This window comes from Carex rostrata, chromosome 13 (genome assembly GCF_964058835.1).
Source record: "Carex rostrata chromosome 13, lpCarRost1.2, whole genome shotgun sequence".
In the NCBI taxonomy this organism is placed as follows: Eukaryota; Viridiplantae; Streptophyta; class Magnoliopsida; order Poales; family Cyperaceae; genus Carex; species Carex rostrata.
In genome coordinates, this window is record NC_135930.1 from 4,452,959 (window position 1) to 4,525,047 (window position 72,089).

Sequence of the window (72,089 nt, forward strand, 5' to 3'; positions counted from 1 at the left end):
TAATTTTGAATAAAAATCTAACGCAACCAAAATACTCATAACCAAAATAGATTCTCCATTTTGGTGAAAATACTTTTGGCAATGACCAAATAGCTAGACTAGACCAAAATTAATTCACCAAAATAGTTATACACTCTTCCTATTTTTTGGATGCGATAGGCTAAATATTTTTGTTTAGAGAAAAGTTCTTAGTCCACAGTCTTTTGTTCACAATTTATTTACAACCTTATACACTCCCTGATTCAACTGTCTTTAACGACCTCTGTCTCTATTTCATTTTCCTACAATTCTTTATCCAAGTTGCAAAACTTAGTCTCCATCTCTCTCTTGCTTGCGAGGCGTCATCCTTTGGCGGTGGCGACAAACCAGTCCACCGTTCGCCAGCGTAGAGGAAGATCTAGACTCGACTTGCTGATTGCCTTTCCTTCGATGACCTCCCCTCAACGGCCTTCTCTCCGATAGATCTCCTACCTGATTCTTGAATCCATCGTGCGGCACTTAATTCTTGGCCGCTTTAAATTGCCACCTATTCGTATTTTTGCTTTATTTCTATGAGGTGCTACTTTTTATGAATTATTCTAATCAGCTTCGTGAAATATGAACGATATGCATTACTGGCAGGATTATGATCACATCGGAGCCTCTTCTTAGTGGAAATCTGAATTATTCTATTGAACCGACGGTGATCGGATCTGATCCCGATTACGATCGCATCTTACTTTGAAGCTGATCTAATATGTTCTAACAGATCAGCTGTCGATTTCATCTGATTTTGTAATTTTTTTATCTCAATGTCTGATTTAAATTTTTTATTTTGATATTTGATATTTGAATTCAACATTACATAGATCGCTTTTGTAATGTCATCGATTTGAATTTTTTGATTTAAGAACTTACATGATTCGATATTTTATTTTACAATATTCAATTTCATTTTCAAAAGAAGAACACGATGAATCATCTTTGATCTTCATCGTTTGCGATTTGGATTGAAGAGCAGCGACAAAAATCATTTGCAATTTGACAGATATATTTGTGTGCTGAATATTATGGTTGTGTTAAACAGATGCTTTTGAACTGTTATTTTTTGTTCAACAATGATGTATTATAGTTTGTAATTGTTATCTTTGTAGTTAACATAAGTCAGTTTACAGTATTGAAGTGTTATAGTTTTTATTTTTTTTACTTTTTATTTTTGATGTTCTGGATGTTGTATACATTCAATTGGTTTATAGTTTACATCTACCAATTTTACAATATTGGCATTTTGTAGTTTGTACGTTTTGTTTTTATAGTTTAAGTTAATAGTTTTACAGTATTGAAATTTTATATTTTTTTACATTTTTTTATCATTTTCATTTGCTAATTTTACATTATTGAAATTTTATAGTTTGTGCATTTTGTTTTCAAAGTTTAAGTTCACAATTTTACAGTATTGAAAATTTATATTTTTTTAATTGTATTTAATCATTTTCATCTACTAATTTTACAATGTTGTAAATTTATAGTTTTTACTCTTTTTTTCACAGTTTTAGTTATCTATTTTATAGTATTGAAAATTCATATTTTTTAAATTTTGTTTAATTGTTTCCATTTGCTAATTTTACAATTTCGTAAATTTATAGTTTTTACCTTTTGGTTTCACAGTTTAACTTGATAATTTTACAGTATTGAAAATTAATATTTTTTAACATTTTATTTTATCGTTTTCATATGTGAATTTTACATGTCTGCAATTTTATAGTTTGTACATTTTAATTTTATAGTTGAAGCGGTCTATTTTACAGTATTCATTATTTTAATGATTTATTTGTGTGTTCATTAAATAGAGAAAAAAGAAAAAAAAATATTCGGAAAATTTAATTTTGCCTTTTTATCATTTTTTTTGTCAAAATAACTGCTAATAACTAACACTAACTGCTAATAACTTTCTATAACTGCAATTTCCGAAAGTACAGTTTGAAAGTACATTTTTTTGTCCTGTTGTGCAAGTTGCAATCTGTTTCTAACTATCATGGGACCACTTCAAATAGTTGCTGGATGTTTTGTGATTAACTGATATATTTTATGTGATATATTGTATAATTATACAGCATGTAGAAGTAGTTTTACAGTATTCACGGAAGTCAAATTTATGAATAAATAGTGGACAAAAGTATGTGGACAATTAGACGCTTCCTTTCTTTAATTTGTTTTTCAAGTGTCAATCATTAAAAAAAAAATATTTTGTCTTTTAAGTGTCATTGGTTCAATATCATGTAAAATGCAAATTTTTAGAAGTGGCATAATTTAAGAAGCCCCCACAAACTTAATTGTAAGAGAAGGGATATAATAGTATTAGTGCCTGCGAACTTAATTGTAATCACATAACAGAAAATAAAATAAACTACAATGATATTTATTTATTTATTTTTATTTTTTGATAAAATATTAACTGTTATTTTAAATTATATGAAATTAGTACAACAACTAAGCATTTAACTCCAAACAATTTGGAATAGGCTGAAATGAAACCCAATCACAGTTATATGAAATTAAAATGCAATCAAATTATGAAGCAGCTGCACATGTATACAATTATGTTTGAAAATCTTTTATTACGTTCAAAAATATCTGGTCTGACAACACTGTTTTGTTACGTTCAAAAGGCACGTGTCATAAACGTCTACAAATATAATTAAGCAGTAAAAATTTGTTCCTGCGCAGTTTTAATAATTTAATGACTCAATTTTGTACTTAAATATTAGCTAGTATTGTAAAATAAGAAAACTGACATTATGCATATATATATATATTCAAATTGAGATGCCATATGTAAAATGTTTTAAAGAGCCGTAGTGTGTATTTGCTTAAAAAAAATTACGTGTTAAAATTTATAAAGTAAGATAGGTGTTGCATATATAATTAGTGTCATTAAAAACGTGTGACCATGCTGTAACCCTCTCCTTAATTAATTTAGTAAATGGAAATAATTAGATCATGGTGCAGGGTATTTGCTGCTTTCTTCATTTCTTCCTGCCTAACCTACATAATTCTCATGATCGAGCTGATTGAATTATTAACATTCAGGGACTTAATTGAACAAAATCAAATAATTTAGAAACCAAAATCGAAATTTTCTTAATTTTATATGCAATTGTACGCCTCCGTTATTCCTTAATTAACCCAATTTAGCCTCGATTTATCAATTTATGAATCAAGAACTATAATTAATGTATAGAAAGTAAAATGGGGAAGAAACAAAAAATGGCTTTAAATAAACCAACCACAAAGGATATCCTTTGGTGACCTCATTCTTTTCTTCTGAACATGATTAATAAACTCCGTTTTAAATTCAACATCGTGGAAAAATAACAATAGTAATCTAATGCAAAAAAAATCAAATACCAAACAAATATTAATAAAAAAATGATGCCACAAATAACTAAATTTATTAAATGGATATTTGATATATCTGTAAAAATAATTTTGTTTATCTATAGTCAATTTTTTTAAGACACTTATCAGATACCGAAATGAGTTAATTTTAAAGAGTGAATTATTTAAATTATTGTTACCTAAATTGTGAGTGACAAATGTTTTGTTCGCTCTTCAATGATAAATGGGAAAATTGTGAGATTGCCACTACAAAATCTAGAAATTGTGAGATTGCCACTACAAACTTCAAAATTGTGAGAATGCCACTATAAAATGTCCATAATTGTGAAAATGCCATTAACAGTGTATTCTTATAATATTTTTATCAAAAATTAATTTGAAGAGGGGATATCAACTGGAGTGTTACTGTTTTTGTATGAAGGGTATAATCGGAAATACAGAATTATGTATATCAAAACAGTATTTTTCAGTTATTTTTTGATAAAAATATTATAAGAATACATTGTTAATGACATTTTCACAATTATGGACGTTTTGTAGTGGCAATCTCACAATTTTGAAGTTTGTAGTGGCATTCTCACAATTTTCCCATGATAAATTATTGACCAATGTGTGCAAGCTAGCATTAAAACATTTTACGTGGAGATGAATACTAATTCATTGATGCACACAATGGAAGTTATACATCATATTGTATGTATCAACGAAGTATACATCTCCATATAAAAATTATGCATTCTTGGATCCAAGTGGCCACCCCCTTTCATAATCTCTCTCTCTCTCTTGTTTGTTGTTCTTCCCCTCGCTGATGGATCGATCTCTTCACCTCCAAATCTCCAAATCTCAACATATATACATTGAAACACAATAAAGTTTCCCACCATTTCAACTTCCGCATTAATTTATTCTCTACATTAAAAAAAAAAGTTTGATTAATTAAATTATTTTCAATTTTCCCATTGTTTCAACTTTCGCATTCACTCTTCTACGTACATCTTGATAACCACAATGATTTGCTTTACTTTATTATGTTTTCTTCAGCTTATTTTTCTTAATGGGATAACTGTTGAATTTATGCAATTTCTGAGGAGATATTATTTTGAGAAAACAATTATTTCATTTTTTTTTTCTTCTTTACACTGTTACCATTCCTATATATATTACAAACATCTAAGCTACTGTTTTGTTACCGTTTGTACCTTGTACCTATGTACAGTATACCTATTTGTTGAATATATGCAAGGAGGCCCCTTTACTTCCTTGATTTAATCCTAGCCTTCTATTTCTAGATCTATGATGATTATTAATCTGAGATCCTAGATCCTATTTCTCAACACTCCCCCTCAAGCTTGGAATGTATATATCATACAATCCTAGCTTGCTTGAAATTTTTTCAAATGAACTCGGGTCCAAGCCTTTGGTGAGGATATCCGCTAGTTGATCTTCACTCTTAACGTATGGTGTTTCTATTTCCTTTGCTTGAACTTTTTCTCTAATGAAGTGACAATCCACTTCTATATGTTTGGTTCGCTCGTGGAATACCGGATTCGATGCGATATGTCTTGCGGAGTTATTATCACAATACATCTTCATTGGTTGATCACAAGCAATGCCTATTTCTTTGAGTAGATGTTTTATCCAAGTTAATTCGCATGCGGTTGACGCCATGGCACGATATTCCGCCTCCGCGCTAGATCGTGCCACAACGTTTTGTTTCTTGCTTTTCCATGTGACTAAATTTCCGCCTACAAATGTGCAAAAGCCGGTAGTGGATTTTCTATCAAAACTTCCAGCCCAATCTGCATCGGAATAGCCACATATGATATTAGAACTATTGTTTTTCATCCAAATTCCCTTGCCGGGATTTTTCTTTAAATACCTTAAAATTCTATTTATTGCCTCTAGGTGTAGAGTTCTTGGTGAGTGCATGAATCTACTAATTTGGCTTACGGAAAAAGAAATATCCGGACGGGTGACCGTTAGATAAATTAGCTTTTCAACTAGCCTTTGAAATTGGTTTATGTCTTTAATTGGTTCACCATCCTCATCATTTAATTTATGCCGGTTATCAATTGGGGTAGAGATTGGTTTGCATCCTAATTTACCGGTTTCCTTTAAGAGGTCTAAAGTATACTTTCTTTGGGAGATGAAGAGTCCCAATTTTGAATGTGCTACCTCTATTCCTAGAAAATATTTTAAATATCCAAGGTCTTTGATGTCAAATTTTTCCTTTAATTGGCTTTTAACTCTTTTAATTTCTTCTACGTTATTTCCGGTAACTATAATATCATCTACATATACTAGTACAAGGATTATATTTTCTCCATCATTTTTAATAAATAATGAATGATCGGCACTACAAATTTTAAACTTGCAAGAAATTAAATAAGAGCTAAGTTTTCCATACCATGCCCGTGGAGATTGCTTCAATCCATAAATCGATTTATTTAACCTACAAACTAAATTAGAATTGTTTTCCAATTTATGGCCGGGTGGTAGGTTCATATATACCTCTTCTTCAAGTGTTCCTTGAAGAAAGGCGTTTTTTACATCCATTTGGTACAAATTCCAATTGTTATTCGTCGCAATAGAAAATAAAATTCTAACAGTATTCATTTTAGCTACCGGGGCAAAGGTTTCATTGTAATCTATTCCATATGTTTGAGTATACCCTTTGGCAACTAATCTAGCCTTGTACCGTTCTATGGTACCATCACTATTATATTTGGTTTTGTATACCCATTTGCAACCAACGGGTTTTTTGTTTTTTGGTAATTGTACAATTACCCATGTCCCATTTTTTTCAAGAGTTCTTAGTTCTTCCTTCATGGCACCACACCATACCGGATCAATTATGGCTTCTTGGTAGTTATTTGGTTCTAGTGTTCTCTCAATGGAGGTGAGAAATGCATTATAAGAAGAAGAAATATTTTTATATGATATGAATTCTTGTATAGGGTATTGCACCGTATAGGTCTCATAGTCTCTAAGTCTAGTGGACGGTATTGGTGTTCTTATGGACCGTCTAACTTCTTGATTTTCTTCTATCTCATTATCATTGGTTTCAATATTTTCTATTGTTTCTTCAACAACACTTGTCTCAACCTCTTGGTCATTATCTTGTGTAACTAATTGGTCATTTACATGAGGTAGTACCGTTGGTTCCAAATTTATTTGGTCACTTGCATGTGGTGTCTCACTCATTTCCATTGTTTTGAAATATGGCTTATCTTCACAAAATATAACGTCTCTAGACGTAAATAATTTTTTTGTTATAGGATCATAACACTTATATCCCTTTTTAAATGAGGAATATCCCAAAAAAATGGTTTTGGTTGACATATAGTCAAATTTATTTTTTCTTTTAATTTTTACAAAGCATACGCAACCAAATACTCTTAGATAATCAAAATTAATTTTTCGTTGGTAAAGGATTTCCATTGGACTTTTATTTTGTAAAATAACGCTTGGTAATCTATTTATTAAATGAGTGGCGCAAAGGATGGCATCCGACCAAAATTTTTTTGGAACATTATTTTGAAATAGTAATGCACGTGTCATTTCCAATAGATGTCTATTTTTTCTTTCCGACACTCCATTTTGCTCGGGAGTGTTTATGCAAGTAGTTTGATGTATGATTTTTCTTTCTTTAAAAAACGTTGTGAAATTTTTGTTTACAAATTCCGTTCCATTATCCGATCTAAAAATTTTAAGTTTTGCATCAAATTGATTTTCTATGAGACATAGAAATTCTTGAAAGCAATTGAAAACCTCATCTTTTGATTTTAATAAATACAACCAAGTAGTTCTAGAAAAATCATCAATAAATATAACAAAATATTTGAATCCATTATAAGAGTTAATTGGGGCCGGACCCCATACATCGGAGTGAACTAAATCAAACAATGCTTCACTTTTGCTATTTGATTGGAAAAAAGGAAGCTTTGTTTGTTTTGCCAACTTGCATATATCACAATTGATACAATTTGAAAATGAAAAATCTAGTGCACTATTTAAAATCTTGTTGGAAGGATGCCCAAGCCTCTTATGCCAAATGTCTTGGTTAATAGATTTAGCGGAAGCACAAACGTTTAATTCTTGTAAATTCAAGAGATAGTGTCCATTTTCAAGAAAACCTTCCCCAATCTTCCTCCCGGTTTCCCGGTCCTGAAAGATAACATTTTTATATGAGAAAATTACGTCACAATTAAACTCATATGTTAGTTTTTTTACGGAAATTAGATTTATAGGGAATGTATCAAGATATAGAACATTATGAACTTTTTTGTTAAAAATATCAATTTCTCCTACACCATTAATTTGTGCTTTCATACCGTTGGCCACTAATACAAATTGATTATTTTTTGCCATGTCTAAATTTGTAAGAAGGTCTTTATTTCCAAACATATGGTCAGTGGCACCGCTATCTATAATTATTTGATTATACAAATTTAAATAATTTGAGTTAGAGACAATACCACAAGTGTTGTTTGAATTTTTCTTGGAGAACCACACAGAGAACTGCTCAAAAAACTGCTGCATCGGATCTGACCCGCTTGACCCGCCAGCGCCATCTGGGTTAGACCCTGGTTCACTTGAACCAATCATTTTTATTGGCCGGTTGGGTTCAGTTTGAGCAGAAAAACCCCCACGCGACTCAGTCCGCGACTCAGTCCCTTTCTTTCTCTTCTTCCCTTCATTCCAGTCCGCCATTTTCACGTCTCCCCCTCCCCTCTTTGAATCCCACCACTTCGGCCTGAGATGTGGGTGAAGAAAATAGCATTTTTCGGCTTGGTGACCCTCCTTTTTGCAGTGAGAGCATCTATCTCCCTTGATACTTGATCGGTTTGAGTAATTTGGGAAGTTAGGGTTTTTTCCGAAATTGGGGTTTTTTGTGGCAAAGCTATGAGTCTCGTGTCCCTCGCTGCCACCGACTTGTGGACCACTCATAGCAAGCCGTCGGCTTTCTTCTTGCTCCACCATGGTGGTAATTTGAGCAAAGGAGGGAAGGGAAGTTGTTAAAAGAAGTTGTGATTTCACGGCTTCATAGCTTGGATTGAGACCCGCGAGATATTGGAAGATTTTATCTTCTTCTTCTCTCTGAATGGCTATTGGATCTGGTATGGGTGGCCGATAAACTCGAAGTTCATGCCATTTCTTTTGAAGAGCACCCAGGTACTCTATATTACTCCTTGACCCTTGTTGTTCTTGCTGGATTTCTAGTTTTAATCGATAAATGTGGGAATTGTTGTTTTGTCGGCCATACATCGTTTTTATGCCTTCCCACAGTGAGAAAGTTGTTTCATGGCCAAGGAATATTTCTGAAACACTCGGCTCCATGGATTGCATGATCCATGTCATGACTCTGTCATTCTTAGATTGCCACTGTTTTCTTGCCTTTTTTTCGGCCTCAGTTGCCTCATCTTTCTTTTTTGGAACCGACTTTACAGACTCTCCTGTGATGAATTCTAAAACCTCTCTTCCACTGAGAGATAATCTTGCGGCACTTGCCCATGAGAGATAGTTTTGGCCGTTGAGCAATGAGTTTGTGAGTTTTGAGGTATTGGTGGCTTCTTTCGAATGCTGCCCCTCTGAAGCCATCTCTTTGACGTGCTAGACTTCTGTTTATGGGTTTTGATTTTGCTTGTGTATATACCAGTTTTGCTGGTAAGAATTTGGAAGAGATTTTTTTCGGTCACATAGACTGATGCTCTGATACCATGTTGAATTTATGCAATTTCTGAGGAGAGATTATTTTGAGAAAACAATTATTTCATTTTTTTTTTCTTCTTTACACTGTTACCATTCCTATATATATTACAAACATCTAAGCTACTGTTTTGTTACCGTTTGTACCTTGTACCTATGTACAGTATACCTATTTGTTGAATATATGCAAGGAGGCCCCTTTACTTCCTTGATTTAATCCTAGCCTTCTATTTCTAGATCTATGATGATTATTAATCTGAGATCCTAGATCCTATTTCTCAACAATAACGTATGTAGTAGTAGGTGGAAATTAATTCATAACGCTTGGATTAAAGAAGGAATTTATGATGATTAAAGGAATACAATGTTATGGAGTTATAATATTTTTTTCTCTAATATAAATGGGGTAATTTTTTTTTAGATTAGTAAACTTTATATGAATTTCGGTTTTTTGTTGTTGAACTTTAATTATCTAATTTTGATTAATCAAATTTTAGGTTTGTCTAAATTAAATTACTTTCTTTTTTTCATTTGAAAATAATGACAGAGGCAGTCAGCAGTCAGGTGAGCCAAGTCACTTTTTCTTTTTTGAAAACTCGGTAGTAACTACTAAGGTTGTATTAGTAAATTTTATTACAACAATAAATTAATCTTAACAATTCTCACTACATTAGAACCCAGTTATCCATGTGACTAACTCATGACTGATATAAATGACCAGTTATCCCTGTGACTAAGTCACTTTTTCAAATGAAATATAAACTAATAAATGGCCAGTGCACCTATAATGTCTCTAATATTTATTCCTTCTGAAATCCAACTTACTATATTATGAACTATTATGATTTTTGAAATGGAAGGTTAGGGACGCACCTGTGTAAGAAAATATTTTTTTTAACAAAATATATAAACATTCGATTCTTTGAACTCTCATTAGAAATAAATTTCGATAGAATTCTTTGTCGGTTAAACCCAAGTAATGATGATATATATCTTCACTTTGTCATCATAACATATATGGCACCATGAATTATATTTTCAATATTTTTTTATTTGTAACGTCATATTCAAACGAATTGAAACCAGCAGGCTTTCACTGTTTCACACACGCCTCATTGGGACTTAACTTAACTCTTGACTTAACTGTAGAGAATTTGAAACGATTGGGATAATTAAAATGTACAATTAATCAAACTTTAACATGTTCAAATGTATATGTGTAGAGAATAAATATGGAAGTGGAAACGATGGGAAACTTTATTGTGTTTCAATGTATATAAGTAGAAAATTGCAGATTTGTAGCTGAAGAGAACCATCAGCCAGGGGAAGAGATCATGAGAGAAAGTAGCGACATGGATCCAAGAATGAAATATTTTTATGTTGAGATGGATGCTTCCGTTATGCACACAATGGTAAGTTATACATATATATCCTTAAATATTCATTGGTATTTTCTGCTTCCGTCCCTCAAAAGTTATAGTTCTTGTTAGATGCCGCTGACAAATATTGTTTATCTCCTTGCTTATAATGTTGCAGATTATTCCAAAAAAGTTTGCAAAAATGTTCAAAGGATCCATTAGCAGAAAAATTTCACTTAAAGGTCCAAGCGGAATTGCTTGGCATGTGAAAATGAACAAGTTTAATGACACATTTGCTCTGCGATCTGGTTGGAAAGAATTTGTAAGGGCTAATCGAATAGACAATAATGATGTGTTATTCTTTACATACAAAGGTAACTCCGCTTTTAAAGTGATTATCTTTGATCGGAGTGGATGCCAAAAGACCGCTCCTTTTTTTGCAAAAACGACAGAATCAGAGGAGGCGCACGACAGTTTGATACACGAGGTTAAGAAAGAGATCATATCTCCATCCTCTGATAGTAGTGACACTGATGAATCTTCTCGTAAAATTTCATCGGGTGCCACTCGAGAGCGCACAACTGGGGAAACGATAATTTGTTGTAAGAGGAAACGAAGAGGTTGGTATATCTTGTTCATATTAGTTATTTTATAACTTTTCAAAGATCAATGTATAATATAATAGTACTGGAAACTTCTAGTACTTCAATTAACCTGCTAGGCCAAGTATAAATACCAAGCATCCCGAGGAAAAATGATGTAATTTTGTACAAGCCTTTCTTCAAATTGGTCAAACCTGTCAGGCCAATTTATTTTAATTGTTATTGTTTCCTATTCGTAAAGAGAACAAAAAAATGAACTTTATGCATGTCATTTAATTTCTTGTTATAGATCCTGTTCAAGAATCAAGCGAGAGCGAGAGTGAGAGTGACAAAGGAGAGTGCGAGCATGTCAGAAAAAGAAAAACAAGGGAGAATAATGTAGCTAAGAAAGATTCTGGTTTATATGTACTACCTGTTATGACCTATTTGACAAAAGCTCAAGAGGAGACTGCTAACAGGATGATCCAAAAAACTCAAAAGGGTAGTCACTTGTTTGTAAAAATCTTGACTCATACCGAGACTTCTACACAAAGACATTGTCGACTGGTATGTAAGCATTTTTTCAGTTGTTACTGTTACAAAAAAAATTTCAATACTGGAAACAATTACATATGCTATCAATCTTACTATCTTCTTGTCCTACTATGCTATATATGTACCAAAATTTACCAATCAATTTTGCATGCAAAGTTCTTCAAAGTGAGAACAAGAAGATTACATTGTTACCTGCCGATCTAGATAAGAGAAGCAATATATGTACTGCAGAATACAGGAAGACTAAAACTAGGAGATACATAAGTCGAGGTTGGCGTGAATTTGTTTGCAAAAATGGCCTGAAACAAGGAGATCTTTGCCTTTTAGAACTAAGGAAGCCAGACAAATGCGGAAATCTGACAATGGCAGTTCATTTTGATCGGGTGAGTAGTTAATATATATGTAGGTTACAGTTTGTTTGCAAAGTACACCTTAGTTTCCAATTAAATCAGGGCTTGTTAATTAAATATATATATAGGGTGTAATTTGTGATGGCCTCAACGCAAAATATATGCATCTTCACTGCTAGCTCATATGTTATATAATGTGCTGGTGTGCTTAATTAATTTTGTATTAGGTGTGAATTAATATTAATTTGTTGTAATCGTTAGATGAACTAGATATGGTGATAAACGATTGTTTATTGCGTTGGAGTGCCTTAATTTAAATGTGTAAGTAGCAAATTATTAATGCTACTAATGTCTACAAAAATTATTTACTAAGGTTAATTTGTTAATATGATTTCTGTTGATCAAATAAAAAATCCAATTGCACTAATGGGTGACCCAGATTGGGTTGGGTTTTACGCCTAAAAACCGCAAAGCGAGTCCGTGTCACTGTTGTTGGTTATTTAAAAGCAGAAAGATCAATTTGGCAATATTGAAAGATAATAAAAAAGAACAACTAATTTTTACTCAAAAGCTAATTAATGTTAAAGGGAAATACAATTATTGGATAATCTTTAATCATGTTTTTCAAATCAATCCTACGAGGGGTGTTTAATAGCGAAAGGCTGTTTAATTAGATACTGTGGACTATTGAAAAATTTATTAATTGTTTTTACCTTATAGATCAGTTGTTTATCAATTGTCCTGTAATTTTTACGTTGTTTAATATTTTATGGAAGGCTTGTAAAAATAATATGTATTATTGTAAAGTATATAAATTCGTTTGGTTAAATTGTAAAATTTATATCAAATTTCATCATTTCTCATATGTATAATATGCATATAGTGTATTTGAAGTTTCAAATTATAGAGGATCTCAAATGTATCGAGTCATCTTTCGTTTCTCAATATTTACAAGTCCTTGCAACCCTGTTAATAAAGCCAAGTAATGATGTCAAAAGTCATTAAGCATCAATCCCTCGATGGCGAGAAGCAAGATAGACAATCCCAACTGGAGACGGATGGGTCACCATAGCATCAAATCGCCAGTGCTACTAACCACATTGGCACGACAACGAAAGAATAATGTCAAAATGCACGCGATCGACAAAGAGGACATCACATTTTTATAATATATTTTTATTAGTATTGTTGTTCTTTAACTTTTCTTAAGAGTGTTATTGGTCATGAGGACTTATTAGGTCATACATTTTCACTTTTTATCAAAATTGTTTTTACCAAATTTCACTTGCACAGAAATTGATTCTGGAACTATCAAGATCAGACCATACTCAGATGACCCCATTTAATCCATTTAGTATCCAGTTCGGCCTAATATTGCAACCGACCCTGAAACTAGTTTTTTTTTTTTTTTTTTTTTTTTGTATTTTGGCCAGCTAATATTTGCTGGCTTATAATGACATATATAATCATAAATGCCAAATCAGCACACACTAAATTATACAAGAGGAGGGTTCAAATGTCTTTATTTTTTAAAACTTTAATAATTCAAAATTTAAAATTTAAAAGTCAAAATTAAACCATTGGATATGATATACATTATTTTATCTATGCATGTGTAAAAAATTATGACATTTCAATTTTATTTTGGTTGTCATCAATAGCTTGTAAAAAACGTATTAATATGAATAATTTCTAGACGTTGATTTTTCAACTTATTGATTCACATAAAAACAAAATTGAAATGTCATAATTTTTTATAAGCACATAGAGAAAATAACATAGATCACATCTAACGATTTTATTTTGACTTTTAAGTTTTAAATTTTGAATTATTAAAGTTTTAAAAAATGGAGGCATTGTGGATGTACAAAAAATGGAGGCATTTGAACCCTTCTTATTAAACAATTATAAATTCAAAATCAACACAGTATACTGAAATCAACACATAATTCAAAATTAACACAAACTAAATTAAAGCAAAATAGCACTAATAAAATTACATTATTAAGTTTACGTGTTTACTAAATCGTTTTACTTATTTTCTCTAGCACTTCTAAATTATACTAAATCTGAAAAACGGGAAATGACAAATTGGTATACAAAATCCTGTAAATATAAGAATTATTATTTCTATTCAATAATGAAAATAACTTTGATTATTTATTATGTAAATCAAGGGTTTGCACGGTTAAATTATTTCATAGTTTTAAAAATACTTAATTTAAAAAATGAAAATATTTACAATTAATGTAATAAGTAATTATGTTGGAGTATATATGTGAATAAATATATTCCAATTCATGTTATATAAAAGTGATGGTTTAGTAGGATATTCATGGGGAAATCATTTAAATTTTATCGGAAAATCACACATATTCTTAAAATATTATTAAATTAGTTTTCAGTTTTCTCCATCATCACAAAATTAAAGATCTCATTTTCACTAATGTTAAATATTATAAAATTTGTCTTTTAATTTGGTCTCATTGCATATATTCAAAAATTGTAAGTTATTATCAACTCATATGATTTCGACATAATTAAGTTTACTTATTTTACTATGAAATAGCTATTTATTAGTGAAAGAAACTTCAAATGTGTGATTTTCCAATGCAAAAGGCATGACTTACAAAATACAAATGGTGTAAACGTTTATCTTGTTACTCATGGAGTTTTTGTCGGTGAAAAATGTTTGACCGTAAATTTGGGAATACTTTAAAAGATTCCAGATTTTCCAATTGCCATTATTAATACTTCACCATAAGGACCTGTTCGGTGCTCTATTGTGCGCGTGGGAAAAAAAATTCATTCAGACTGAATTTTTTTTTTCCCACGAGCACAATAAAAATCAGTTCAATTACCATACCCATTCTCCAGCTCATTTAAACGCCGAACAGGCCCTAAATTTCCAAATTAACCCATATGAATTTTAAAGCACCTCATGAAAGTTTTTCCTTATCTCTCTATAAGTAGTGTACCTCTTATTGATTAACTTAGAAACATTACTAATAAAGAAGTGAGAGAAATTTGTCTGGTGATTAATAATAAAGTAAGTCAATAATTATGAAACAAATTTTCTACCGTGGGCAGGAAAATCCTATCAATATAGTCAATGATGGATCGATTTTCCTACTCACATATTGGGAGGTGATTTTGTCATACCCCAAACCAGGAATTCTGGATTAAGGTGTGATCAACCTCGCCTCGTGCTTAATTAATCATTAAGCACGCAAGGCTAATCATAAATAATAAATCAAGCAGCAGCGGAAGCAAAATAATATAAATGTCAAGCATCAGTCACATAGCAAATAAATAAACATACACATACATAACATATAATTCGATCCATCTCGGATCCAAATAACACCATCTATAGAAGGGGATACATGATCTATCGAGCCCGTATATATAACACAGGAAATACGGGACTCGTAAACCTAATCAAAAGCCTAACCCTAACTAGGTCAAGTGGTATGGCCCTCAGGGACAGCTCCTGACATCTCCTGCTGCGGACCGCCAGAACCTGTACCTAAAACCCACGAAACAACTTGTGGGTGAGCAACGAATCGCCCAGTATGTGACCCAGAATTATCCCCTCAGGGATTCTCTACGGTCAAAGCACTTTTATTTATAAAATGAATACAATTAGAATATGCACATGTGTGAACCTATATTAATAACTAATAGAATTTATAATACTTTGGAATGATGCCATGATGCGATTATTCTATTATGCCAACATGCGAAATAAACCCAAAATAAAATCAAGGTGTAATATCGGATATAAATCAAGTCGGAATCCAGTACTCCTTGCACTGTGTGCCCAAATACAATAATAATAATAATAATATGGATAAAGTAATCACCCCGTGCCGTGCCAATAGGATCAAAAGATCCAAACAATATAATCCAATGTGTCATCTCGCCTAACGATTCATCACCCAAACATATCCAATAGAAGAAATCATACAATGCAGGTCGTAAAAAGTTAATCTCTTTCCTCATGAGCAGAAGAGAACTCTACCGTCTGGCCAGTCCAATAGGTACACCACGCATGATTCCACAAGGCTCGAGACCGGCTGAGACCGGCTGAGTCCGGCTATGAGTTCGGCTATGAGTCCGGTCATTGGGTCCGGTGTGAGCCCGGCACAACCGTAGGCTCCCGTTGACCCCCGTTGACTCCCGTAGACTCCCGTAGCTCCCGTAGACTCCCGTAGCTCGACCTTGGAATCCATTCTAGGCAAAGTAGCTCCTAATGTAGGGAAGGGATAAATCCCGAATCGTATCGTGCCACAGAACTCGAGATCGGAACTGCTCACGTCAAATAGTAAAATGATCGAAAAAGGGTATATATATCAAAGTGTATATATATAGTATAATCCTAAAGCCATCCAAGGATCAAGTGACCCTCAGCTCAGTGGCTGTCGGGCCGTCCCATGCCAAGTGACACCAAGACGGAACGAAGTCACTCGGCTCTGCTCAGCTCTCACCAATGCATGCGTATGCACGTATTATAATAATAATATATTGTCTTCCACGAGAAGGAGACAACTAGTAACCTAATATTCTAATCAGATATATATATAATATTATTTAATTATTCTACTCCTAAAATACAGTAAATTCTGGTTTTTTTTGGGGTTTATGCAAATCTACCTACAGTGCAGAAAGGATAAACATGCTCTAAAGTTTTAATGCAACTACTTAAAATAAAGTGCGGATGTCAGGTCAGATGGATCGACTGGTAAGAGTACGCCCACGAAAGAAAATAATTCAGATATCCCACACCTGTATGGCTGGAGTCTCTGTCGCTAATAATCAGCGCGCTCCGAACTGCGGGTCAGTCGGATCGGCCCACGGGTCGGACTCGTTTGGAGTTGACTGCTTTGTGATCACGTAATTTAAACTAATTAAAATCTACGCTAAATTATTCTAACCCTCGCCCCAGTTAATGTGTAAGTTAAATTCTCGATTATTTCGGTTTACAAAACTTGTTACTTGATTATTTACTTTGATAAATCTAGCCTAATTTGATTTTAGAATAAACGATATTTTTATCATTTTAATTTTGAAAACCAATTGTTTGTAAAAATTCTAATGTCGAAATCTTCGCAAAAATTAATTGTTCGTGGGCTACGGTAAATTAACGGGTTTTATTTAACTAATACATTTTAATTTTCTATCTACGTGATTTATTTTAAACGGACTATAGTTAATTTTAAATGGGTCGAAAATTCAGTTTCGGCAGTTAATTTATAATTAAAATCCATAAGGCCATTATTTAAATATAACCTATTAATTATATAATTATTGCGAATTTTATAATCCGTTTTAATATAGTTAAGCTATTTTATATTCTAGAAGTGTTGTTCGTTTATAAAATTTAAAAATAGGACCTTTAATTATTTTACGTGTTTTCTAACTAATTTTATTTCTAAGTCGCACAATTCGTTATTTTTATCACTAATTAAATTTCTACGTTTAGTTAGTCGTTTCGAATCTAATTGTCCTTTATTAATTAGCAACAAATTTTTGTACAAGTTCGAAAAATGTTAAAAGAATTATTTTAACTTTAAAACCTTTTTTATAAAACTTTTATTTTAGTTTAATGTGTTGAGTGTTTTAATTAGGTTTGTTTCGGGATCATACAGGTGTCCAATCAGGTTATTATAATATCTGCTCAAATTATGTTATGAGTCATCATCGAGGCATCTGACCCTGGACGGTATAATCATCTCCCGAATTTGTTCAAGTTTACGTAAGCATCCGATTTAATTCGATTCCGTATAAAACTTAAACTTTAAAAGCCGCGTTTTAAATCCGACAATTATGCTTTTTGGAAAAATCCCAAATACCATAATTGTTATTAAAGCCAAGTCCATTTCCTTATATTTTACAAGGGCCTTATGCCCAATCTCAATATTTCAGCCGAACCAAACAAGAAAAAGGCCAAGCCCATATACAATAATATTGCACCTTGACCCCTCGTATTTATAAAATTCTCAAGGGTGTGCATTTTGCACAAGCAACCCTCACTTTATTTTATTTATGATTTGGTCCCTGTCAAGTCAAGTCTGGTACACAAATAAATTCAACACAGTACCAGTGGTATCACTGAACCAGTACCGATTGGTACCAGCATCACATGTACATCAACAAGCACAACCAGCAAAACATAACAACCCATGCCAAACATCAATAGGACCAGCACAACAGAACAGACCAGGTCAGCATCACAGAACCAGCAAAACAGAAGAGACCAGGCCAAGCAACAGAAACGGGGCAGAGCAACGAACGTAGCCAAGGTATAGGTCAGAGAGCACGGCAACACAGCCAAGTGCATCGGCTTGCCAGGAAAATCAACAACCCGCACAAGCCGTCAATTCAAATTCTCTCTCTCAGCCATCTCATCATAACAACGATAAAAAGGGGTGTGCTCACTAACCGATAAACGAGAGGTGCACAAGGAAGGAGGCAAAAATGGCAAGAGTCGGTCCCGAGGCAGTGGCCTCACGTCACAACTCCAATCCGTCAAGACGGCAACAGGGAACACACCTCCGAGCACCGGTAAAGCACACGAGGCAATCACAACCGAAATCAAAATCACAACCGGCTAGGTTTCTCAAAATCACAACAATCAAGCAACGGAAAATGGCTAGAGAGAGAGAAAGAACAAAGTCTCAACACATGAGCATGAAAGAGAGCCCGCGAGAGCACACCCCAACACTAACCGGGTTAAATAGGAGCCAACACGCCAAAATCACACAAGTCAAAGGCGTCAGAGATCTACTCTCTGACGACCGTACGGCGAACATCTCGCACGAGGGTGATGAGACGCGAGCAGGTGAAACGGAGAGAACCAGCGCCGCGCGCGAGAGAGAACGAGAGAGGCGATCGCCTCTCTTAGGGTTCCCATGAGAGAACCAGCGAAAGAGAGAAAGAGGGGTATTGGGACCCAGAGGCAGGGGGGCGAAAGAGAGAGAAGGAGAGTTGGGGGTTTTGAATGGGAGGGGGTCTGCTTTAAGATTAGTGCGGAACGTATTAAACGGTTTGAGATTTTCCAAAAAGGTCACGCAGAATATGAGATATAACGAAGGGAAGTGAATTCCTTGGACCCGAAAATTAAGTTAAATGGGGTTTATTCTTCATTTCAATTACATTCAAAGATCAAATGATATAATGGTTTCAGGATTCGTGCAGATTCAAGATCAAAGGGTTCAGAAAAATTCAAAAATTTATATAACTTGAATGTTTGATCTAAAAATAAATTCTCTTTATAAATTCGAATCAAGGTTTCGTAATATTTTATAATGTCGTATGAATATCCTTAAGTATTTATAATTTGATTTTAGGATCCGAATTATTTGATATTAATTAGTATATACATATATATAATTATCCAAATCAAATTCTATAGCTTATAAATGAACGTAACTTTTATATAATGTTATTTGTACAAACATTCGTATATTTATTTTCTTAATTATAACTTGATAGATTTATTTATTTACAAGAGCCGATAATATTTGGTTTATTTTCTTTCTTAATGTACATAATTTCGCAATTAGTTTATATTTCAAAATTTTAGATTCATTTTTAAATTAGTCAGATAAAATCTGAAAAGTCATCTAATTAACTAAAATTTAAATTTGAGCGTAATATTTAATTTAGCAAATTAAATCTGTTTTAAAATTTTGGGATATAACAGATTTGATCCATAACCCACATTTATAATTTGAACGGTCACAATTAAAGTATGGATTGTGGATTTTCATAATTTAGTTCTTGGTTATGTTATGAAATTCTGCTTGCTCAAGTTAATAGCTGTGCTGATATTTTTAGTTGTACTGATTGTTGCATCAATTTTTTTTCTAAAACCATATGAAACCAGGTACTGGCTTTTATCAAGTTAGTTTGCGTTGTCTGTTCCATTAACTCTATCATCTATTTCTAGAACTACATCCAATTGGAGACTAATTTTTATCATTTAAAACTAAACTTGTACGTGTTAATTAGAGGCAAAATGTTGAGATGCTGATTTTTCATTTGGCACCGCAATGAGATATGTTATTAGATTCATTTGATTTGCAAATTAAGATAGAGTACTAACCTTCCAACCCGTATCCGTATGTTTCAAGTAATTAATATCAACAAATCATTATTAGAACAATTACAAAAGGACATTATCAATTTTTTATGCCAAAAATTACTATAGTGTAGCACTTATTATAGAATTGCATTCATAATAGACGTTCACAATTAATTCGAGTTCACTTGCAAGTTTTTAAACGACCAAAATTGACATTTATACCTCAATCTAATATTTGCATGTACAATTATTATAGTAATTTAAAAAAAAATCATAAATTTTTACGTAGTAAAGAAGTTATATTAACATATTTAAATTAAGTGTATGCATATTAGATTTATTGAAATATTTTTTAATTTTTTCTACTCATATTAGTCAAATGGAATCTGACGGATTCACGTACATATCGTTTAAGTAATTATTTCATATTTTGTTTCTTATTTCCTTAATATTACAAGTAAAGATACAATAAATATCGAGAATTTATTATTCACAGAAATTAATAAAAAAAGGAGAGAGATAGAGAAATAGAAAAAGTATGGGTGTTTGCAATTATTTTAGGAAAGTCAGAATTAATGATCCCGATGTAAAATTTTAAATCGAACTCAATGACCAAGATCCAAAAAAAATATATATATTTTTGTTCATTCTGCACATATTAAAAATTTGCTGCCAGAAGTGTTTGAATCGACTCCAATAAAAAAAAAAAAAAAAAAAAGGTGAATTTTGATGACTGCGGCACCGAATCTGTGTCCTCTGCATTAACTCAAACTTTAAGTTAATTCATCTCCGCCGTCTGATCACGACTCGGGTCAATCCGGATCAAAGTGAAATGCACAGGCTCCTTTAAAATTTGTACCAATATAATTGGACGGTCCAGATTCATTCGTATTTAACTCAAAGTTTGAGTTAATGCGGAGGATACGAATTCGCGGCTCCATCATCTCCTCTTCCCCAATTTGTTGGCACCGTGTGCAATTCCCAAGGAGTGCGTATCTCCTGAGATATCACATACTCTGCGTGACCGACGTGTCCGGTGCCTATTCGGGGAGAGTGCGGGGCCAATTAATTGAGCTTTGAGATTAGTGTAGAACGTATTTCAACGGTTATGATTTTCCGAAAAGTCACGCAAAATATGAGATATCTCAGAGGATGAGAATTAATTCCGAAGTAGGTGAGGCAAAAGTTATATCAATTCCCATGTGGCGTATCTCTTGCAACAAAATGTACTGCTATTAGAATATAGATTAAGAAGCGACCCGCCTGAATTATTAACACAATGTATGTGCCTAGAACGATCATATTCAAAATAAACCGCTGCTTTATCAATGCCGCGTCTTTGAAAATTCACCCTTTCTATTTCCGAAATTTGTATTAATAGAAAATTATTTAAATAAATATTCATAATGGAGAACGGACTTGAGTTTTTTCGAGATATAGGGAAAACATGATAGTGTATAACAGAGGACGTTATAGACTATCACGGCCGGGAATAGTCTGTTTCGGTCTCTATTTCTGTCAAGAACAGACCCTGTTTTGGCATTAACTAGCACTGTTTTGGCCAAGAACTGGCACTGTTCCAGGCTGTGATGGTCTATAATGTTTGAACGTTATACACTATCACATTTTCCTTACATCTCGAAAAAACTCAGATTTGTTCTCCATTATCGATATTTAATTAATTAATTTTCTATTAATAAAAATTTCGGTTTTTATTTCCCTACACATGCGGAGTTTAAAGAAAAAAAAAATTAACGGATCGGGGGAACATTGAGACTTATCCACTAATTTGGATTTTTTTTTCTGCGGCATTAAATTTTATGTCTGCATATTTAAAAAAAGAGGAGGGTTCAAATGCCTTCATTTTTTGTGCCTCCACCATGCCTCCATTTTTTAAAACTTTAATAATTCAAAATTTAAAACTTCAAAGTAAAAATAAAACCGTTGGATATGATCTACATCATTTTATCCATGCACGTGTAAAAAATTATGACATTTCAATTTTATTTGGGTTATCATCAAGAGCTTGTTAAAAACTTACTAATGTGGATCATTTCTAGACATTGATTTTTGAACTTATTGATTCATATAAAAACAAAATTGAAATGTCATAATTTTTTATGAGTGCATAGAGAAAATAATATAGATCACATCTAACGGTTTTATTTTAACTTTTAAGTTTTAAATTTTGAGTTATTAATGTTTTAAAAAATGGAGGCATGGTGGAGGCACAAAAAATAAAGGCATTTGAACTCGACATTTTTAAAAATACCTATTTTTAAAAATATTTTAATAAAAATAACTAGGATTCAGCTAAATTTATAAAAATATCCAAACCGTGGAAATTTTTCACGGCTTGAAATTTTAATTCCAAACTGTGAAAAATTTCCACGGTTTGGGTTTCTTTTTTTTTTAAACTCCAAACTCTTATCACTGCATTTTTATATTCAAACTCTTATCACTTATTACATGCATGGAGCCACGTCCACGGTATTTTTTTTATATAATTTTGCATTTTTACAATTTAGACCTTCATATTATTCAATATCATAAATAAGTCCAAATAAATTTCATATAAATAAATAAGATTATCGGGTATTACAAAAATGGTACAAATCTCAGCAGAGATTATTGCCAAAGATCGTAAAACATATTGTGCTTTTTTGAATTTGGGTATATGCGAATTTCCAACAAGGTTTGATAATTAATTAACTGTGCCCAAGAGGTGCATCTTTGATCAGCAGCGCTGGTCTAAAATAAATTATTTTAGAATAATTTATTTATTTTGAATAATTATAACAAACCCCCCACTCCCATCCCCCCATTTTCCCCGCACTCTCTCTCTTCCTTAAATGTCATATATCCCCCCACTAATTTTCCTAAAAGTTTCCTTTTATCCCCCTACTAATTTTCCTAAAAGTTTCCTTTTATCCCCCCACTAATTATAAGAACCCCCCACTCCCATTCCCGCATTAATTATGCATTCCTCTAATAACAATTCCCGCGTTAATTATTGCTTTAAAAACAATCTGCGCATTAATTATACTGTTATCTAATAACAATCACTGTTAATAAATGTTTATCTGTTAATTGATGTTCAAAAAAGTATTTATCATTATTTCTGAGAAGTATTTACCCTTGTAACATAGAGTATTTATCCATGTAACATAGAGTATTTATCATTATGTCTGAAAGTATTTATCATTGATGTTTTACTGTAAGTTGCAATTATGTCTAAGAAGTATTTATCTATGCAATACAAAATATTTATCCATGTAACATAAAGTATTTATCATTATGCATGAGAGTATTTACGATTGATGTTTTACTGAAAGTTGAAAGTATGCCTGAGAAATATTTATCCATGTAACATAAAGTATTTATCCATATAATGTCAAGTATTTACCCATGTAACATAAAATATTTATCATTATGTTTCAGAGTATTTATCATTGGCTGAGGGGATTGTTTATTTAATGGTCTCCAGTTGTGCGGGGACGATTCAAAAAAAAAGAAAATTTTGTGCGGGGACAATTAATGGATTGATTTATTCTTTCATAAATAGAGATCATTGCATAGGGTTTAATACCTGACAAATTCAAGTTAAATACTTCGATGCTTCAAGTTAAATACTAACAGTTTTTTAAACGTTCATTAATGATTGAGTGGTCCCCCCATGTTTAATGGTCCTCAACTGTGCGGGGATGATTCAAAAAAAAAGGAAATTTTGTGCGGGGACAATTAATGGATTGATTTATTCTTTCATAAATAGAGATTATTGCATAGGGTTTAATACCTGACAAATTCAAGGTAAATACTTTAATGCTTCAAGTTAAATACCCGCAGTTTTTTAAACGCTCATTAATGATTGGACGGTCCCCCCATATTATTTTTGTCCTTTTCTGCGGGGTTTTTTGCGGGGTGGAGGGTGCGGGGACTGTTATCATCGTCCATTTATTTTAGAATAATTGTGCCCAAGAGGAGTTTGGAATAATTTATTTTAGATCATCGCTACTAATCAAAGATGCACCTCTTGGGCACAGCTAATTAGTTATCAAACCTTGTTGGAAATTCGCATATACCCAAAACGTTTTGCCAAGCTCAAGGTTCTTATTGACCTGAGTAAATCTCTCAAGGACAAGGTCTCCTTTCACCACCCCTCTTTGGGAACTGTTACTGCGTATTGTCACTATGAAAAAGTCTCTAGAATCTGTTTTTCTGTGGGTGCTTGGGTCATGAGGTTATGGGGTGTCCTGATCACAAAAGAATCACTGAAATCTTACTGCATCCCTCAAATGTGGGGAAATACAACAATTCAGAGATCCTACGCCCCAAATTTGGTAAGTGGATGACCAATTCGGGTTTTGTTCTGAAACCATCTACTACACAGCATGCTAGGAAGTCAAACAGGCAACAGAGCCAGGTTTTTCGGTCTGGCCCGTCCACTGTAGGTCAAGTGGGACAGGATCAGCTAGTGAGGCACGAAAACTCCTCTCCGGTTGCCATGGGACCTACTTCTTCTTCTTCCACTTCTCCACAACCAAAAAGGGCGAGGCTGGTGGGCCCCAATTCGCCGGCACAGAGATTATGAGTCTCTTCTCGTGGAACTATCGAGGCAGCGGGGGCTCGACAGTAACCACGCTAAACAGGTACCTTCGATGCACCAAACCGGCGACCACTTTCATGCCGTCAAGGCCCAATAAGAAAAATAAGGAGGATCTAGTTCTTTTGGCCCAAACAACAGGGGCTTTGGTAGTTGGATTAATAGGCTCGGTCTGGTGGATTTGGGCCATAATGGGTCATGTTATACCTGGTCAAATGGCCAAGGTGGAAATTCTTACATTGCGCAGAGGTTGGATCGGGGCTTGGGTACTATCTCATGGATGCTACAGTATCCTTCCTCTGCCATTTTTCATCTTCCTAGGTTTGGGAGTGATCATCTATCTATACTAATGCGTACCGAGCCAAGGCCGATCAAAGCTAAAAGGAAATTCCGCTATGAGAATTGGTGGGGGCTGCAGGAGGAGTTTCGAGTGGTGTGTCAGGAAGCAAATACAAGGGGTAATGCAGACTGGAATCAGACTTGTAGGGCCTTAAAGGGGGGGGGGGTGAAAACCTGGTTGGGGAAGCACGAAACACCTGATCAGATGTTAAAGGAAATCGAGGAAGAGATGAAATTGATTAATTCAAGCCCTCTTACTGATTCTTTAAGGTTCAGGGAACGACAACTCCAAAAGGAGCATACTCGTTTTCTCAAACTGCAAGGTTCAGGGAACGACAACTCCAAAAGGAGCATACCCGTTTTCTCAAACTGCAGGAAGCTTATTGGTATCAGAGATTGTAATACCAAGTTCTATCATGCAACAAGCATATCAAGAAAGAGAAGGAACATGACAAGAACAATTCAGAAGCCGGATGGTTCATGGGAAGTGGAGGAAAAGGGAATTCAACGCCTCTTTATTGACCATTATAAACATAATTTGCTCCATTTTCTAAAATTTAAATAAACTTGAGCAGTAACTTGATTTTTGGTATAATTCTAAACTAAATTAAACTAAATGCATGAAAATTGATCACGTTATTGATATAAAACCCTAGACAAAAGTATACATAATTGGTGCTCATCAACAAGCATACATATAACATCATGCCTAATATCTATTGAAACAATACATACTAGTTAAGATTTTGAAATCACGGGGAAAGGATCAAATGCATTTATTTTTATTTTTTAGTGTCTTTGTTGTGCAACTGTTTTCAAAATTGTAATACACAAAATTTATAATTTAAGTTTCAAAATAGAAACCGTTAAACATGATCTATATCTTTATTTTTTATGTCGAGTACTTGTCAAAGTGAAATATGCTTAACTTTCTAGACATTATGCTACCAAAGTTTCAAAAAAAAAAAAAAAAAATTTCTAGACATTAATGACTTTCGAAGTAATATTTTTGTGCAAGTCCACATGATAAATACTGTATTAATACATATTAAATCTTAACCGTTATATTTTTTTAATAATTTAATGTAAAAAAGTTGTCATTTAATTTTAAAATAGAAGCATAATAAAATCAGAAAAAAAATATAAATATTTAAATCCTCCTCGATCATCAATCATAAACGACAAAAGAGACATGCAGCGTGAAGCTTTTGAATCGACATCACAATGTGTTGTGTTTGTGATTTTGTGCAATGTGCCAATGTCATGTTTTTTTTTTCTTTTCTTTTATTATTTGTTATTTTTTATAATGAAGTGTCATCCCTATTCCCAATTCGTGGGGATTTGTGTCAATTTCAGTTTAAATCTCAATAAAAATAAATTCCAAGCATTACACTGAGGCTTATTTGTGTCACTTCTGCTGCGCGTGTTGTAACATTTTTTAAGAACTATGAAGTATCCCATGGACGGAGTGGAAGAGGTCCGATACTCGGCCCCAACTGTTCGATCTGCATTAATGTTCGTGTACACTTGATTCACAAAAATTCAAAAGCTGTCGCATAAATCTTAATATGCGGCTCAATTTCAATCGGTGTCGGTTTTGGTCTGATGTTTATGGAAACGTCCCCGATTCCCTTACAAAGTACAAACTGCATGCAAAAAACGAGCGGCAGCGACTTGCCACATGCAGGCCACATAGTATTTGGACCGTAGATTCTTTTAAGTCAGCTTGTGTCGTATCATGCCGAAGAAAGCCGCGAAACGCCACTCCAAAAACCTTCAATACAAGGTTCAAATCCTCTCCATTTTATCAGAAACCTGGATGGTACAAGACTCCATTCCAGGCCTTCCAATTGGGCGCTATTCTGACATGTTTTATTTTGACCGTTCGATCTAAGATCGGAAGGTTCAGATCGACTCATCTGCTACCATTTATTGGTTTCCAATAATTGGAGAAGAGCCTCGCCATTTTTGTACCTCCGTTTCGTTTCTGAAAAGTTTTTCAAGTAAACCTCTCAAAAGAAAAAAAACAAAATATTATTCAAGTAAAACCCTCTTCCCCTCATCGAACTAAACAAAAATCCATGCCAAACCTTTCTCCTCCCCTTCTCTCTCTTGATCAATATGCAACAATCGAACTCCATTTAAAGTAAAAATGAGCTCCAAAATGAAGAGATCGTCGGAAGAGGGGATTGGAGATGGCGGACAAGAAGCGGAAACAAAAAAGATTAAGAGAGATTGCACGCAGCTCGAACCAAGAAGGCAATGCTCTATATGTCGTTTCCGTTTATTTTATTTTTTGTAATATATTTTGCTGACCGGGACCTTTGAATCAAAGCACTTTGTCAAATATTGCAATTCAATGATGCTGCTTCTTTTGATTAGTACTAAAAATTATCTTGAATTACTTTATCCAGCTATCAGTTGGAGGTGCTTGAGGTGGCGATGACTCGAAACACGATAGCGATGCTTGATACAGGCGCGGGAAATACAATGATAGCGGTTATGCTAATAAATCATGTCTGGAGTGATTTTATCAGTTCTTCAAATAATAGCCAAAAAAAAGGGAGGCGTGTCATTATTTTTCTCGCTCCCACTGTTCATCTCGTGATGCAGGTAGTGGACAATTTTTACGTTTTAATTATTTAGGATCCTCTGTGTAAAAAGTTCAGGACAGTTACTTTTTCATGGTAATAGCTTTGCAAATTAGGGGGCCTCTGAAAAAGTCCAGTTGTGTTATGCATATTTCACCTGGTTTGGGTTAGATATGCAAGTATTTTTCCTTTGTGGTTTCTTTTTGGTTTGCATTTGATAAGAGTATCGCTGCAAACAATTCCCTTGCAAATGCATATGCTTGAGTTCAGTGGGGTCCTGCAACAAACAATTTCTATTTGAGAAACATTTTCACTGTGAGAAAAAAAAATTGTGATCATTTTTTTTTGCTGATTGTAGCAATATGAGGTGATAAAGCAAAGCACAAATCTTCAAGTAGAGTACTACTATGGCATAAAGGGGGTTGATACATGGAAAGCTGAGATTTGGCAGAAAGAACTCTCCCTATACCAGGTTTTATTTACCACTCTAGACCTCTTTAAAAATTTCTCTTTTATCTTACTGTATGTTTCAAGTGTACTCTTTTCATAGAGAGAATTTAGGGTTTTTCTGTGAAGGAATCAAAACTAGTTTGGTTTTATCTGGGCTATTAGATTAATGTAAGTATGCATGATGCATTATTATACTTCCATCCATGAATGCTGCCATGTGACTATGTTTATGTACATCAGTGCATGTACTTTAATGCGCCTGTAGTCTTGTATTTGTAAATGTATGTAGCTGTAGATGAAGGAACAACTTCTAGTATGGTCCCTGCATGATGATTCCCAGCAGGGCTGTTACACACACTGCTACAACAATATGGAATACAACTTGTATTCCTACAGAACCTAAACAAGAGGGAGTTCCTAGTTGATTTTATAAACTGCCTTAGTTACCCTGCAGAGGGGTAATTTTGGCACTTTTTAAGTAAATTAGGAGGAAGGGGGTATATCAGGTATTGCCATGTTTTATAGGGCTGTATGAGACATTTACAATTGTATGTATATACATGATATTTTTGTCGGTCCTGCTAAGTGTGTAATTGTTACAGATGCTTCCTACACTCATACACTTGTGAACTTTTTAAATACAGGTTCTAGTTATGACACCTCAAATACTTCTGGATGCATTGAGAAATGCTTTTATAACACTAGATATTGTACATCTAATGATTTTAGATGAGTGCCATCGAGCCACTGGCAATCATCCATATTCTGTCATCATGACGGTAGTTTTCTTTCGAACATTATTTTTTGATGACTTTATTTAACAATTTCTCCCTGGATGTTCCACTTTGTCCCCTGTTTTTGTGTATCTGTCTTCTAGCTGTCATTTAGTCAAGCAAACTCTAGGAAATGACATTAATGCCTAAAGCGAAGTGACTAGTTGTGTCATAGTCACCTAATTTCTGGGCCCTAGTTAATTAGCAAACATGGGAAATTTTAAATTATGTGATTATGAAGGGGAGCTGTTGTAAAAGATGGAATGTACTTGATTGATAGACAGGGTACCGTTAGCTAATCGTTATGCAGCCAATTAAATGTAAATATTTGTCTAATATATCAGTAAAGGTCTATTACAGTTACATTATATAGAGAATAATAACACCTGAAAGCATATATTTAATTAAAAATTATTCATGTTGAGCTGTTATACATGTACACAATAAAAATACCTGCCAATATTAGAGCAAGTCGAGAACCAGCCTTTGGTCTAGTGCCAAAAGGCAATGCTATATCTGTGGGAGGTCACAGGTTTGAAACCCGGCTGGGGGATGGATATTAAAGGTGTTGGGTGGCTTGATCCCCAATCACTTATTCTGAAAAAAAAAATTATTAGAGTTAGTCATAGTTGCAAAATGTACCTCTAAAATTTAAAGATAACTGCTGCTAGAATTATAAACAAAATATTTAGAACAGTTGCTTAATGACTTTAATTTTTATGTTTTATGCCGACTAGTTGGTCTTGGCAAGCATTTGGTGTCCGATTAATCAAACTTGTTGGTAATTTGGTGATTGGGGCTACAGAATACCCACTGTGTGCATTATTCATGACAATAAAGTTACCATTTCCAACTAATCGGCCATCCAATCCAATTAGTGAGGCATCTGTTTTTTACAACACAGGATTTATTGACTGAAAATTTAGGAATAAAATTAATAAAATATTTATCTGTTTCTTGATGATCTTTTCTTAACTTTCCTTCTCATTAAGTTTATTTTTAATGGTTATTATATAAAAACAGGAATTTTACCATAAAGCTGAATGTAAACCAAGAGTCTTTGGGATGACTGCTTCTCCAGTCATTCCAAAAGGTAAGTGTTACTCTTCAAAGTGTATTCCTAATACTTCGATACCGTATTGCTCAAGTTCATTCCAATATGAACAAGTTTGTGCATGACTTATCTATCATCTCCTTTTTGAAGTCTTTCATTCTTTTTCCCCTTAATTTTTATTTCTGCTTTCTTGCTTATTGAGATTCTATGCATGGGCTGAGCCTTATCATGAGGATCCATTCATTTGGTAATGAATGAGATGCTGCTATACTGTTTGACAACAGTCATCGCTGGTACAGTGGTACTGGAATGTATTGATATGCTGGTTACAGCCTGCATGGTGATCCTTTTGTACTGGTATTGGACTTTAGGGTACCCATTGTTGCCACCATTTGTTTGCCGACATGATATCTTTATTGCTGATGCTTTTATTGAGCATCCAATAATTGCTTTTATTCTTTAATGTTAATGTTAGGTGTGCCATCATTCACAGATTGCGAAGCTCAATTAAGTGAACTTGAGAACCTTCTAAATGCCAAGGTACTTTTGTTTTATATTGCGTGGTGAAATGCACACTTTACCCCTGACTATTAAGGTACCAAACTTTGGGATGGGCAAGCCTTCATTATTCTTGACCAGCTTCCCATAGTTCTGTGCAAAACAATTTTCTTTACCTTAGTACAGGTCTGGTGTTGACACTACTAGCATCATTTCTTCTTGACAGATATATACTCTAACTGACAGAAGCAAACTAGATGACTTTGTTCCATTGGCAAAGCAACTGAACAAATATTGCAACGTCGGTCTAGGTATGAAATGCTGATTATCAGAAAATATCTTGTTGGGGGTAGGATTATTAATATCCTACTCAGGTTCATTAATACCTTGTATTTAGTGATAATCACAGGTGGCAACTTGCCTGGATCTTTTTGGCTTCTTAGACTGGGTTCTGTTCATTTCTTACCCATTTAGGTTTGAGTCCGCATCGTCTGCATTAACTCAAAAGGGCATCTTTTGAGTTAATAGATATGGGCCGTCAGATTGTAAACGGAGCACATCCGGCCCCCGCCTAAAATATAGGGGTCTTCAATATTAGTGCGGATTTAATTAGCACAAATCTTAAAGCTGATCGTACGGTCCAGATGTATTAACTCAAAAGATTCCTTTTTGAGTCAATGCAGAGGATATGAATTCTTCAGGTTTGTGGTCATTTCTGTGATAACATTGAGAACAGGTCATTTTGGATCTCAGGTAATATCTTGCTGTTCATTGGTTGAATTTCAGTATCAGGACCTTTGTGTTTGGTTATGCAAGATTCAGCATTTTGTTTGGTGAGGTTTGGTTCACGGTCATTATCCTGACTGATTTGGAGTTCCAATCAATTTTGTCTGATTCTGACCCTATATAATTCTGATCCCGACCTTCTTTAATGTAAATATTCACTTGACTACCATTCTAATTACTTCTCTATTTTAATCCAAAAAGGAACTACAAGACGGAAAGAATTGCACAGTAGAGCCGCTACTTCCGTCATGTCAGGAACTTGGGCTTGCACAAATACTGGAGTGAAACTTCAGGGGTATAGGTTCGACTTCCTGTGCAATATGCCAGAGAAAAAATACTCGAGCTTTGTTTTGCTTATCGATTCCATACTCGACAAGGATGTTGGTTCCTTGGAATTGGACCTTTATTTGATTGACAAGAAGGTCAAGGCCACTGTCTCTCCATGCGGGCCTATTGAACTGGATCAAAAACAGGTCTGTAGCAGCTTTCTTTTGGTACCAGTCTACTTGTATTAGTGCAAAGTGCATCAGGAACAGCTTGCAGAACCAATTATAACATTATTCTGCATCATTTTTTCTCAAGGTTGGTAATGCTAAGCTGATAGGTTATGTATTTTTTGACTATTAATTTGCATCAGCTAGAGAAGACAAAGAGATTTCAAGAGTTATTCTTTAATGGCTTATTTGGCCGGCTAGTAATGGGCATGAAATCAGCCGGCCAGTTGAGAAAATTTTTACTAAATGAACAGCCTGAAATGTCACTCTGGAGCCCTGCTAACATGTACCTTCTCCTTCCAATTGACTCTGGTTGTAATAAAACTGTGCACATCAACTGGAGAGGAATTGAATCAGCCGCCTCGGCTGTTCAGTTCATGAAGGATGCCTATCTGAACCCATGGGGCACTTTCTCTAGCATTGAAAAAATTCGCAAAGAGGGGGAGGTTTGTCTGGCAAATAAAAAGGTAGAGATGAGCGAGCTTAAAGATGCAGTGGTTATGGCAGTGCATTCTGGGAAGATTTACCTTGTTCTGGAGGTTTTGCCGGATATGACTGCTGACAGCCCTTTTGATGGGGTCACTGAAAAGTCAGGTGCTGAGTTCCCAACATTCACCGAGTATTTCAGCAAGAAGTAGGTTTTCATTCTGATTCTTTCTGGTCCTATATACAAATGGTAAAACCTAGGAGGCAATGTGAAACCCTGGTGGTACGAATCCTAAAGAATTGCCTATACATAGTCTAGTCTACCTAATTCTGAAATAAATATCTACATCTTTTTTTCCAATACTACCAGTTGTGACCCTACAGAAGCCTTGGTTCTTGTAAATTATCCATAAATACAGCAATGTGCTCTTTGGTAAATTATCAATAATTTCTTGTAAATTATCAATAATTTCTAGACGTTGATTTTTCAAATGATTGATTTACATAAAAACAAAATCGAAATGTGATACTTTTTTGTATGAGCACATAAAAAAAATAATATAGATCACATTTAACAATTTTATTTTGACGTTTAAGTTTTAAATTTTGATTTATTTATGTTTTAAAAATTGAGGCATGGTGGGAGCACAAAAATTGGTGGCATTTGAACCCTCCTCTTGGTTAAAAAGTAGGTTATTTTTTAATGCAGACAAAGTTATCTGAATTACTAGCTTTATGAAGTTACTATTTTGTCTGTGGAACTTTAAATCTATATTTAAGTTTTATAAGAAATATGCTACTTTGTAGTACTGCATCTAAACCGGTATATGATTTATTGTATACTGATTATTGTTATCCATGTACTTGAATTTTTCATACAAAACAAGGCTCTAACCCTGCATATATTGTACTGTCCTCATACCACCTAATGGAAACTATCTTAATCCTTCCAATGATCAAATAAAAAGTGTTTAATTTTCTAAGGCGTATGTACACATCAACCCAGTAAAATGCCTCTTACTATTTAATTGTCTTGTATTTTGAGGCATAAAAACTATGTTCAGGACATCGATAGTTTGAAAGAGCTGTTTATATCAGTACTGATACTGTCTAGAAAATGGTTTGGTATGTTGCAGCTTAGTGCCTTCATGATTGATATATACACAATTAAATGGTAAATCTGAAGCTCTAAACTGATCAAATGAAAACTTTGTGGATCTCTAGTAATTGTATTTCTATTTTTTATCTCTACATTTCATATAAAAATATTTCATTTTCTACTTTCTGACAAAAAAATTTAAATATGTAGGTATGATGTTGTACTTCAGCACCCTAGCCAACCAATGGTTTTACTAAAGCACAGCCATAATGCCCACAACCTTCTCTATGCACATGCTAATGAAGCGGGTATATACATCTCAAATTGTACTGTGATATCATGATAAATTTAAGTATCAGTGGATCCCCATATATTACCAAATTTTATAGTCAAAGAAGCTGATAATGCTGTAGTGTACCAACTTTTTCTCCCAAATTTTACTTGAAAAAGGAGATTTATCATTTATTCTTTCAAGTTCAGGTATGTTTGACTCAGGCTTTTATTCAGTTAAATGTGTCCATGTTTATGCATGTACTTCTCATTTCTTTAAATATTTGATTTGTTTTCAATTTCAAGACGGAGCTAGTGAGAACAAAAAGCACAAAAAATTGGTAGCAACAAAGAAGCCAGGGTTCCATGTGCACATGCCTCCTGAGCTATTGATACACATAGACGTACCGGTGGATGTTCTCAAGTCATTTTACTTGTTACCTTCCATGATGTATCGGATTGAGTCACTAATGCTCGCTAGTCAACTGCGCAAGGAAGTTGGATACAACCCTACAGATTGTTGCATACCCAGTTCTTTGGTAATCTGTACAATATATAGTATATAATTAGTTACAAGGTTCTTCTTGCCAAATAATATTGGTTACATAGGCTTTTTGGGTTTGCAGTAGATAACATTACCAAACAGTCCGGAATGGTTTAATTTAATAGAAGCTAGTGACTTTAACGACTTTGTCTCAGAAGTTAAGATTATCTCGAACAAACTCAATGTGTTTTAATGTCTGTGCACAAAATCATTGTTCATTTCATGACCAAACTCAGGTTTGGATTTTAGGGAATGTTACAAATTGTAAGAGGAAAATAGGGAATTACCAAACTAGGATAAGAGGAACCCAAGTTAGAAAATGTCATTTTTTTACCTGCCACAAGATGAAGGTTAAATAATTCAGAATGGCTGTAATTATTGAATCAAGGGCATAGTGGTCTATTTTAATTTTCATAACGACTGTCTGTGTTTGTGCTCATTTTTTTATTGGTGCCTTCTGCAATCCCCCACAAACTCTGAATTTTGTTATTATCTTTTACAAATTCCTTTCTTTATGTGGATAGAATAGTTTAGGATGACAACTAGCAATCTGGCTTCTTAGGCTAACAGCTAGCACCAGCACAGTTAGGAAATATAACAGAGCAACTTTTGCACTGTTATTTTTATTTCATATTTTGCTGTGGCCATTATTGAGTGTAACAAAGCACTGGACAGGCTGGAATAGCTAGGTCTAGTGGGATGTAAATTTTTGCAAATATGAAATTGCATATAAGCCAGGTTGTTCTTATTTTATGCTGATGCTTCAAGTTGGACCTTAACACTCAACCTAATCACTATTAGTTTACTCTCTCTCCCCCTCTCCCTCTCTCTCTCTCTCTAGATATTAGAGGCACTTTCAACACTAAGAGCAAGTGAAGATTTTTCTTTTGAGCGGCTCGAGTTGTTGGGCGATTCTGTTTTAAAATATGCTGTTAGTTGTTCTGTCTTTTTCAAATACCCGAACAAACATGAGGGGCAGTTGTCTAATACAAGAACTCAGATTATATGCAATGCGACCCTTTATAGGCTGGGAATTAGACAAAACATACAGGTAATCAACACTAAACTTATATCAAATGGTATAGTATCTAATTTCAATAGGGTGATTAGTCAGTAAGGTAGGCAAGTCTTCTATTTTACTGTTAAGTTAGGTATTGGAACTACCATGTTTTGTTATCTTCTCTTTCCTTTTTTTTTTTTTTTCCATTTTGTGTGTGTGTGTGTGTGTGTTTCAAATGGAGGTTGTAAGTCACAATTGATATTAGCACCAACCAGCTTGGATAAGTACCTCTCAGGTTTCTACATTGCCAAGCTGTGTGATAATCAATGATTATGGCTCTCTTGCAGATAACACCAAACATTGTGTTTTTTTAAAATTCAAGAAAACAATTGCCCTACATTTCTCATATTTGCAACGAAGGTCAGATGTACTTGAATATATCTGCAAGTAACATTCAACTTGTTAGTCACTGTTGTGGATGAGTGAATTCCTCCAAATATTTACATTTTCCTGATCTCTGGTTGCTTCTCTTTTGTAAAATTTCTCCGCTTAATTGGACAGATTCAACTTAGGCAAATCTACATGTTAATTTCAGAGTTTATATGAATTAATTTTGAATAAATTTCGTTCAGTTAACACAGATGGCCTTGTTGTCATTGTGTACTGAATGTCAACTTTACAGATTATCCAACAGCATCTGGTTGTTATTTGCAAATTACAGTGAAAAATGGGCTTAATTTGCAACAGTTACCATTGTTACTTCCATTTTTTTTTGTAAAAACTCTGTTGATATTGACAGGCCTACATCCGTGATGAAGCATTCGAACCTAGGCGGTGGCTGGCCCCAGGTCAAGTCACTATATTCCCTTCTCCATGTGAGTGCAAACTGACAGGCTCGACCGAAGAGGTCTACTTGATACAAGACGACACAAACTCTTTGGTTCTTGGAAAGACATGTGACAAGGGGCATCGCTGGATGTGCTCCAAGACTATATCGGACTGCGTTGAGGCCCTGATTGGTGCATACTTTGTTGGTGGCGGCCTTGATGCTGCATTCGCATTTTTGAAATGGCTAGGTATGTACATCTCAAGCTTCCAATGTATGTAGACCTTCATTTTTCTTTTGAATAAAATGAAGCTTGTTTCCTATATTTACTTATTGGAGCACTGCTAATAATTTGTTGATATTTCTTTTTGCACTGTTACTAGCTGTTGTATTGATGGATGTTAGTACTAGATACTGCATAAGCCTATTCATATTTGAGGCTTATACATATTATCATCATGTCCTACAGTTCAGGGTGGTAAATGGTTATATTCTTTCCTGACAAGGATTTGGCGGAATCTTTTTCAACTTTTCGGTTAAATAGGATAACTGCGCTTGTTTGACATTAAAGTTCGGAGCAAATGAGTAAACTTGTGTTATTTTGCCTTATAAACATGACAGGTATAGATGCAATGGTTGGAGACGAAGCTATTTCAAATGCAATACAAACAGCATCTTTGCGGGACTATGCACCAATGATTGATGAGATAAGAATCATTGAAGAAAAAATTGGGTACAAGTTTGCAGTGAAGGGCCTGTTGCTTGAGGCCATCATGCATCCAACCCAGCAAGATCCTGCTATTACTTACTGCTATCAGGTAATCTGATCTCCATTATTCTGTAATAGATCTCCTGCTTCTTGTGATTGATGTTTCAATTTGTAATGCAAGGCTGTTTCTGTTTTCTAATTGTGATTACCATCATGCATCAGCACTAGTCATGACTTTTAAGTTGTGGTCTCAATAGGTTGGGTTGTCTAGCATTATTTTGTTTAATAAAACAATTAGGTCATGTCTCTCTGGACAAAAACAGGAGGTCTATAAAAGATGCTGTGAGCTGGCCCTACCCAGAGTCAGCGATTCGTTTTCCCTGACACATTGCTAAGTATAAAAATGACTGATTTTTGTAAATATTGCATTTCTGCTTTTGCTTTATAAATATGTTGGTATTTGAAACCTTGACGTGATTCAATCCATGGACCCAATAAGTCATCCTCAACTAGCAGGCAACAATAATCAGGCCTAGCCAAAATCATCTAAGCTAGCTATCGGACAACTAAAGGAAGAGTGATATCTGAAATTAGTTTTTCCATTCTTCATGCAGAGGCTTGAGTTCTTGGGGGATTCCGTGTTGGATATTCTCATAACAAGACACCTGTATGAGAAGTACACTGATGTGGACCCAGGAGAACTGACAGATCTCAGGTCTGCCTCAGTAAATAACGAAACTTTCGCTCAGACTGCCATTAGGCACAAACTGCACCTGCATCTCCAGCATGGCTCTGGACTTCTCTTACAGCAGATAACAGATTATATAAGGGCACTTGGAGAGTCTCAAAACAGTCCTGACCCAGCAAAAACTGCACCCAAAGGGCCAAAGGCGAGCTAGCTTTGTGTTTAGATTTCACATTATATATTACTCCCTGGACAGTCTGGTATGGTACAGGCTGTGTTCGGTACAGAACTGCTTCATCCTGAGGGCCATGCTTAGTTATTATATTCAAAGACCTGAATAAGTACAAAATATCTTGTGAAATTATAGTTGTCCTTGTTCTTTCAACTAGCTTGGGTATACGAGTACACTAGGTTTTGTTGAATGGGTTTGCATAATTTCTGGTTCAGATCAGAGTCAGGATTTAATGGGTTGGACAGAATATGATCTGTTTTGGGTTGTCGTTTGTTTTTGTTCGAGTCAGGCTTTTTGTCCTAGTCGAGTAAAATTTATGTCAGTTTGAGGTTTTGAAAGATTGAGGTGGGTACATATGATTGATACATTACTTGCCTTAACCCTGGTATTTAGTATCATTCAGCCAATTGCCTTGGAAAAATTATGTGTGAGAATGCTAATTACAACAGAAAGTGACTGATTTATATTAAACTGCTCTTTTTTTTTCCTAAATCTTATATGCATTCAGGTACTTGGAGACATTGTAGAAAGCATAATTGGGGCAATACTGATTGACACGGAATTCAATCTAAATGAAGTATGGGAAATTGTTGAATCTTTGTTATCTCCACTAGTCACACCTGAAAACCTTGAGTTGCCTCCTTTTCGTGAGCTGAGTGAGTTGTGTAGCCAACGGGGTTACTATCTGGGGATAACTTGCATGAAGAGCAAAGATGAAATGGTGACAGCTGTGCTAGAAGTACAATTGCCAGAATTACGTGTCAAAAGCAAGGCAATTGGGAGGAACACAAAAGAAGCAAAAGGAGAAGCTGCTTTCCGTTTGTTGAAGGATCTTGAGGTAATGATTTTCAGTCCCAAATTGAAATAGCCTGTTATATTCCAGCATGAGACCTGATTGTAGAATATTGCAATTTGACCCAAAATGACAGAAACAAGGGGTCATGCAGTCAAGGCAATTCACTAACACTCAACATACAATAAAGGCGAAATCTAGTCGAAATTTTACTTACCGAAAGCAAGCACCAATTGAGGACTAACAATTACTGGATTTATTTATTCTTTTATTAATGCCAGAAAAAAGGGGTCATGCACTCCAGATATGAAACCCAAGTGAAGCAGCCAGATCACATTGCACAAGGAACAAAGGACCCTGAAGAGTCCCACATCACTGCCATGGATTTGGATGCACCAGTGCCGTCCTACAGGAATGGGCTTCTTGATTCAAACCTTGATGCACCCAGTATGACCTACTAATCAAATATTATGATACAAATTTATACCTCTTCTATTTTAAATTGGTATTTCTATTTTTTGGCGTTTGAAAACCTATACAAGCTGGCAGTATGATATTCAACCCCTTGTACAAACAACCAACCTTAAAGTAGCTTGATCTTGTTGACTAGTTCCATGTCATTAGTGCTCCAAAGCTACTTAATGTTTTGTCAGCAGCATTAGTGCTAATGTATTATTTATGCAGTATTAGTGAACGTTGGCTCAAACAAAGGTGGGCCACGGATAGCATTGTTTGATCTATGCAAAAAGAAAAAGTGGCCAATGCCCATCTTTGACTTCACTGAAGAGAGACAGAGGTAAATTAGAAAGCAATAATACATGTGTAACAGAATTACCTTTCTTATACCAGTCTGACAAGAGTTTTACAAAAATAAAAAAAAATAAAAGAAGGATAATTAAGTAATAAAAAAAAGTATCGAACAAAAATTTGTATATTTAGATATTCTTCAGATTCTCTATGTTAATTATTTTTCTCGTTCATAAAATGGGATATATACAGTACTGGTGGGAAAGGTGGGCCCCTGATCTTCACCTCGATAGTTACCTTGCATCAACCATTTTCACGGGAGATAAAACTCCCCGGTGATGGCCGTGCCGACAAAAAACGTGCCCAAGATTCAGCTGCTTTAGCCTTGCTCTACGAGCTACAGAAGCTGAGGCAGTGTCAGGTCATTGTAACTCAGGCTTCATAGGTCCATAATATTTACATTTTAAAGATAGATAGTCTTAATCAAATTGATGGCTTTTGGTTGACTTGGTTGACATCCGCATGGGTTGTATGATTAGTGGCTGATTCAGGTTTGAGCCCTCAAACCAGTTGTTGTATGATCTAGCATTCTCTTAAGATGGACTATTTATTTGCAATAAAAGTCGTTCCTTGTGCTGTATTCAGAACGTTCTGAAGTTCTGTTGTAATTAAGAGACTGGAGGTACAATTAATAGTGCAAAGGATTCGTGTATATATAATTTGTGGTTTCCTAAATAGATGTACATTCTAGAATTGTCTTGACCGACAATAGCTTGTATAAAAGGGGCAGAAGCTTGTGTGCGTGTGCAAAAAATCAAATACATCAAGGCATTTTACTACATTAAATAAAATACATTATAGTATAACTCCTCTCTTCTAACATCCACAATATTATTACATTTCCAACAATACGCACATAATTTTTAATTTTTATTTTTTGAAAAAAAGCATGTTATGTCCGTTTCATTAGAAAAAGAAGAAAATATTAAAGTCCGTAGTCTCAGTCTGAGATTGGCATCCTTGGCCCATTCAAGTCTTTAATGCTACGTAAAACATAACAAAACAACCATCGTCAGAAGTTCATTTTTGGTTTTAGTAAAAGATGAGAGAACAAAAGAAAAATAACTGTTATTACAATTTTGCAAGTATTTGGAGGTCTTAAATTATATTCAGATTAATGAATTAATAACAAAATCAGAATGGTTTCTAATTAACTTCTCTATGACCCAACTGTTACCATGTTAGTTCAAGGAGCTTAATTTTACAATCTACAAAGACCAGAAATTATGGTTCAAATACACACTACTACTACAAAAAAAAAACTTTGCTATCAGTTGGAATCACGTTCCGCCATCTGTTTCCGATCTGATGCTTATCGCCCTGATAGGAAATATTTACCCGTATGCCATCGGTATGAGTTGATGGCGTTAAGCTCCAACGCGATTGGTTAGAAATTAGGGACCGACGGAAATATTAGTCTCTCGGCCGTTAAATGTGCCGTTAAAATAGAAACATCATCATCTCAGGGTGTTATTAGCCGTTAGCAAAAGTGTATTGCATCATCAGATGTGTTTGAGTTGGCATTTGCATGTCGTAGTTTGTTATCTATCATTACTTTGGACTGTTGGTGATTTCTTTTTATATATTTCATTATATATGCCTGTATTAGAGGCTAGCCTCCATTTATATATACCAATATATATATATATATATATATATATAGAGTATGGCTAACGCGCTTCCTCTAGCATATGGGCCGAAATGCTTCCAGTGAAAATTTGAAATTTCAAAATCCAAAAAGTCAATCTGAACCGTTCATCTTCTTCTCCATATTAATATCTGCTTGGAGACCAAATTTTACATTTTTCTGAAATTTTTTACTATTTATTAAGCCACTTTGAAAATCGCTGATCCAATGGTTTTACTGTTTTGTTAAGCCACCGTTGGATCAGCGATTTTCAAAGTGGCTTAATAAATAGTAAAAAATTTAAGAAAAATGTAAAATTTGGTCTCCAAGCAAATATTAATATGGAGAAGGAGATGAACGGTTCAGATCGACTTTTTGGATTTTGAAATTTCAAATTTTCACTGGAAGCATTTCGGCCCATATGCTAGAGGAAGCGCGTTAGCCATACTCTCTCTCTCTCTCTATATATATATATATATATATATATATATATATAGAGATGGGCTATGGTGCATTGCAATGTATAAACACTTTTGTACATTGGACTGTAAATTACCGGATTCAAAGTCCAAATGACCGATCCAAATCGTTCATCTTGTTCTCCATATTAATATGTGTTTGGAGACCAAATTTTACATTTTTTTGAAAAATTTTACTATTTTTTTAGATTTATTGAAAATCGTTGTTTTCAGACAAATCTGAACCATAAAAAAACAACGATTTTCAATAAATCTAAAAAAATAGTAAAATTTTTTCAAAAAATGTAAAATTTGATCTCCAAATACATATTAATGTGAAGAACAAGATTAACGGTTTGGATTGGTTATTTGGACTTTGAATCCGGTAATTTATAGTCTAATGTACAAAAGAGGCTATACATTGCAATGCACCATAGCCCGTCTCTCTCTCTCTCTCTCTCTCTCTATATATATATATATATAGAGTCCGGCTAATGTCATAACGCTATAATTTCAACCTAAGTTATAACGAGTCAGTTTTTGAGATTTCAAAGTCCGAATAACCGATCTGAACCGTTCATCTTGTTCTCCATATTAATATGTGCTTGGAGACCAAATTTTACATTTTTTGAGATTTTTTTACTATTTATTAAGCCACTTTGAAAATCGCTGATCCCACGACAATAGTAAAACCAAAAGGCACCGTTGGATCAGCAATTTTCAAAGTGGCTTAATAAATAGTAAAAAAATCTCAAAAAATGTAAAATTTGGTCTCCAAGCACATATTAATATGGAGAACAAGATGAACAGTTCAGATTGGTTATTCGGACTTTGAAATCTCAAAAACTGACTCGTTATAACTTAGGTTGAAATTATAGCGTTATGACATTAGCCGGACTCTATATATATATATATATATAGATATATATAGAGTAAGGCTATTGTGCTTTGCAAAGCAAACAGCCCTTTGTGCTTTACATTTTCATCCATTAGATAGCCTTCAAGATTCGTGCAAACCCATCTGATCTGATTATGAAATGTCGCTGAAAAAATTAAATGGACTCTCCATTTCAAATTTGAACCCTTTCTTTTCAGCATCCCGACTCCTCCCTCCCAGTGATTCTCTCACTCACTTTGATTATTTCACTCCCAGCGACGCCTTCTCCCAGCGGTGATATCACAGACCCGGCGGCGACTAGGGTTTTGGCGATCTCCTCTCCTTCTGTGACAGTGGCCGTCTCCTCTCCTTCGGCGACAGCGCCACCTAGGGTTTCGGCGACATTAATTTCTAAAGTGACAGCGGCGATCACCACTTATTTTCTAACGGTTTGAATTTTGCCCTTAGATTTTGTTATTTTGCAATGTGAAATTTTACTGGTCCGGGGTCAGCTACATTGGACTATGATACCAAATCAGCTTAATGTACCTTATTAAGTAGATGCTTTCGTAATGGAGCTTTATTTGAACATTGGTCCCGTAATTGATAATTCTCAGTAATAGAACTTATTTGAATATTTGTTTTCTGTAGTAATTGCTGATTGGTCATACACTCTCCAAATTATAATTGATACGATTTATTGGTAAAAGCAACTGTTTTGAAGTACCAGGAATTATGAAAATATTCCAAATGACCTGGGTGCTTTTATCAATCTAAAGTATATATAATTTTGTTTAATGCCTCTAATTCAAAGTACTTGCCAGAAATGCCACTGGGCATATTTCTCCTATATATAACCATTTCTAAGTTCATAAGTTAAAATATGCTATTCTTTTTTCAGCTTGCTTTGTGCGAGAACCAATGTCATTTGATATTTCTAATAGTGTAGAGATAGGCTCAAATGACATTTATGTCGATGAAGATGAAAGTAATCTGAGAATTCATATGCAGGTGATCTTTATTATTTTACATTTTTAAAACATTTACAATTACAACTTAAGCAAGAGTGTTAGTGATTATGGTTTGCTTATGTGAAACAGTCAGACATCACGGATCCCTACATCTATTATTATGATGCAGTACAAGTTGATGAGCCTTTGCCAATTGATACAACTAAGCCGTATGTCGGCATGGAGTTCAATACACCTGAAGAGGCATACACTTTCTACAACAATTATGCATGTGTCGTTGGATTTAGTGTTCGCAAAAACAGTTCAACAACTAATAAGAATGGGTTGTCATCGGTTCGGTATGTTTGTTCCAAAGAAGAAAAATCAAGATGGCATAAAAGAAAAGAGAGGCCGATTGGATGCTCGACGGATCTTGCTACACTTGAGAGAGAATATGGGATTACAAGGTGTGACTGCAAGGCCTTATTAAGGATCAGAATTATGAAAAATGGAAAATAGAAAGTGAGCGTCTTTGGGGAGGATCACAATCATGCTTTGATCACGAGCCCTTCGAAGATAAGAAATTTGCGATCTCATAAGCGCATGACGGCAAGTCAAAAGAACACCATTCGTAAATTGAGTGCTCAAAGAGGTGTTTTAAAAGTTAACTTTCTTTATCAGATATACAAAAGTGTCAATTTGCTAATAAATTCATTTATTATACTGGAGGAATGTATGTAAATGAGTAAATAAAAGAATAGCTCCAGTAAGCCATGATTTATTATACCATATGGGTGCATGCCCTCTTAGCATTTTAAAATGTACTAACACCTCTTACCATTTTAAAATGTACTAACAGTACAATTCAAGAATACAAAGAAATTACATGCAACATTCATAGTTCATGTTAATAAGATAAGCATAAGGTACATACACAAAGTTTAATTATATTAATCCACAATTAACACACAAAGTACATTAATTAACAACTACAATTCATGCAACATATATTAATTAACAACTACAATTAACACACAAAGTACACACATCAACATACAAAGTATAATTAATCCGGCTAGTAATTTCTTGAGTATCGAAATGATTTCCGCTTCAAATATGTGTCTTGAACCTTTTTTGTAAACTTGCATCTGAGATTTTTTATTGAAATTAGTAGTGATGTCGCACCAATCGTTCCACATATTGCAATTTGGACAACTATAAAATTGTCTTTCGTAGTTCTTCGGGGTCCATGAACACTTCACAACCGTAGGCTTATGACATCTCTTGCAAAAAGGGTTTGATGAAGAATGGCTATTTTGGCTACTCGTTTTGCCTACACAAAAAAAAAATTAAGAAAAGTCATGCTTTGGAGAAAAATCAAAAGGAAAGTCATTATTCCACTTTTGTACTCAATTTAATTTTACCCAGTGTACTGGTTTCGGTTTTGCAATGATTCCACTTTATTGTTATTTATTATCTGTTTAGTACAAGCAAGCTCTATAAAGTACATGAAGTTATGTACCTAAGCACTATAATTAGATTACTAATTCTAAATTAGCATGAGTTGATAAGCATAAAAAGAAATGGTGCAACTGGTAAGATGCTGGCAATGTTAATGTTACTGTCATTACCACATGGTCTAAAAATAATCATGAACTCACTTTTAGTTCACAAGCTTGTCATCACCTACTAATTCTAAATGGTGCGCCGACCTAATACGCGCATGAATCGGTACGCAGGCGCAAGTTGTGAGCGGATCGGTCCACAGGCCCAGTACACGAACGGGTTCGGGATCCCTGAGCAGATTCAGTCTGCGAACGTGGCGGAATATGAATTCATAATTAATGGGTGATATTCATTTAATTCTGATTTATTGTAGTTGTAACTAAAAAAAAAGGGTTTATGGTTGGATCTTGGTTGAAGTGATTTTGAAAGTGATATTTTAACTCTTGAGTTTATTTCTAAGGTTCATTTTGACTCCGATTTACTATTTTAGGTGAAACATTTTTATTTTGATGGGATTTAAATATATTATGATGTCGAGAAATATTTCTAGTTGAATCATTAGTTTGAACTCTATTTTGCGAGATACTTTTATCTTTTAAATCATGAGACCATTGATTTGATTCTTTAGAATATTTTTTGTTTGATCCTTGTGAATTATTGGATATCTTATTATCCTTATAATTTTTGTTATTGTATCTATATCTAAATGTATAGTTATGTGATCTTTTATTACTATTATTTGAATTCTTTGTGTGTTTTCTCTTTTGATCTAGACTTTGAGGATTTATTTCATTCCAAAAATGATTGTTCCCTTTTGTATCCGACACCTGACTTGTTATGAGGATAATGACGATTTTTAACCATTCTATCAATTCTATCAAGATCTAGACTAATGACATTTCTAGGAGATTTTAAGGCCAAATTTTCCATTTTTAAAATTTGTATTTCTACTTTTAATAATTCTATCTCACCTAGATGTGATTGGCAACTATTTTCACTATTTGACTTTTGCAATTCTCTAATTTTATGATTATAATTATTAACTTTATCTTCTAACATTTTATTTGTAACAATTGTTGCCTTTAAATTTTTATTTTCATCTAGTAGGTCATTTGTCTTATGTCTAATGGACTCTAATTCAACTAAATATGATTTACATGTATGTGACTCAACCTTTTTTGCTTTTGTTTCAAGCTCTAGAATCTTACACCTTAATTATTGTATAATACATTCTCTCTTAAGTAAAGACATACCCAATTTATGGAGAAGCTCTCTCAACGTAGTTTCATTATTGCTAATTTGACTCTTTCTAAATGAAATGTTTGGCTTATTTGTGAATGCATGATCATTGGACAAATTAGGTTAAGTTTCATTGGTTTCAAATGAATTGCTAGTTGATTCACATTTGGATTCATACCCATCTACACCGAAATTTAAATGTATCTTATTTGAGTTGCTAGAAGATGTGCTACTTGAGTTCTCATTTTTGTTGTTCGACTTAGCCACCTTTCTAGGATTTCCAATAGAGAATTTGTTGGCGATGTTAGGGTTGAAAATGATCTCTTTCTTGTTGACATCGGAGCCTTTATCATGGTTAGCCACCAAGGCTAGGTTCACTACATGAGCATCATCCGTCTCCGGGTCAGACTCATCATCGCTACAAAGAAGGCTCCTCTCGTGGGGTTTCTTCCTCAACCTTTCTTCTTCATCCTTGTGTCTAGGAAAGATCTTATAACATGTTTGCATGGAGTGTCCCTCCTTGTGACAAATTATACACATCATCTTATTATTATCCTTTCGACGCGTCTTGTTGTGTTGTTGTTCAAAGGCCTTGAAGTGTTTTGGATAGGAGGAGAGGATCTTTGGAGAGTTCTTGGTTGAATTTGTTTATGAAGTGATTGTAGGATTTATATTTGTATAATTTTTTGTAGTTTGCATGAAGAGCCACATTTTTAGGAAAATTATATTTGGGTTCATGATTTTCGGTTTGTTGAATTTCTCTTCACAACTTAGAAGATGAGCAATTAGTTCATTCGGAGTGAAGGTTTGGACTCCCGAGAGTACTTCAAGAGCGTTTATCATTGACTCCCATCTTGGTTTCGTAAGCATCACACGCAAAATCTTTCCTATAACTTTATTGTTAGAAATAGGTTCTCCCAATTCTATAAATTCATTTTGTATTTGTAACATCCTATTATACATGTCATCAATTGATTCATTATTTCCTATATTAAAAGTTTCAAATATAGTTTCAAGTCCAATGAGTTTGGTTCGTTTAATTTGATCATTACCCTCATATTTGTTAACAATGGCATCCCACATTTCTTTAGCATTTGTGACATTATAAAATACTATGGCTATTGATTCATGTATCAAATCCATAATAACATTCATTGCTATATCATTTACCTTTTTAGCAAGTTTAGACTCGGTAGTAATTATGTTGGTGGTTTTGTCATACTCCGGGGTGAATCCATTTTCAACGGCTTCTCATACACCAATTATAAAGTTTTTCATTATCTTTTTTCCAATAGCTAAAGTTTTTAGTAGAAGGGATTAACATTGGAGGTTCCCTACAATAACTTGGTACCATTGGTGCCATTTATAGATCCAAATAAAATTTTCAAATTAAGTGTGCCTTAATTTGAATTTCTTGCTCTGATACCACTTGTTGGTCCCAAAGGCACCTAGAGGGGGGTGAATAGGGCCCTTTTAAGTTTTAATCTAAGTTATAAAGTTCGAGTGCGTCCTAAAGTTATTCTTGACGAAAACTTAGAATAACTTTGTCCTAAACTAAAAGTATAAAATAAATAAAGTAAAAAGTAGAGTTTAGTGACACTTGACACGAGAGTTGTTTACGGAGTTCGGCACTAACGCCTACGTCTCCGGGGCCCGCGACCTTCGAGATGGAGCCCCTTTCTTTACCCAATGAGAAAGGATTACAAAGTGGAACCGGTGAGCCCTTACAATCTTCTAGGAAGTCACACGGCCCGAACAAGGAGCACTAAGGCTCAGGTTGGTCAATCTGATTGCGAGGACTCAAGGATTGCCGAGTGAGCACTACAACTCAAAGTAGTAAATGGGCTGATCACGCATGATCACTCTAGGAGTTGTGTAAATGATTGAATAAGTATGAGATTGATTGTAAGTATTAAAGTTTAAGCACACAAGCAACAATGGTTTTTTCTAGATATATAAATACGAAATATTGAAGTTGGGGGCTGCTAGAGTGTCAATCCAAACCTTGGAATAGTTTCTATTTATAGAGAGCTGCCAAAAAGGAAGTGATCCCGACCGTTGCAACGGTTCATGGACCGTTGCAACGGTAGGATAGTTTGAACAGGTTTGGATATTCAACTATCGAGGACCGTTGCAACGATTCCCATGATATCTTGATGGGTATTTTTCTATAGCTATTTATGAACCCTAATACACCTAATTTGGTTGCAAGCATACAACCTTGTCAAGTAGTAGTTCGGGTGTCGAATCCACAGGGACAACTCGTAAAGTACTGGTTCTCGCCAATTCACTAAGCTAGACTACCGGAGTTTGGGTTGGTTTTTAAATCTAATTAAATTGAAAGGAGCAAATAATAAATGTCTGGGGTCTGATTCAAGTGTAGGAGTTCTAGGGGCTTTGGCATTCCTATCCACTAGGGTCTCAATCTACTCGATTCATGTCTCTAAAGCATACGTGGGCATCCTGTTTAAGGTGATAATAGCGTACACTTCACGGTTAAGTACTTCGCGGGCTATTATCTTACCTTTAGGTTACTTCGGACTTCTCGGTTAAGTACTTCATCCTAATAACCTATTCTTTACTCTTTTTGATCGGGGAGTTAACACAAGTGATTTTTAGTCATTGATAATAGCGTACACTTCACGGTTAAGTACTTCGCGGGCTATTATCATACTTTTAGGATACTTAGGACTTCTCGGTTAAGTACTTCGTCCTAATTACCTATTCTTTACTCATTGGATAAATCCCTAAATTCATGTATCAAAGGAGTAAGGTTGAACCACCCAATCCATGTATAAATCAAGCATTAAAAGAGTAAATTGCTAATAGTCAATAAAAACCACAAATCGAGTAAAATAGAGTGCACCTAGTTTCGAGTTTTACATGCCATCGCCCCTAGAGAGGAGATTAGCCTCTCATAGGGGCACAAACAGTTACAAAGGGGACAAATAAGTTGTTACCAAAGCCTAAAGAAAGGAAAATAGAGTAGAGAATACAAATCCAAGCACAAATCTCTTCTCCCTCAAGCTTTTCCTCTCCAAATCGCCCTAGATCTGAAAACCTAGCTTCTTGAGTCGTTCCCAGCTGTTGTGTGGTGTGAAAATGGCGGCCCCCCCTTTGGGGAAGGAGAGATGAGCTATACATATCGTTCTGGGCCCATAACAGCCCAAAAATCAGAGACTGTGCAGAAATTTCGGGTCGCAATTATGGAAATTGCGGGTCGCAATTTCAGTGCAGAATTATGGCAGTGAGCTGCTCCAAGTAGTTCTGGAATTCCAGGTCGCAATTTAAGAGATTGCGGGTCGCAATTTTCCTCTGATTCTTGCCTCTTAATGTCGTCTAGGTTCCGATCGCGTCCGGGCTTGCTCCAAATTGTTCCCCTTTGCTTCTAATACCTGAAAACACATCAAAATATAGCAGTATCTCGAACTTGGCGCGATATCTAAACAAAATGACTTTAAACTAATAAAAGGGGATAGTTTTAGAGACCAAATTCTACCAAAAATGTATATGAAATTTAGGCTTATCATATCTCCATATTGTATCTAATTTACAGCCCTAATTTGCACTTAAACCTGTGTTTTAAAGCCTATAAATGTGGACTTTTTACTTGTATTTCGAAGAAATGTGGTACTGCTATGTTTTGTTTGGTGTTTTGTAGGAAAAAGGGCGAAAAAATGGATCTGACAATTTTTCATACGGCCCGTATGATATTCCCTACGGGCCGTACAGGATCCGCCCAACCACACAGAAGGTTCCCAACAGAGGCACGAAGTCTCCAAGACAAAGCACAGGCATACGGCCCGTACGTGGTCCCCTACGGGCCATACGACGCTAAATTGGCAAATCCAGCTGGAATCTGAAATCAGCTGAAATCAAGGAGGCCGAAAAGGAAGGCTCTGCAGACGCGATCTGGGGCATTAAATGAGAGAATTACACACCAAAAAAGGGGGATTCACCACAGGAACTTGGACAACCTTTCTTGGAGCAAAAGACAAGAGGAGGAGAAGAGGAAGAGAAGTGAAAAACGCGAGTTTGCAACGGATCTTCGGATTTTTCCACTGTTTTGTCATGAACTCTTTTATTTTCTGTTATTTGTGTTATCTTATGAACATTAGTAGCTAATTTACTTTGTTTCTAGGGTTAAGATGTAGTTTCTAGTTTGGCTTTGTTTGCATGCTACTTGAATTTTGTGTTGAATGCTTTGTTTTTACCTTGTTGAGTAGTATTTTGATTGCTTTATTTGTGCTTGCTTGAATTGATTAGTCATCCCGTTAGATGAATGCGCACATCTAAGTGTTAGGAGCCAAGTCTATGACATTTAATCCAACCGAATAAAGTATATGAAGTAGGGTGAAACCAAGGAGTACCCGAAAGGTGAAACTTTCCTTGAGGCGAAAGTCCTTGGATACTTTTAGTAAAGCAACAAGTAACTTGGATAAATTAGGCCAAAATGCGAAAGTTGAGGTTTAACGCATCTAAGAGGGAAGTATTTGAGTCCGGTAATCGGGTACTAGGCCAAAATGTGAAAGTTGAGGTTAGGTATCTAGATCTGGTCGATAGAAACCCTAAACATAAGCACCAACGCAGAAAACAGTAGCTGCAGCATTAACTCATTGGACTTTTTACTTGTATTTCGAAGAAATGTGGTACTGCTATGTTTTGTTTGGTGTTTTGTAGGAAAAAGGGCGAAAAAATGGATCTGACAATTTTTCATACGGCCCGTATGATATTCCCTACGGGCCGTACAGGATCCGCCCAACCACACAGAAGGTTCCACAACAGAGGCACGAAGTCTCCAAGACAAAGCACAGGCATACGGCCCGTACGGGGTCCCCTACGGGCCGTACGACGCTAAATTGGCAAATCCAGCTGGAATCTGAAATCAGCTGAAATCAAGGAGGCCGAAAAGGAAGGCTCTGCAGACGCGATCTGGGGCATTAAATGAGAGAATTACACACCAAAAAAGGGGGATTCACCACAGGAACTTGGACAACCTTTCTTGGAGCAAAAGACAAGAGGAGGAGAAGAGGAAGAGAAGTGAAAAACGCGAGTTTGCAACGGATCTTCGGATTTTTCCACTGTTTTGTCATGAACTCTTTTATTTTCTGTTATTTGTGTTATCTTATGCACATGAGTAGCTATTTACTTTGTTTCTAGGGTTAAGATGTAGTTTCTAGTTTGGCTTTGTTTGCATGCTACTTGAATTTTGTGTTGAATGCTTTGTTTTTACCTTGTTGAGTAGTATTTTGATTGCTTTATTTGTGCTTGCTTGAATTGATTAGTCATCCCGTTAGATGAATGCGCACATCTAAGTGTTAGGAGCCAAGTCTATGACATTTAATCCAACCGAATAAAGTATATGAAGTAGGGTGAAACCAAGGAGTACCTGTCACACCCCAAATCCCCGGGGTCTGACAGCCTGCCGCGTGTATAAATCAAGCGTCACATATACACGCGAGGCAGTGGATCTTTTATATGCATTACCAATATCCTCATTTGCTGCGTCCGTGTAATGAACCTGAAAATAATCGGGGAGAGGGGGTGAGAATAAATTCTCAGTGCGAAATTTGCCACAGTTTAGATTATTGGACTTGCAATCAGACTCTATATTCAAAAATGAAACCCAAACAATAACAATGCAAACAGGTATATAAGAAAACATAAATAACAGAATGCCAATGCTCGACAACAATTTAATCAACCTGCAACACAGTTTACGGAATTTCCAAGATGAATTTCAAACACAACATATATTTTGGCTTAACTCAATTCAATAGGGCTTGTAGCAACTGCAGATGTTCTTTCGAGCTGAACCCTTTATCAAACCCATATCTGTAGGGTTACTGACACCTACAGATGGCCAACCGCTGGACCCTTTATCTGACACCCATCTGCAATCGCTTGGCTTAACAGTTTATTAAGGTCTGGTTTGAATCATATAAAGAAAATTCTCTCTGGAATCATTCCAATAGTCGTAATATTCAATTGACCTTTCAAATGCATTAACACGTAGGAGAATGCCACCGAGCCATAGACGTTACACATGTCACCCACGATTTCCAATCACATCTCATAACATAATCACCCTCCCTCGTCCCAACCGGTACTAGGAATATCGAGGGCCGTTCACCTAAGGCCATTTAGGATCCTGGGAATCCAAGTCAGCATACAACCCGACTTGGCAAATTCATTGGATCCAAGTGCTTAACTTCGTAAATCCATTCACATACATATCAAATCAAATCGTGGTGACTTTCAATCAAATCAGATCATAATAGATCGACACAACCTACAACCATACCAGCATGCAAATCACTCAAGTCACATCAATTCGAGTTTAATTTGATTGGGCTATGCAAATGCTCTACACAATTCAATGATGCAATCAATGATATTCAACATGACAAAACGAATACACAGTTTAATTCCTGAAAATAAAGTATCAAACAAGTCCAAGAATCCCGCACCTTATTATGACGAGCATACCGCTTAATTACGGATCAGGCATCTCGAATTACCTCGGGAAATCTTGCTCGACCGAGCCTACACCTATATTATACGTATACTTGGTTTAATTCAGTTGCGTTATCAAAACTTAAATTTCAAAAGCCGTCTTTTAAATCCGTCAATTCTTTTATACCTTTCGGCTCATTTATAATCATTTCAATTCAAGTCCAATTTACTAAGGCCCAAAACAATCAATCATTTCAATTCGATTCAAGTATATCCCAACCGCAAAGTCACGGCTATCATTCATATAAATTCACATCTTTTTCATATTGGTCCTCAATTAATATAATTTCACACATTGGTGTCTACTTTGCAATTCAACCCTTTTTTATTCCTCTTTATTACTTAACATTTATCCAATCTCACATAGGCCTTATATTTTATAATTCATACCCCTTATTTTTATAAAAATTCCCAAGGCTTGTATTTTGCACAAAACAACCCTCAATTTAATTTATTTACATTTTTTTTGGTCCCTGTCAAGTCAAGGACTGGTACACACACAAAATCAGCACCATACCAGTAGTATACTGGGCTGGTACCACTGGTACCAGCACTTCGCCATTCATACACACAACACAGCCATGCACAATAAAACCAGCAAAACAGAGACAAGCCACAGGTCAGATCAGAATAGGCACACCAGAACTCAATCAACACGGCTCAAGCCTCAAGTCAGCACCATTTACCGGGAAAATCAACAACCCGAGCAAAGGTGAAATTAACTACAATTCCCTTTTAATTAATACAAATCACAATGGTCATATATTTTACAATTCCGACCCTTAATAAAAATCATTTTACAATATAGTCCCTTATACTTAATTTATTCGAGCAAATCGATCGAGTCGGGAAAATCAACAACCCGTACTCGAAAACTAGTAAATTCACATCCTACGACATTAATCGGTTCATCCAGACACCAATCAAGAGGTTTAGAATTTATTTTGGAAATTACCCGAAATAGAAAATGTCAAAAGAGATCGACCGGTTCCGAGGGTTTCGTCTCGCCTTGCGGCCACCTCACTCGAGCACTAGAAATCACCATAGCACCCCAAGGCAGCACCAAGCCAACACCGAGGCAGCACACATCCTCAACCCTAGAAACTAGGGTTTCATGGGAGGGGAGGGGGGCAGAAACCGAGAGAGAGAGGGGGCGGCTGTGGCTCTCACGGGCAGAGAGGAAGAGAGGAGAGATCAGAGGCGGGTCCGGTGGGGTTCGCCGGCGACGGGAGGGGGCGGAGCCGCTGGGGTTTGGGGCTTGGCGTAACAGAGGGGGGGCGCTAGGGCTTGGCGTGGGTTTCACGCACAGACAGGGAGGGAGAGAAGTGAAAGAGAGAAGGGCTTTATTATTTGTACTGCTTTAAGATTCGTGCTGAACATATCTAAACGGTTTGAGATTTTACAAAAAGTCACGCAAATATGAGATAAGTCAGATGGTGTGAATTCCATGGACCCGAAAATTTAATTAAATGTGATTAAGTCATCATTTTCAATTATATTCAAAAATCAAAGGAATGAATAAATTTCAGGATTCGTGCAAGATTAGATCAAAGGGTTATAAATTTCAGAAGTTATATGACTTGAGCGTTTGATCTAAGAATTACGTTTCTTTTATAAATTCGAATCGAAGGTTCATAATATTTCAGATGTTAAATTCTAAATTCCATATTCGAATAATTCGATCTCCTTTTTATATAATTATATATATTCGATTAAATCTCTAAACATCCTGAATGAACGAGTTTTATAATTTCTATAATTTATTTGTACGAATAATTTCGTATAATTATACACTTATTCAGAATTCAATTATCTATTTGTTCACACGAATCTAATTAAATCATTTTTTTAAGTCAAATGATCGATTTATCCATTTAATCATGTTTTAAAATTTCGGAATGTAACAGTACCCGAAAGGTGAAACTTTCCTTGAGGCGAAAGTCCTTGGATACTTTTAGTAAACCAACAAGTAACTTGGATAAATTAGGCCAAAATGCGAAAGTTGAGATTTAACGCATCTAAGAGGGAAGTATTTGAGTCCGGTAATCGGGTACTAGGCCAAAATGCGAAAGTTGAGGTTAGGTATCTAGATCTGGTCGATAGAAACCCTAAACATAAGCACCAACGCAGAAAAAAGTAGCTGCAGCATTAACTCGGGGTCCCCTACGGGCCGTATGGGAACCCATACGGGCCGTATGGGAACCCATACGGGCCGTATGCCTCGGGGCTGAACAGAAATGAAATCTGAACCCTGGAAACGCCTTTCTATCAATTGAAAACAACTTTAATTCTCTCAAACCAATCTCTCTCACTTCTAGAATCTCAAGTAATTTTAAGACGAGTCCGGTTATTTTCTTCCGTCCCTGTGGATCGATACCTGAGCGTACTCATCGATAGGATAGTGCACTTGCTATCTGATTTGACAGAGTATAACAAAGGTTTAAAAGGTATAGCTTGCTATACTGAAACTTTGTAGCATATATTCTGTGCGAACAAGTTTTTGGCGCCGTTGCCGGGGAACGGCAACGAAAATTCTAGACTTTTTCTTATTTTTGCTTGATTCTAGATTTTAATTTTAATTTTTCTTTTTCCATATTTGCAGGAACATACTGGAAGAGTCACGGCCCAAGAATAACTACCATCTCAGAAGCAAAGGGCAGACTTCCAACTCATTCGTTCCAGGACCACCGCATCTGTCACCTCTCCGTACGGCCCATAGGAGATTCATACGGCCCGTACCAGCCGACAACAGAGGCCAGACAGACCCAGAACAAGGCGCAATGAATAACGGCGGAGCTAATCCACACGTCACTGATCCACCCGTCAATGATGCACCCATCCAGGACCCTCCCGTAGAGGATCAATTATCTGATGATGATGGAGCAGACTATGCGCCAAGGACATTGCGAGAGTTCAATGTCCCGAGAGCAGGAGATGTTAGAGGAGCAATCCGATTGCCAAGGGTTGCTGGCAACCAGCCCAACTTCAATCCGGGCGTTGTCAACATCGTCCAGCAAAACACGTTCCATGGCATGGATCATGAGGATCCGCATGCCCATGTTCAAACTTTTCTTGAGTGTTGTGCCACCATTAAAATCAATGGCGCAACAACTGATTACATTAGGCTTGCTTTATTTCCTTTCACTCTTAGGGATAAAGCCAAGAAATGGTTAGGGTCACTGCCAAGGGATTCAATTACCACTTGGAGGGAACTGTCGAAACTGTTTTTGACCAGATTTTTCCCCCATAAAAGAACTGCCAATGTTAGGACCCAACTGACCAGTTTCAGACAAAGGCCTGATGAACCACTGAATGAGGCCTGGGAAAGGTTTAGGGAATTGCAATACTCTTGTCCACATCATGGTATTCCCGAATGGTTACTTGTTCAATCTTTTTATGCTGGTTTAACTGATACCACTCGTACTTCAGTTGATGCAGTTGCAGGTGGAGCTCTCATGGATCGAGAGGCTACCGAGGCAATGAATTTAATTGACAACATGGCAACCAACCAACAATGGTCAGGCCGAGGGAGCACTCGAGGAACTGGAGGAGGCCGACTTGAGGTCGATCAGATCACAGCTCTTACCGCCAAGATGGATGCCATGCAGAGGGCTTTTGACAAGATGAGTGTCAAAGCGCTTGGTAATCAACAACCACAACCTTGTGTTATGTGTGGGGACGAGACACACGAGTATGAGAATTGTCCGCTTGTGCAAAGAGATGAAGAGCCCGAGCAAGTGAATTATCTCAACAACGAGCCATCTTACTTCCCAAAACCTCCTTTCAGCCGAACCTATTCCAAGGACCCGATTGAACAACAGAATTGGAGGTGGAAGCAAAACAACCCCCCACACTTCAATAACAACCCATCTGGCAGCAACAATAACAACCGCAACTTCTACAACAATGCTGCATTCAATAACTCAAACAACCGTGCACCATACTCAGGACCATCTAAACCCTATGTTGCCCCTGCTGTGGAGAACTTTATCCATGAGCAAGGGAAGATGAATCAAATGCTCTTCGAGCAGATGCAAGCGATCAACGCTCAATTGGCTAATTTAGCCGCCCAAAACAAACCTCAAAATGGAGCCCCAACCGCACAACCACAACTTGGAATGCTACCAGGCCAACCAGAGATTAACCCCAGGGAGGAGGCCAAGGCAGTGACATTGCGAAGTGGGACACAGTACCAAGGACCAGCCATGCCCGTCGAGCCAGAAGCCGACCTTACGGCCTGTAGAGACAACCCCTGTGTTTTCTGAGCAGCCAGAGCCTGATCCGATTGAAGTTGTGAATGAAGAGACAGACCATACGGCCCGTACCAATCCCGTACGGCCCGTACCGAATGAAGCTGACAAGCAGAAGAAGAAGGTGACCGAGAAACCGCCACCCTACCGGCCGCCAGTTCCATTCCCACAGAGATTAGCTGAAACCCGACTCAATGAACAGTTCTTCAAGTTTATTGAAGTTATGAAGCAATTGCACATTACAATTCCATTCACCGAGGCATTGACCCAAATGCCAACCTATGCTAAGTTTCTCAAGGACATCCTATCCAATAAACGAAGCTTAGGGGGGCATGAGACGGTGAAATTGACTGAACAGTGCAGTGCTATACTGAGAAGTGAACTTCCACCGAAATTGGAAGATCCGGGTAAATTTTCCATTCCATGCACAATTGGCAAAGCCACCATTCGACGAGCTTTATGTGATTTGGGGGCTAGTGTGAGTCTCATGCCGCGAACTATCTTCGAACGATTGGGTGTGGGAGAGCTTAGACCCACACGAATGACCTTACAACTCGCAGATTCTTCGGTGAGGCTACCACTTGGCATAGTAGAAGATGTACCGGTTCAAGTCGGTAAGTTCTATGTGCCCGGTGATTTTGTTGTGATGGAAATGGAGGAAGACAAGGAAGTCCCTATCATTCTAGGAAGACCATTTTTGAGAACCGCTGGGGCACTGATTGATGTGAAAAATGGGACTTTAACCTTGAACATCGGAGATGAGAAAGTTCATTTTCAAATCGACCGAGCAATGAAGTATCCCGCTCAACCCGAATTGTGTTATATGATTGATGTAATCGATGAATTGGTCGAAGAGAATTTTCTGGATCAAGTCAACAACTCGCTAAGGTATCATTTCGAATTCTTATCTGATATGCAGGATGAAACAAGCGAGCTTGAGACGATTTGCACGGTAGACACAACACCTGTCTGTCTGGAAGAATTGCCATACGGGCCGTACCCAGATCATACGGGCCGTAGACCAGAGGAATTTCAAACAGAGAAACTGGAGATTGAGAAGGAATTGAAAACTCAGGCTGAAGCTGAAGCCTACGGCCCGTACAAGATTCATACGGACCGTACGACCAGCCAGACAGAGCAGATCACCCCCGAATTAAAACCTCTCCCAGCCACTCTCAGGTACGAATTCCTCGACTCAGAAAAGAAATGTCCTGTTATTGTAAATGCAGGATTGACCCCTGACCAAACCGCCAAGCTCATGGAGAAGTTGAGAGCCCACAAAGGCGCGATTGGATATTCTATCAAGGACTTGAAGGGGATCGATCCAACCATTTGCACACACAGGATCTTGCTAGAGGATGACCACAAGCCTTCAGTTGAACACCAAAGACGGCTCAACCCAAATCTGAAAGAGGTAGTAAAGAAAGAAATTTTAAAACTTTATGAAGCAGGTATTATCTACCCGATTTCTGACAGCAAATGGGTGAGCCCTGTCCATGTGGTTCCCAAGAAAGGGGGAGCAACAGTGGTGAAGAATGAAAAAGATGAGATGATCCAAACACGCGTTGCAACTGGTTGGAGGATGTGCATTGACTACCGGAAGCTCATTGCAGCTACGCGCAAGGATCATTTTCCCTTGCCATTTGTTGATCAACTCCTTGAAAGACTTGCTAATCACTCATATTTCTGTTATCTTGATGGTTATTCAGGTTTCTTTCAGATTCCTATTCACCCGCAGGATCAAGAGAAGACCACATTCACATGCCCATATGGCACCTATGCATACCGTAGAATGCCCTTTGGTCTTTGCAATGCACCAGCGACTTTTCAGAGAGCCATGATGGCTATTTTTTCTAATTTTATTGAGAAAGAAGTTGAGATTTTTATGGATGATTTTTCTGTATATGGTACTTGTTTTGATTCCTGTTTGGCTAATTTGTGTAAGATTTTGCAGAGATGTGAAGAAGTGAATTTAATCCTCAATTGGGAAAAATGTCATTTCATGGTCCAAGAAGGAGTTGTCTTAGGACATGTTGTCACCTCTAGGGGGATTGAGGTTGACAAAGCAAAGATTGAGGTAATAGAGAAACTCGAAATCCCAACAAATGTCAAGGGGGTTCGAAGTTTTCTCGGACATGCAGGTTTTTACCGCCGTTTCATAAAGGATTTCTCAAAAATTGCGAAACCATTGACCAATCTACTTATTAAAGATTCTGATTTTGTTTTTACTGAGGATTGTGTCAAGTCTTTTTGCAGTTTAAAGGAAGCCCTTATTTCTGCACCTATCTTACAGCCACCCGATTGGTCACTACCATTTGAGTTGATGTGCGATGCAAGCGACTATGCAGTTGGGGCAGTTCTTGGGCAGCGGAAGGACAACAAGCCGTGTGCTATCTATTATGCTAGCAAGGTGTTGGATCCGGCCCAAATGAACTACACCACAACCGAGAAGGAGCTTCTCGCCATTGTTTTCGCCCTTGACAAATTCAGATCATACTTGGTGGGCTCGAAGATAGTGGTCTACACGGATCATGCTGCACTAAGGTACCTTTTGACCAAAAAAGATGCAACACCAAGGCTAATTAGATGGATTCTTCTTTTGCAGGAGTTTGATCTTGAAATAAGAGATAAGAAAGGAGTTGAAAACTCTGTGGCGGATCATCTGTCCCGGCTTCGTTGGGAAGAGGACACCACAATTGAACTCCCAATCAATGACTCATTCCCCGATGAGCAGCTCCTTGCAATCAGTTCTGACCTGGAGGACACCCATACAGGCCGTACAGAAGTTCATACGATCTGCATGATTCAGCATACGGCCCGTACACACTTCCATACAGGCCGTACGCAGACCATCCAGAGCAAACAACAAGCTCCCTGGTATGCCGACATCGCGAATTACCTGGTCTCCGGAGATTTGCCTGGCACAATGTCCCACCAGCAGAAGAAGAAACTCAAGTCTGATGCCAAGTACTACTTTTGGGATGAGCCCTATCTCTTCAAGATTGGAATTGATGGCATATACCGACGCTGTGTTCCACACGAGGAAACAGGTTCTATTCTTGCACATTGCCACTCATTCGCTTATGGAGGACACTCTTCATACTCCAAGACTACTGCCAAGGTATTACAATCTGGTTTCTTTTGGCCTTCTCTTTTCAAAGATGCAAGATCTTTTGTTCTAGCTTGTGACAGGTGCCAAAGAACCGGAAACATGACGAGACGAAGTGAAATGCCTCTCAACTTTATCCTCGAGGTAGAGATTTTTGATGTTTGGGGCATTGATTTCATGGGCCCATTCCCTTCCTCTCGAGGGAATGAGTATATTTTGGTGGCAGTTGACTATGTGTCAAAGTGGGTAGAGGCAATGGCATGCCGCAAAGCTGACTCGAATTCTGTGAGAAGGCTTTTCAATGAGATCATTTTCCCTCGTTTTGGGGTACCTCGAGCTGTTATTAGTGACGGAGGCAAGCACTTCATCAATCGACAATTCAACAATCTCTTGAGCCGACATGGGGTGACTCATAAGGTATCTACTTCTTACCACCCTCAAACTAATGGCCAAGCTGAGATTTCTAACAGGGAAATCAAGTCGATCTTAGAGAAAACAGTGGCTAGGACAAGGAAGGATTGGGCTTTCAAGCTGCATGATGCACTTTGGGCCTACCGCACCGCCTTCAAGACACCGATTGGCATGAGCCCTTACAAGCTGGTGTACGGAAAGTCATGTCACCTTCCTGTTGAAATTGAGCACAAGGCATTCTGGGCCACAAGAGCAATCAACATGGACCTACTTGCAGCTGGAGAAAAACGTGTCCTAGACTTGCATGAGTTGGAGGAAATGAGGCTGCATGCATATGAGAATGCTAGGTTTTACAAAGAAAAGACGAAGCGATTGCATGACCAACGCATTTCGCCTCGCCAGTTCAAAGAGGGAGATCTTGTACTTTTGTTTAATTCTAGATTGAGAATTTTTCCAGGTAAACTCAAGTCAAGATGGTCCGGCCCATTTCAAGTGAAGAAAGTGTATCCTTTTGGAGCAGTCGATATCTGGAGCACGGAAAGTGGTACCTTCAAGGTGAATGGAGCATTCAGTTTCTTTCTGACCCCGCTCCGATTGAAGCTAAATTTGCAAGGTGGTCTAGCTAAGGACCTAAAACAAGCGCTTCTTGGGAGGCAACCCAAGCACTTTTAAATTTATTTTGTTTAGTCATTTCTTTTATTTTATTTCAATTTTTGCATATTTAGTTTCATATTTGTTTAATTTTAATTCTCCAATTTTTAGTTGCTTTTCGATTCAGATCAGATAAGAGGAAAAATCAGTTCTGGGCGTTCCTACGGCCCGTACCCGTCTTCCTACGGCCCGTAGGGCATCCATTCGACGCAGACACCCAAGAGTCGCGACTCTCTCTCTTCGCGTCCCTTCAAGATCACCCCTCTACCTTTTTATACCACCCCCGACAGCAACCCAACAATCCCTGCCCCACCAAACCCTACCTTGTCGTCTTCCTCCTACGGGCCGCACGAGAAACCGTACCCCCAAACCCAAGCCGCCGCCACCCTCTCCTCCACCAGTCTCCGCCGCTAGCAACCCGATCTCCACCTCTGCGCGAAGAAAAACACCACCTCCTTGCTACATCCACCAACGCAGCCATCTCCTTCTCCCTTTCGTCAACAGTAACCTCCACCGCCGGCCGCCTCTCCGTCTTCCTCTCCAAGGTAAGCACCCTTACCTTTTCCCTTTTCCTTTTTGATCATTTTCTTTATTTTAGTTTTTAGTTTCTCGCCGTATTATCTCCGATCTATCGGCCACCACCACTCAACCCGACGCAAACCCTACCCTCTCTACGAAAATCACCAACCCTACGGCCTGTACACAAACCCCTACGGCCCGTAGGAAGTCTCTGCCGAAACCTACCAAGGCTATCTACCAGCCTACAACCCGTACCCAAAAGCCTACGGCCCGTATACCCCAGACCTAACAGCCATGTCTAGTGAACACCGCAGAAAGAGTCGCCAAGACCGTACACCACCACCACCACCCCATCCAGTCCCTGAGCCATATGACTCTGGCTCTGACCAAACATACTCTGGTGAATACACCGACCGATCCGACCGCTTCGCGGAACGGTATTTTGAGATGCCCACTCGTCGGATGTACGAAAACTTCATCAATCTCCAAAAGAAGAAGTTTGAGAACACATCAATGGTAAACCTTGACACACTCTACAGTTTTGGAGTGGAGGATGATTTCGTCCTACTCACTGCTGGGATTGGATTTGGCATGGATTTTTGGAACCTCCGCCTTCCAGCCTACGAAATGGACACCAAGGAATTTCTCTCTTCCCTTGAGCTTAAGAGGGACAATCAGGATGTCCCCTTCATCAAATTCAAGCTGTGCAATAGAACTCACAGAGTCTATTTCCCTTCTCTTCGCGAGTGGTTCAGTTTCAACCTACATCTCACCACTGACACTCTCAGCTTCCGTGAGGGATGGGATAGGGATACCTTCTGGGGCATGATCACCGGCTTCCCTAGATCGTCCAGTTCAGAATACCGAGCCCGCTTCATCCCTCACCCCGTTCTCCGTATCATCCAGCGCGCCCTCGCTTCTACCATCTTTGCGCGCGGTGAGACTCTGAACCGCGCCAACACATGTGATCTCATGCTCATGGACAATATGCTCCGTACCGACACCGAGTATCCGGACTTGGCCCTTCTCATGGTCCAGCACTGGATCCAGCAGCGAGACAACAAGAAGAGCGGTGGCAAGATCAGGGTGGGGGCCTATGTAGAACTCATCAAGCGAAAGCTTGGATTGGGAGCAATACCGGGCAGAGAGCCATGCACTGGTCCCACCGTTATGGATGCTGAAAACTACCGCCAGGGCCTATTCATCTCTATCTCTCGTGGCCCAGCGGGTCACCAGGATCTCTATGATTGGCGCTTTGAGAATGGTGCCTCCCGCAGGTTACCATTTGGCCCATCCATCTTACCACATGACCCATCCACCTGGTTGATCACAGCTCCTCCACCACCGCCCTCTGACGCACCCAGCTCTTCTACCCAGCCACCACCATCACATTCTGCGCCCCCACACCTGGCTGACCCCACTCTTAGGGATATCTACTCCATCATGAGAGACATCAGGGATACTCAGCTGGAGCAGGGTCGTCACATCACAGCTATCCAGCGGCAGACAAATATTCACAGCGAGCGCTTGGATGAGATCAGTGGCCACATGTTTGACTATGCTGAGCGCCTTGGTGACATCGAGGACCAGTTTCGCGACTGGCGCTTCGACCCCTCCTATGACTACTGATCAGGTTTGTTTTCACTACCCCAGCTTTTATCTTTTTATCTTAGTTTACTTGCTTGCATGTCTTGAAGCATTGAGGACAATGCTCAGACTAAGCTTGGGGGGGGTGATTAGTTGATTTGTTTAGTTGCATGTAGTTTTGTTCTTTTTGTTTTTGTGTTTGCATGTTTCGAGGATTAATTTGTGTGAATTGCGTGAATTAAGGACCAAATTGAGAAATGTTGGTTGTGAAATGGTTGAATTTGTGACAATTGGAAATAACCACACATTCGGTTGAAAGAATTGCATATGATAGTTTGTTTTTGGGACTTTGTAGAGTTGAGAATTGAATTGTACCAAGAAAGCATTTGAAACCGAACTGTGCCTTGTAAAAATAGAGAAATGGGATTTGAAAACAATAGAAAGGTTGGGATATCCATTGGTATGAGAGAATACCATTGGATATGTGTATTCATGATATGTGCAAACAAATAAAAAATTAAAAAAAAAAGAAGAAGAGAAAAAGACGGAGAAAATAAGAGTACTGGCAATAAGTCCATTAGGGCGCCTTTGAGCTCGTCTCCCAAAAATAAAAAAAAAATAAAAAAAAAATCTTTACACGTGTCAACACATGTAGTCCGCGACTTTCTGACCTAAGCTTGTTCCAAGTTTGGGGGAGGGTATCAAAGAAAAACAAATCACCACAAATGAGGGCACAAACTTGGTAGAAAAATGAACTATTGATGCGTTTGATTACTTGGTTCTTACAAATAGCAATACATTCTTGAATATGGGGTTTTGATTGATTGAATTGTGGGGTGAATCAAAGTTGACCAAAGGAAACCAAATCACTATCCAAAATGACTCTAATAGGTTTATAACGAACGCAAGACCATGCAAATTTTCCTCTTAGTAGATTAACTTGCATTTAGGTAAGTCCAACAACCAGAACCACACCTAAGTTAGAATTTTTGCTTGAGGACAAGCAAAGTTCAAGCTTGGGGGAATTTGATATCTCCATATTGTATCTAATTTACAGCCCTAATTTGCACTTAAACCTGTGTTTTAAAGCCTATAAATGTGGACTTTTTACTTGTATTTCGAAGAAATGTGGTACTGCTATGTTTTGTTTGGTGTTTTGCAGGAAAAAGGGCAAAAAACTGGATCTGACAATTTTTCATACGGCCCGTATGATATTCCCTACGGGCCGTACAGGATCCGCCCAACCACACAGAAGGTTCCCAACAGAGGCACGAAGTCTCCAAGACAAAGCACAGGCATACGGCCCGTACGTGGTCCCCTACGGGCCGTACGACGCTAAATTGGCAAATCCAGCTGGAATCTGAAATCAGCTGAAATCAAGGAGGCCGAAAAGGAAGGCTCTGCAGACGCGATCTGGGGCATTAAATGAGAGAATTACACACCAAAAAAGGGGGATTCACCACAGGAACTTGGACAACCTTTCTTGGAGCAAAAGACAAGAGGAGGAGAAGAGGAAGAGAAGTGAAAAACGCGAGTTTGCAACGGATCTTCGGATTTTTCCACTGTTTTGTCATGAACTCTTTTATTTTCTGTTATTTGTGTTATCTTATGAACATTAGTAGCTAATTTACTTTGTTTCTAGGGTTAAGATGTAGTTTCTAGTTTGGCTTTGTTTGCATGCTACTTGAATTTTGTGTTGAATGCTTTGTTTTTACCTTGTTGAGTAGTATTTTGATTGCTTTATTTGTGCTTGCTTGAATTGATTAGTCATCCCGTTAGATGAATGCGCACATCTAAGTGTTAGGAGCCAAGTCTATGACATTTAATCCAACCGAATAAAGTATATGAAGTAGGGTGAAACCAAGGAGTACCCGAAAGGTGAAACTTTCCTTGAGGCGAAAGTCCTTGGATACTTTTAGTAAACCAACAAGTAACTTGGATAAATTAGGCCAAAATGCGAAAGTTGAGGTTTAACGCATCTAAGAGGGAAGTATTTGAGTCCGGTAATCGGGTACTAGGCCAAAATGTGAAAGTTGAGGTTAGGTATCTAGATCTGGTCGATAGAAACCCTAAACATAAGCACCAACGCAGAAAACAGTAGCTGCAGCATTAACTCGGGGTCCCCTACGGGCCGTATGCCTCGGGGCTGAACATAAATGAAATATGAACCCTGGAAACACCTTTCTATCAATTGAAAACAACTTTAATTCTCTTTTATTGCTTTTTAAACTTGTCATAAATCAGTAGAATTATTAGAATTAAATCAAACAAATCTCTCTCACTTCTAGAATCTCAAGTAATTTTAAGACGAGTCCGGTTATTTTCTTCCGTCCCTGTGGATCGATACCTGAGCGTACTCATCGATAGGATAGTGCACTTGCTATCTGATTTGACAGAGTATAACAAAGGTTTAAAAGGTATAGCTTGCTATACTGAAACTTTGTAGCATATATTCTGTGCGAACATCCCACAACGGAAGTTCTCTGGAAAATCTTTCGGTTAGGGCTGCTTGAATTGATTTAATGCGGCACAATCATTTCTGCGACTTGATTTATTCTGTTGCAACGGTTCATGGACCGTTACAACGGCAGGCCTCACTTACTTCAGTCTCAACCTTATTTTACCAATTTTACAGATTAATTGTTCTTAATCTTGAGTTATGCTTTTGCTATCCATAGTCTTGTGCTTCATGGCCATATCCTTCATGTTATATTGCAGTTCATCAATTCATCCTCAATGTATATTTATTGTATCTCCAGTTGTCATGAACCTGCACATGTCTCCAGAAGGAAAACTGTAAAATGCAATTATGTATGTTTTGCAAATTCAGTCAAACGAGTAAGATGAGCGCTCCAAAAGACAACATCTCTATATGACATGATTATAGGGCATTTACAACCCTAAAACAACACTTCAATTGGCGTTTGGAGCACTCTAGTAGTGTTTCCTGATGGCAACATAATATGTCATTTACAACCCTACTACAACACTCCAATTGAAGGTGTTTGGATCACTTTAGTAGTGTCCCTATATGGCATGATAAAAGAGCATTTACAATCCAAATACAACACGCCAATTGAAGGTGTTTGGAGCACTTTAGTAGTGTCTCCAGATGGCAAGATAATTACAACCCTAATACAACACTCTAATACAGTGTTTGGACCACTCTTGTAGTGTCTTTATATGGCAAGATAATAAAAACCATTTACACCTTAATAATACATCACTCCAATTGAAGATGTTTGGAGTACTTTCGTAGTGTCTCTCTATATGGCAAGATTATAGGGCATTTACAACCTTAATACAACACTCCAATTGATGGTGTTTGAAGCACTCTAGTAGTGTCTCCAAATGACAAGATTAAAGGTCATTTATTAATACAACACTCCAATTGAATGTGTTTCAGCACTCTAGAAGTGTCTTTAGATGACAAGACAATAAGGCATTTACAACCCTAATACAACTCTCTAATTGAAGGTGTTTCGAGCACTTTAGTAATGTCCCTATATGGCATGATAAAAGGGCATTTACAATCCAAATACAACACTCCAATTGAAGGTGTTTGGACACTCTCATAGTGTCTCGAGATGGCAAGATAATAGGGCATTGATAACCCTAATACAACACTCCAATTGAAGGTGTCTGGAGCACTCTTGTAGTGTCTTTATATGACAACATAAAAGTGCATTTACAACCCTAATAAAACACTCCAATTGAAGGAGTTTGGAGCAATCTATTACAGTCTCCAGCAGGAAAGATAATAGGGCATTTAAAACCCTAATATACTCCAAACGAAGGTGTTTAGAGCACTCTAGTAGTGTCCCTATATGGCATGCTAAAAAGGCATTGAAAATCCTAATACAATACTCCAATTGAAGGTATTTGGAGCACCCTAGTAGTGTCTCCAGATGGCAAGCTAATTGGCCATTTACAACCCAAATACAACACTCCAATTGAAGGTGTTTGGAGTTTTCTAGTAGTGTCTCCAGATGGCAAGATAACTGGGCATTTACAACCTAATACAACACTCCAATTGATGGAGTTTGGAGCACTCCAGTAGTGTTTTCAGATGGCAACATAATAGGTCATTGACAACCCTACTACAACACTCCAATTAAAGGTGTTTGGAGCACTCTAGTAGTGTCTCCAGATTGCAAGATAATAGGGCATTTACAACCCAAGTACAATACTCCAATTGAAGGTGTTTGGAGCACTCTAGTAGTGTCACTATATGGAAGATAACAGGGCATTTACAACCCTAATACAACACTCCAATTGAAGGTGTTTGGTGCACTATAGTTAATGTCCCTATTTGGCATGATAAAAGGGAATTTACAACCCAAATACAACACGCTAATTGATGGTCTTTGGAGCACTTTAGTAGTGTCTCTATATGGCAACATAATAGGGCATTTACAACCCTAATACAACACTCCAATTGAAGGTGTTTGTAGCACTCGAGAAGTGTCTCCAGATGGCAAGATAATAGGGCATTTGCAACCCTAATACAACAATCCAATTGAAGGTGGTTGGAGCTCTCTAGTAGTGTCTGTTGATGGCAAGTTAATAGGGCGTTTGCAACCCTAATACAACACTCCAATTGAAGCAGTTTGGAGCACTCCAGAAGTGTCTCTATATGGCAAGATTATAAGGCATTTACAACCCTAATACAACACTCCAATTGATGGTGTTTGGAGCACTCTTGTATTGTCTTTATATGACAACATAAAAGGGCATTTACAACCCTCATAGAACACTCCAATCGAAGGTGTTTGGAGCAATCTATTAGTGTCTCCAGCAGGCAAGATAATAGGGCATTTAAAACCCTCATACAATACTCCAATCGAAGGTGTTTGGAGCACTCTAGTAGTGTCCCTATTTGGCATGCTAAACGGGCATTGAAAAACCTAATACAACACTTTAATTGAAGGTATTTCGAGCACTCGTGTAGTGTCTCTACATGGCAAGATTATAGGGCATTTAAAACCCTAATCGAACACCCAAATTGCAGGTGTTGCAAGCTATCTAGTAGTGTCTCCAGATGGCAAGATATTTGGGCATTTCCAACCCAAATAAAACTGTCCAATTGATGGTGTTTGGAGCACTCCAATAATGTTTCCAGATGGCACCATAATAGGTCATTTACAACCCTACTAACTCTAATTGAAGGTGTTTGGAGCACTCTAGTAGTGTCTCCAGATTGCAAGATAATAGGGCATTTACAATCCTACTACAACACTTCAATTGAAGGTGTTTGGAGCACTGTAGTAATGTCTCCATATGGCAAGATAATAGGACGTTTACAACCCAAATACAATACTCCAATTGAAGGTGTTTGGAGCACTCTAGTAGTGTCACCAGATAGAAGATAACAGGGCATTTACAACCCTAGTACAACACTCCAATTGAAGGTGTTTGGAGCATTCTATTAATGTCTCTATATGGCACCAACATAGGACATTTACATCCCTAATACAGTACTCCAATTGAAGGTGTTTGGAGCTCACTAGTAGTGCCTTTATATGGCAAGATAATAGGGCGTTTACAACCCTAGTACAACGCCAATTGAAGGTGGTTGGAGCACTCTATTAATGTCCCTACATGGCATGATAAAAGGCATTTACAACCCTAATACGAAACGCCAATTGATGGTGTTTATAGCACTCTAGTAGTGTCTGAAGAAAGCAATATAATAGGAGATTTACAACCCTAAAACAATGCTCCAATTGAAGGTGTCTGGAGGTCTCTAGTACTATCTTTTGTTGGTAAGTTAATAGGGCATTTGCAACCCTAATACAACACTCCAATTGAAGGGGTTTTGAGCACTCTTGAAATGTCTCTATATGGCAAGATTATAGGGCATTTACAAACCTAATACAACACTTCAATTGATGGTGTTTAGAGCACTCTAGTAGTGTCCCTATATGGCATGATAAAAGGGCATTTACAACCCTAATACAATACTCCAATTGAAGGTATTAGGAGCACTCTAGTAGTGTCTCCAGATGGCAAGAAAGTTGGGCATTTTCATTCCTAATACAACACTCCAATTGAAGTTGTTTGGAGCACTCTAGTACTGTCCATATATGGAATGATAAAAGGGCATTTACAACCATAATACGACACTACAATCGATGGTGTTTGGAACACTCTAGTAGTGTCTCTAAAAGACAACATAATAGGGTATTTACAACCCTAATACAACACTCCAATTGAAGGTTCTTGATGCACTCTAGTAGTGTCTCCAGATGGCAAGATAATAGGGCATTGACAACCCTAATACAACACTCCAATTGTAGGTGTTTGGAGCACTCTAGTAACGTATCTATATGGAAACATAGTAGGGCATTTACAACCCTACTACAACAATACAATTGATGGTGCTTGGAGCACTATAGTAATGTCCGTATATGGCATGATAAAAGGGCATTTACAACTCTAATACAACACTCAAATTGAAGGTTTTTGCAGCACTCTAGTAGTGTCTCCAGATGGCAAGATAATAGGTCATTTATAACCCTAATACAACACTCCAATTGAAGGTGCTTGGAGCACTATAGTAGTGTCTCCAAATATTGGAGCATTTACAACCCTAATACAACACTCCAATTGAAGGTTTTTGGAGCACTCTTATAGTGTCTCTACTTGGCAAGATTATAGAGCATTTACAACCCTAATACAATACTCCAGTTGAAGTTATTTGGAGCGCTCTAGTAGTGTCTCCAGATGGCAAGATAATAGGGCATTTACAACCCTAATACAACACTCCAATTGAAGGTGTTTGGAGTACTCTAGTAGCGTCTCTATATGGCAACAGAGTAGGGCATTTACAACCATAATACAACACTACAATTGATGGTGTTTGGAGCACTCTAGTAGTCTCTATATGGCAACATAATAGGGCATTTACAACCCTAATACAACTCTCCAATTGAAGGTCTTTGGAACACTTTAGTAGTGTCTCAACATGGCAAGATAATTGGGCATTTACAACCCTAATACAGCACTACAATTGAAGGTTTTCGGAGCACTCTTATAGTGTCTCTACTTGGCAAGATTATAGGGCATTTACAACCCTAATACAATATTCCAGTTGAAGGTATTTGGAGCACTCTAGTAACATCTCTATATGGCAACATAGTAGGGCATTTACAACCCTAATACAACACTTCAATTGATGGTGTTTGGAGCACCCTAGTAGTGTTTCTATATGGTACCATAATAGGGCATTTACAACCCTAATACAACACTCCAATTGAAGGTATCTGGAGCACTCTAGTAATGTCCCTCTATGGCATGATAAAAGGGCATTTACAACCCTAATATAATATGCCAATTCATGGTGTCTGGAGCACTCTATTAGTGTCTCTAGATGGCAAGATTGATGGGCATTTACAAACGTAAATACAACACTACAATCGATGGTGTTTGGAGTACTCTAGTAGTGTCTCTATATGGCAACATAATAGGGCATTTACAACCCTAATACAACTCTCCAACTGAAGGTCTTTGGAACACTCTAGTAGTGTCTCAACATAGAAAGATAATTGGGCATTTACAACCCTAATACATCACTACAATTGAACGTTTTTCGAGCACTCCTATAGTGTCTCTACTTGGCAAGATTATAGGGCATTTACAACCCTAATATAAAACCCTATTTGAATGTATTTGCAGAACTCTAGTAGTGTCCCCAGATGGCAAGATAATAGGTCATTTATAACCCTAATACTACACTCCAATTGAAGATGTTGCAAACTCTCTAGTAGTGTCTTTTGATGGCAAGTTAATAGGGCGTTTGCAACCCTAAGCCAAACAGTCCAATTGAAGGGGTTTGGAGCACACTTGAAGTGTCTCTTTGTGGCAAGATTGTAGGGCATTTACAACTCTAATACAACACACCAATTGAAGGTTTTTTCTGCACTCTAGTAGTATCTCTATATGGCAATATAATAGGGCATTTACAACCCTAATACAACACTCCAATTGAAGGTGTTTGGAGCACTCTAGTAGTGTTCCCAGATGGCAAGATAATATGTCATTTATAACCCTAATACTACACTCCAATTGAAGATGTTGCAAACTCTCTAGTAGTGTCTTTTGATGGCAAGTTAATAGGGCGTTTGAAACCCTAAGACAACAGTCCAATTGAAGGGGTTTGGAGCACACTTGAAGTGTCTCTTTGTGGCTGAATTGTAGGGCATTTACAACCCTAATACAACACACCAATTGAAGGTTTTTGCTGCATTCTAGTAGTGTCTCTATATGGCAATATAATAGGGCATTTACAACCCTAATACAACACTCCAATTGAAGGTGTTTGGAGCACTCTAGAAGTGTTTCTATATGGCAACATAATAGGGCATTTACAACCCAAATACAACACTTCAATTGAAGGGGTTTGGAGCACTCTAGTAATGTCCCTCTATGGCATGATAAAAGGGCATTTACAACCCTAATATAATACGCCAATTCATGGTGTCTGGAGCACTCTATTAGTGTCTCTAGATGGCAAGATTGATGGGCATTTACAAACCTAAATACAACACTACAATCGATGGTGTTTGGAGCACTCTAGTAGTGTCTCTAAAAGGCAACATAAAAGGGTATTTACAACTCTAATACAACACTCCAATTGAAGGTGCTTGGAGCACTCTAGTAGTGTCTCCAGATGGCAAGATAATTGAGCATTTACAACCGTAATACAACACTCCAATGGAAAGTTTTTTGAGCACTCTTATAGTGTCTCTACTTGTCAAGATAATAGGGCAATTACAACCCAAATACAACACTCCAGTTGAAGGTGTTTGGAGTACTCTAGTAGCGTCTCTATATGACAACATAGTAGGGCATTATCAACCACAACACAACACAACAATTGATGGTGTTTGGCGCACTCTAATACTGTCTCTATTTGGAAACATAATAAGGCATTTACAACCCTAATACAACTCTCCAACAGAAGGTCTTTGGAACACTCTAGTAGTGTCTCAGATAATTGGGCATTTACAATCCTAATACAACACTACAATTGAAGGTTTTTGGAGCACTCTTATAGTGTCTCTACTTGGCAAGATTATAGGGCATTTACAACCCTAATACAATACTCCAGTTGAAGCTATTTGGAGCGCTCTAGTAGTGTCCCCAGATGGCAAGATAATAGGGCATTTACAACCCTAATACAACACTCCAATTGTAGGTGTTTGGAGCACTCTAGTAACATCTTTATATGGCAACATAGTAGGGCATTTACAACCCTAATACAACATTGCAATTGATGGTGTTTGGAGCACTCTAGTAGTGTTTCTATATGGCAACATAATAGGGCATTTACAACCCAAATACAACACTCCAATTGAAGGTGTGTGGAGCACTCTAGTAAAGTCCCTC

General features: G+C 36.9%; 2 protein-coding genes, 1 long non-coding RNA gene and 1 other non-coding gene across 4 annotated transcripts; 2 read left to right on the forward strand and 2 right to left on the reverse strand.

Moving 5' to 3' along the window:
• The first annotated feature begins 8,283 nt into the window (after nt 1-8,283).
• LOC144563839 (B3 domain-containing protein Os03g0619600-like) lies at nt 8,284-11,976 on the forward strand. Its single transcript, XM_078313310.1, has 7 exons — nt 8,284-8,392; nt 9,038-9,045; nt 9,635-9,651; nt 10,382-10,499; nt 10,624-11,065; nt 11,337-11,528; nt 11,786-11,976. The coding sequence occupies exons 1-7, from the start codon at nt 8,284-8,286 to the stop codon at nt 11,974-11,976; spliced, it is 1,077 nt and encodes a 358-aa protein (XP_078169436.1).
• A 3,215-nt stretch (nt 11,977-15,191) lies between these two features.
• LOC144564613 (uncharacterized) lies at nt 15,192-16,814 on the reverse strand. The gene is made up of 2 exons (XR_013514670.1): nt 16,720-16,814; nt 15,192-15,460 (listed from the first exon to the last, which is right to left on the reverse strand). It is a non-coding gene; the product is annotated as an uncharacterized LOC144564613 (long non-coding RNA).
• A 10,570-nt stretch (nt 16,815-27,384) lies between these two features.
• On the forward strand, nt 27,385-39,579 carry LOC144563840 (endoribonuclease Dicer homolog 3a-like). The gene is made up of 20 exons (XM_078313311.1): nt 27,385-27,575; nt 27,912-28,025; nt 28,648-28,782; nt 29,800-29,869; nt 30,306-30,370; nt 30,555-30,650; nt 30,738-30,802; nt 31,030-31,081; nt 31,267-31,587; nt 31,752-32,242; nt 33,344-33,441; nt 33,710-33,942; nt 34,789-34,998; nt 35,747-36,023; nt 36,395-36,591; nt 37,097-37,372; nt 37,908-38,237; nt 38,474-38,639; nt 38,877-38,988; nt 39,192-39,579. Exons 1-20 carry the CDS (start codon nt 27,405-27,407, stop codon nt 39,382-39,384), a joined length of 3,672 nt encoding a protein of 1,223 aa, XP_078169437.1. The 5' UTR covers nt 27,385-27,404; the 3' UTR covers nt 39,385-39,579.
• A 15,853-nt stretch (nt 39,580-55,432) lies between these two features.
• Nucleotides 55,433-55,539, reverse strand: LOC144564879 (small nucleolar RNA R71). Its single transcript, XR_013514773.1, has one exon. It is a non-coding gene; the product is annotated as a small nucleolar RNA R71 (small nucleolar RNA).
• Nucleotides 55,540-72,089: the final 16,550 nt, after the last annotated feature.

Excerpts from the sequence above, each read along its gene's own strand:
- LOC144563839 (XM_078313310.1), top strand. The coding sequence starts at position 8,284 with ATGAGTCTCGTGTCCCTCGCTGCCACCGACTTGTGGACCACTCATAGC. Across the intron at positions 11,066-11,336 it reads TTGTAAGAGGAAACGAAGAG|ATCCTGTTCAAGAATCAAGC; the intron begins GTTGGTATATCT and ends TTCTTGTTATAG. Across the intron at positions 11,529-11,785 it reads GATCCAAAAAACTCAAAAGG|ATAAGAGAAGCAATATATGT; the intron begins GTAGTCACTTGT and ends CTGCCGATCTAG.
- LOC144563840 (XM_078313311.1), top strand. The coding sequence starts at position 27,405 with ATGACTCGAAACACGATAGCGATGCTTGATACAGGCGCGGGAAATACA. Across the intron at positions 27,576-27,911 it reads CTGTTCATCTCGTGATGCAG|CAATATGAGGTGATAAAGCA; the intron begins GTAGTGGACAAT and ends TGCTGATTGTAG. Across the intron at positions 38,640-38,876 it reads TTCAAACCTTGATGCACCCA|TATTAGTGAACGTTGGCTCA; the intron begins GTATGACCTACT and ends TTATTTATGCAG.